The 69,542-nt window shown below is 46.6% G+C and overlaps 4 protein-coding genes and 2 long non-coding RNA genes across 9 annotated transcripts; 3 read left to right on the top strand and 3 right to left on the bottom strand.

The window, feature by feature from the left end:
* Positions 1–17,377: 17,377 nt before the first annotated feature.
* Positions 17,378–21,137, top strand: LOC135285310 (claudin-16-like). The gene is made up of 5 exons (XM_064397493.1): positions 17,378–17,535; positions 18,887–19,008; positions 19,380–19,482; positions 20,441–20,605; positions 20,755–21,137. The coding sequence occupies exons 2-5, from the start codon at positions 18,895–18,897 to the stop codon at positions 21,135–21,137; spliced, it is 765 nt and encodes a 254-aa protein (XP_064253563.1). The 5' UTR covers positions 17,378–17,535; positions 18,887–18,894.
* A 2,589-nt stretch (positions 21,138–23,726) lies between these two features.
* On the bottom strand, positions 23,727–32,936 carry YBX1 (Y-box binding protein 1). 4 transcript variants are annotated; one of them, XM_064396917.1, is made up of 8 exons: positions 32,591–32,936; positions 32,189–32,252; positions 29,044–29,077; positions 26,886–26,975; positions 26,363–26,665; positions 25,929–26,008; positions 25,561–25,826; positions 23,727–24,102 (listed from the first exon to the last, which is right to left on the bottom strand). In XM_064396917.1, exons 1-7 carry the CDS (start codon positions 32,745–32,747, stop codon positions 25,592–25,594), a joined length of 963 nt encoding a protein of 320 aa, XP_064252987.1. In that variant the 5' UTR covers positions 32,748–32,936; the 3' UTR covers positions 23,727–24,102; positions 25,561–25,591. The 4 variants fall into 4 exon arrangements, with proteins under 4 accessions (XP_064252987.1, XP_064252985.1, XP_064252986.1 ...); XM_064396915.1 differs by having other exon boundaries at positions 25,561–25,838; positions 32,591–32,930; XM_064396916.1 differs by having other exon boundaries at positions 23,727–24,097; positions 25,561–25,838; positions 32,591–32,930.
* A 3,404-nt stretch (positions 32,937–36,340) lies between these two features.
* On the bottom strand, positions 36,341–45,564 carry PPIH (peptidylprolyl isomerase H). Its single transcript, XM_064396919.1, has 10 exons — positions 45,452–45,564; positions 45,028–45,092; positions 44,409–44,432; positions 43,864–43,908; positions 43,407–43,449; positions 41,869–41,961; positions 40,255–40,342; positions 39,366–39,406; positions 38,111–38,199; positions 36,341–36,550 (listed from the first exon to the last, which is right to left on the bottom strand). The coding sequence occupies exons 1-9, from the start codon at positions 45,515–45,517 to the stop codon at positions 38,131–38,133; spliced, it is 534 nt and encodes a 177-aa protein (XP_064252989.1). The 5' UTR covers positions 45,518–45,564; the 3' UTR covers positions 36,341–36,550; positions 38,111–38,130.
* On the top strand, positions 36,431–44,202 carry LOC135285014 (uncharacterized). Its single transcript, XR_010350044.1, has 2 exons — positions 36,431–36,570; positions 40,197–44,202. It is a non-coding gene; the product is annotated as an uncharacterized LOC135285014 (long non-coding RNA).
* Positions 45,478–47,959, top strand: LOC135285013 (uncharacterized). The gene is made up of 3 exons (XR_010350043.1): positions 45,478–45,601; positions 46,401–46,506; positions 47,007–47,959. It is a non-coding gene; the product is annotated as an uncharacterized LOC135285013 (long non-coding RNA).
* Positions 47,960–53,630: 5,671 nt separating this feature from the next.
* HIPK4 (homeodomain interacting protein kinase 4) lies at positions 53,631–55,711 on the bottom strand. Its single transcript, XM_064396914.1, has 2 exons — positions 54,147–55,711; positions 53,631–53,976 (listed from the first exon to the last, which is right to left on the bottom strand). The coding sequence occupies exons 1-2, from the start codon at positions 55,593–55,595 to the stop codon at positions 53,662–53,664; spliced, it is 1,764 nt and encodes a 587-aa protein (XP_064252984.1). The 5' UTR covers positions 55,596–55,711; the 3' UTR covers positions 53,631–53,661.
* Between the last annotated feature and the right edge of the window lie 13,831 nt (positions 55,712–69,542).

Raw genomic sequence — 69,542 nt, 5'->3', positions numbered from 1 at the left:
AGTCCCCTTTTGACCCTTTAGTCCCCATAAAGCCTTTGGATGCTTTTCACATGCCTGTGCCAACCACCCCGTGTTTAGAGGTCCCAATTCCACCGTCTCCCCGGTTACCCCATTTGTTATGGCATACCCTGACTTCCTTTTTCCCTCAATAACCCTTGCAGCTCCATCTACGAACCATTTTCCCCCTCCTTCTAATTCTTCTTCTTCTAAGTCAGGTCTTATCTTGGTTTGTAATTGTACAATTTCAGCACAATCATGAGTGGGTTCCTCCAAAGTTTCCCCATATATAAACTGAGCTGGATTTGGAGCTACCATAGTTCTGACCTCCAGGTCGTGAGAGTGTATTATGATAGCTTCGTATTTAAGAAGTCGTGCGTCAGCGAGCCATGTTTCAGCCTTTGTCTATAAAATGCTCCTCACATTGTGAGGAGTATACACTACCAAAGGTGCCCCAAAAGTTATCTTTTTGGCTTCTTCTGCTAACACAGCCGTGGACACGATAGCTTGTAAGCACGTGGGCCATCCCCGACTAACAGGATCCAAGAGCTTAGATACATAACCCACAGGTTTCTTTGATCCCGCCCAATTTTGGGTTAGTACCCAGTACGCGGTATGATTACTTACGTCCAGAAACAGCTGAAAGGGTCTCTATGTCTGGCAGGCTCAGCACTGGAGCTACTATGAGAGCCTCCTTTAATTCTCTAAATTCTAAATCTAGAATTTAATTTAATTCTCTAATTTTTTTTCATCTGGGTCAACCCATTTAGGTTTGTCTGTGGTTAAGTTTTTCATATAAAAATTTTACTTTCTCACTGTACCCCTCGATCCATTGTCTTCAGAACCCCAGAAGCCCAAGTACTTGTCTTACCTCTCTTTTTGACTGAGGGGAGGGTAATGCAATGATCCCCTCCACCCTGTCAGGGTCTAGCTTTTTCTTACCTTTTACCAACCAGTGCCCTAAATATTTCACCTCGGGCTCTGTGAATTGCAGCTTAGACTTTGAAACCTTTAAGCCTTTATCCCCTAAAAAGTTTAGGAGAGCTATTGTGTTTGTTCTTACCCCATCTTCATCAGGACCTGCTATTAATAAGTCATCCACGTATTGTAATAGTTTTGTTCCCTCCTAGGGACAAACTCACTCAATAATTGCTCGAGACCCTGACCTAATAGGTTCAGCGAATCCACAAACCCTTGAGGCAGGGAGGTCCACCTAAGTTGTTGTTTACGGTTGTCTCTGGGTCCTCCCATTGAAATGCAAAATAGTCCCGACTCTCCTTTGCTAGAAGACAAATCCAAAAGACAGCTTTCAGGTTTATTATGCAATACCAGATATCATTCAGTGACATATTATTGAGGCGAGTATAGGGATTTGAGATGGTGGGAAATAAGGTTTTTGTTCGCTGGTTAACAGCTGTTAGATCCTGCACCAAGCGATAACTCCCATCCGGTTTACGGACCGCAAGAATGGGAGTATTATGTCTAGACATACACGGCTCCAAGGTGCCCTTTTTTATCAGATCCTCAATTATTGGTTTTAACCCCCACCCTCCCTCCATGGGTATTGGATATTGTTTGACCGTAATAGGGTCTTCTGGTTTCTCAATTTCTATGTGTATAGGTTCCATTTCCAACTTCCCCGCCTCCCCCTTTGTGTGCCACACTTTAGGGTTTATTTTTCCCTCGTCCTCAGCAGTGAGTTTATACAATCTTACCATCAGTTGAGAGTCTTGTGCAATTAGACTAATACTCAAATTCACCATTAAATCCCTCCGCAGCAAATTATAATCTGCCTCTTCTACCAACAGTAGATTTCCCAAACACAATTTATTTTCGGACTCGATTTCCACATCTTTAATTACCAGTACCTTGATTACCAGTACTGGCGTAGTCCCATAGTCGTGCATACTCCCTTTCCTCGTTTGTTGACCCCTCTTCCTCCAATGCCCGACATGTTTCCTTCTCAAAAGTCCCAAACATAGGCCAAAATAAGTATTTTTTGACCTCCACATGAGCCCATTTCTCCACAAAATAATATATCATTCTCTCCTTAGACCTCCCCCTCCTTGTGGGGCAATCCTCCCAATGTTCCAACATCCACCCCAGAGGACTGTTTCTTGGTATATCAGGGGTACAATATTTTTCCACCTTTTCTGGTTTCCCCTGGGTTTTCCCGTGTAGTTTACTGTTTTTCAGTCCCATGATTCTTAATCTTGCTTACCTTTTTTCCTTTTTGGGTAGATAGGCTCCCAAATCGATCTGTTTTTCTTTTATGGGTACAATCCTTGATTCTTAGTTAAAAAAATTTTTGCCGACCTACTAGTCATACAGTGAACTGATCTGTACACTTTTGATCGACAAAAAGAGCTCTCTTACCTTTTCTCTGGATCCAGTGATCTTCTGTTTGAAATAAATGGGCAGGAGATCTTTCTCCTTTTTAATGCCTTTATTAAGAAGAATCAGCTCAGGTGGGGAGAAATCGACGGGTTGCGCCCTCGCCGCCGTTGCTCCCAGGCGTGGCACGAAGGAGGAGGGTGATGCAGTTTTGTCCACTGCTCTGCAGACAGAACTGGGGACTCTGTCCTCACGGGAGAGTTGTTGAGTCCTTAGTTTGTTTGTTTAAAAACCCGGGGGGTCTCTTTAATCAGTTTCTTTTTAGGTTAGGGTGAGAAATAAAAAGGTCCAAGCAGGTACGGGACTATGCTCCCATCCTTAGACGTCACTTTAAGTCACTTGTTGGCTCGTGATTTTAGAGGTTTTTCTTGTAAAAACTGTAAAACTGTAAAAACCCAAGGTGCACTGCATTTCTTATTTGCATACTGGCTCCGATGTCACTCCTATTTTCTTTACCTCGGAGGGGTCTGTCCTGGCAAGTGGCCAGCATCAGGGAAACAATCAGTTAATCACCCGCCATCAACGAGTGATTAAGGGCTTTTCTTCCGCAGGGAACCTAAAGGAGTCTGACTTGGTCTGGCTTGGTTTTTTTTAACTCTGAAACTTAAAAAAAATACAACTTTCTATTCATAACACTGTTGTTCCTGGTCATCGATGGACCTTTGTCCTCTCTCTGATCCAGCCCGTGATCGAAAAACACCCCCCCATTTCCTCCCCCAGTTCCCAGGATTTTGGGTTGGTGTGTGTGTTTTTAACGAGTTTTTCACCCGCTTCCCCCGCGACCGACCACTTTCCTTGCAGAAGAGTGGAACTGCGATCTTGGGGTCCACACTCGCTTCGTGATAATATCATGTCTCACACACACAATTGATCACACCCCACTCAACCGCACGATACTTACGGTCCTTTTCCCTTGAGGAATCTTCGTGCACGTAGTTTTATGAGTGAAAAAATTTGCCGGCTTTGGAGCTCAGGGCCCGTTTTTAACCTTTCAATTGTGGCTTTTGGCTAATAGTTCATGTTATCTGATTGGTTCCGTTGGGCTTTTCCCAATCCTGTCCGGCCGCTGAACTCAGCGGGGCGCCGCCTGGACCTGGAGAGGAGACCCTGGAATCCGGTATCAGATCACGTCGGGCTAGGTCACCAGGATTGTTATAGGTAGAAATAAAAATGGACCAAATAGTAATAAAAATTTAAAAAAAATTATTTGCGACCGTATTACAGTCCAAACAGCCACCAATCAAACATGACAGCACAGACCCTGGGGTACAGACTGGGTGGATGCAGATCCGACCTCTATTGCACCGAACCCCCCATCGTCCACACCTGCTGCTCCACAGGGACAGTTCTTATACTCTTTTTTCTTGCCCGCGGCAGAGTCCCTTTGTCTCCTTTCAAAGTTCATCATATTCTTGTTGGTTTCTTTCTTCACTCAAAGCTGCACAAAACCTCGTCCAGGAAGAGACAAACGTTCCTCCTCCGATTCCAGGAATCCTGCATTCAGGTGGAAAGTGTTGATGGCCCTGGTTATCTCAGATGTGTATCTTCATGGACCATCATCACTGGGTGTCCTTGGGTACATGCCACCATGAACGACCATCTCCTTGTGCAGCCGTTTTCCTTCGTATGTTAATGCCATTTTCCACCCTTGTCAGCCAGCCGTGGTTTCATCATTCTAGGATTAAACCCTGGTCCCCCCCTTAACAACGTTTGATACATGTATTTATATTTCATAGGCACAAATTTCTACCATATCCCTAACATTTTCCATCCAGGTTTTTGCATGGCTGCTGTGTCGTCTTGGCATCTTCGTCTTGCCTCCTGCACCTAGTCCAGAAATACATCCCATCCCACCTCAAACCCAGGGATTTGCTGTCCTTGGTGGCTGCTGTGACATCTCCAATAGTCAACTGAAGGCTCCCTGGGGATGGTCACCCAGGCTGGAAGCACATAAAAGACGAAGATCTGCCTTTGTTCACAGCACAGGCAGGCTGAAACAGACTTTCCTCCCTCTCCAACACACATCTTTTGGTCATTAAACCAGTTGTTGAGGGTTTGGTTTCTTTCCTTTTTCTTTTACTTACAGATTTTATTTTTCCCCATAAGTTGCTAGGAAACTAACTACTGGGTACTTATGAATACTTATGGGTCCTTTAGAAAGACAAAAGACTGCGTCTAAAGTCGGGAGAGGAATGGAGCATCTGGCTATAGCTTTTTTTTCTTGGGGAGTCTCTTTCTGAGGGCCAGAGATACCACGAGAATGGGGGCAGGTGGAAAAGACGGGGCTGGGGCGCAGCTGGGTGCTCTTGCTCTTTGGCATCCAAGGAGGACGGCCAGGCTGATGATTACTTCAAAGGAGAATTCACCGGCATCGCCAGAGTTCAGACTTGACGGACTGATCACCATCTGCTTGTGTGCCCTGGTGTGAAATACAAAGCTGTGTTTCGTGTCAGGTACATACAGGCAACCTGTGTATCTGTGATTGTGATATGTGTGGAAACTGACCATGGAACATGTTATGAATAGAAAGTTGTATTTTTTTTTAAGTTTCAGAGTTAAAAAAACCAAGCCAGACCGAGTCAGACTCCTTTAGGTTCCCTGCGGAAGAAAAGCCCTTAATCACTCGTTGATGGCGGGTGATTAACTGATTGTTTCCCTGATGCTAGCTGTATGCCAAGGAGATACCAAGGGAAACCCTCCAGGGTAAAGAGATGGGCAGTGACACCAGAGACAACATGCAAATGACAAATGCAGTGCACCCTGGGTTTTTACAGTTTTACAGTTTTTATAAGAAAAACCTCTAAAATCACGAGCCAACAAGTGACTTAAAGTGATGTCTAAGGATGGGAGCATTGTCCCGTACCTGCTTGAATCTTTTTATTTCTCACCCTAACCTAAAAAGAAACTGATTAAAGAGACCTCCCGGGTTTCTAAACCAACAAACCAAGGACTCAACGACTCTCCCGTGAGGACAGAGTCCCCAGTTCTGTCTGCAGACCAGCGGACAAAACTGCATCATCCTCCTGCTTCGTGCCACGCCTGGAAGCAGCGGCGGCGAGGGCGCAACCCGTCGATTTCTCCCCACCTGAGCTGATTCTTCTTAATAAAGGCATTAAAAAGGAGAAAGATCTCCTGCCTATTTATTTCAGCTTGGGGACTCGTCCGGGAGAGCCACGCCTGAAGAGGACACCAGGACTGGGACGGCCGCCCACCCTGGACCTGCAGGACAGCTGGCTATCGGGACCAGAGAAGATCGGCTTGGGACAGTGACACGGAGCAGCGTCGGATAGGTGAGAATATCCGGCGGCGGGAGAGGGAGGCGAGCGAGTGTGTGTGAGTGAGACGAGAGCCGGCAGCCCGGCCCCTCGAAGCGAGTGAGGACCCCTCAGTACCGCGGTTCCGCACCCCCGCGAGGGGGCCGGCCGGGAACAGGGGGAAGCGAGTGGAACTGGTGATTGAGGCGCCTCCAGAGGGGTAAAGAGGACCCCCCTCCGGGCGTGCGGAGGAAATAGCTGTGTGAGTGGCACGCACCCCAAAGGCTCTGATACAGGTCCTAATGAAGGAAGTTAGGATTTAGGATATCAGGCAGTTTGGCTCTGACAAAAGAGGTCAGGCACCCCTCAGAAGCCAGGGTTTCGAGGTTTGACTGTTTGAGCCTTGGCAAGGGAAGGCCAAGGTCTCTCTAAGTCCTGACGAAGGAGGTCAGGCGAACCTCAGAGGTCAAGACCTCGAGGATGCTTTTTTGTATTTTGGTTGTTTGTTGAGTCTTGGCAAGAAAGCCAAGGTCTTAACAAAGTCCTGACGAAAAGGGTCAGTGAAATTGGAGTTTTGGCAGGAGGTCGAGACTTCTTAAATAAGATATATTTCCTTTAGAGAAAAAGACATTTTGTGATTTGTTTAGAGGCAGAAAATAATGGGAGGGTGCGGTAGTAAGAAAAGTGGCCAAAGATTGAAGAGTATACCTCCCCACGATCCCCTAGGTGAACTATTAGAAAAATGGGACTTTATAGAAAGTACAGAAGGATTAGATAAAGTTAAAATGATTCATTACTGTTCAGAAGTGTGGCCAGAATTAGAAGTGCAAGGAGGATGGCCATGGTGTGGGACGAAAGACAAGTGGATGTGTCAACAGCTGAGTAACTATCTGACGGCTAGAGAAAATACTGATCCTGAGGAATTATTGTATGTAGCTTGTTGGTTGAATGCTATACAGAAAGAAGGAGTGCAAATTTGTAAAGTGCAGAGCAATAAAGAAGGGAATGAAAGAGGAGATGCTAGAATTAAGGAAATTGGTAAAAGGTGGAACCCCCTAGACTACTTGCCTCCTGATGCCCCTCCACCTTATAACCCTCTCCTTCGAGCACCTCAAATAGCAGATCCAGTTCTTCTCCCGGCGGCCATGGGGGCTATTCCCTCACCACCCCCTTCGACTCCTTCAGCTGCTTCTGCACCACCACTAATACCTACTACACCTGCTGCATGCTCCACCCCTTCTCCAGCTCCACCTAACATGCAGTCAAGCTCTTCTCCCCCTCCTATGGCAGTCCCTCCACCTCCTCCTAACTGTGACATAAATACCTCCTTATCTAATAACCCCTTATCACCAGGTATAGCCGTTGACTTACAGCAGGTCCAGGTTAATGCTATATACCCCTCGAGTAATCTTGTGTCTGAAGATGGGCCATACTGTGGTACCCGATCCAAGACCTCCAAGGCAGAGAAACTTTTTCCACTTAGAGAAGTTCCTATGGGAGGAGTAGCAGGAGGTGTTGGTTTTGTAAATGCTCCTCTAACTGCTTCTGAGGTGAGAGGATTCAAGAAGGAGTTAGGGAATCTAGTTGAAGACCCTGTGGGCATTGCTAACCAAGTGGATCAGTTTTTAGGTCCAAATTTCTACACTTGGGGAGAGATGAATTCCATTCTAAATATATTATTTTCCCCAGAAGAGTCCCGAATGATTAGGGCTGCAAGCATAAGAGTTTGGGAAAAAGATAACCGTCCAGGGCCCCAAGTGCCATCAGGAGAAGAAAAATTGCCACTAGTGGATCCCAATTGGAATCCTAACCAGGAGGAAGGGAGGAAGGCCATGATAGAGTACAGGTCCTTGATAATTCGAGGGATAAGAGAATCAATTCCCAAAGGAACCAATACAAAACTGGCATTTGAGAGTATACAAGAGAAAGATGAAACTCCTGCCACTTGGCTTAATCGCCTGAGGGGGAACTTTCAATTGTACTCCAAAGAGTTATTGAGGGAAGCATTGAAAGTGTATTTAAGGAGGGATGAAGAAAAAGCAAAGGCCAAAGCTAAGATCATGCTTGCTATAGCCAGAGAAAGTGTGGGAGCAAACAACCCTTTCCTACAGTACAAGGCCACAAAAGAGTGGGGGAGTCCACCACCAGGAGCAGGTAAAGATAAGCCAGTACCATCATATACAAGAGGAACGGAGAGGCCCCAAGTCCCTTTAAGTGAAAGGCGTTGCTATTACTGTGGGAGAACTGGGCACATTAGAAGGTTCTGTAGAAAGCTGACTCTGGATGAAGCAATAGCCAGAGAACAAGAAGCCTTAGAGAAAATGCTTAAAGGCGATGATTAGGGGTGTCAGGGGCTCTATGCTTTAGGGGACCCGATGCAACACCTAGAAGAGCCCTTAGTAAACTTTGAAGTAGGACCCCAAAATGAAGAATTTGAATTTTTAGTTGATACAGGAGCAGATAAGTCCTGTCTTAACAAATTACCAGAAGGTATGGTAATTGGTAAAAAATTTTGTATTAGGGGCTGAAGGGAAACCATTTAGAGCCTCAGTGATTGAAAATGTAAAAATAATTGGAAATTCAAGACAGTGTGAAGCAGATTTGATCTATCTGCCTAACCTAGAAAAAAGCTTGTTGGGGAGAGATCTACAAGTTCATTTGGGAGTAGGAATTATCCCGAGAAAAGGGAAAATGGTAGTACAAATAATGAAGTTATCCCAAGGTGATGTTGCTGAAATAAGCCCAGAGGTGTGGGCTGAAGGAGGAAAGCGAGGCCTACTGGACATTCCTCCAATAACAATAAAAATGCAAGATGGTACTTCACCCATACGGGTCAAACAGTATCCAATTTCCCTAGAAGGAAAAAAGGGGCTAGCCATAGTTATTGAACAATTGCTGCAAGAGGGAATTTTGGAACCCTGTATGTCACCACATAATACCCCTATACTAGCAGTTAAGAAAGCTGAAGGGAAATACAGGCTGGTACAAGACTTAAGAGAAGTGAACGAAAAGACCATTGCTAGACATCCGGTTGTGCCCAACCCATATAATCTTCTAAGCCAAATTCCAAAGGAACATGCTTGGTTCACTATTATAGACTTAAAAGATGCTTTCTGGGCATGTCCTCTGGCAGCTGAATGTAGAGATTGGTTTGCTTTTGAATGGGAAGACCCAAATACAAAAAGAAAACAACAGCTAAGATGGACCCGATTACCGCAAGGGTTTACTGAGTCACCCCACCTCTTTGGACAAGCCCTAGAGAGTTTGTTAGAACAGTTTGTTCCTGAAGAAGAAGTACAAATCCTGCAGTATGTTGATGACCTGATGGTGTCAGGGAAAGGAAAAGATCAGGTCAGAACAACTAGCATTAAACTTTTGAACTTTCTGGGAGAGAAAGGATTAAAGGTCTCACAAGAGAAGCTACAGTTCGTACAATCAGAAGTAACATACCTTGGGCACATAATAGGAGAAGGATATAAGAAATTGAGCCCTGACAGAATTTCAGGCATCATATTTCTCCCAGCTCCACAAACAAAAAGAGATGTGAGAAAGCTTCTAGGTCTGTTCGGGTACTGCAAGTTATGGCTAGATCAATACTCACAAAGTGTGAAATTTTTATATGATAAGCTGGTAGCCCCAGATCCCATAATTTGGACAGCAGAAGACGATCAACAACTAGAGAACCTAAAAGAGAAGTTGTCTTCTGCTCCAGTCCTAAGCTTACCAGACCTCAAGAAAGGCTTTGATCTGTTTGTAAGTGCTGAAAGAGGTATAGCCTATGGTGTACTAACCCAAGAGTGGGGAGGCTGCAGAAAACCTGTAGCTTACCTCTCCAAATTGTTAGACCCAGTAGCTAGAGGTTGGCCAGTTTGCATACAAGCCGTAGCAGCAACTGCTATTCTAATAGAAGAGACCCAAAAATTAACCTGGCAAGGAAAAATTAAAGTACATACCCCTCACGATCTTAAAACAGTGCTGAGCCAAAGAGCTCAACAGTGGCTAACCAATGCAAGAATACTAAAATATGAAATAATACTAACTAACACAGAAAATTTAGAATTCATCACATCAAACGCCCTCAATCCAGCACAATTCCTTATGGGAGAGCCTATAGAGAATCTAGAACATGATTGCCTTGAAGTGATAAGTCTCCAAACCAAAGTAAGAGAGGATTTAGAAGATCAACCTCTAACAGCTGGAAAAATTTTGTTTATAGATGGCTCTTCGAGAGTAGTAGATGGGAAAAGAGCTTCAGGTTATGCCATCATAGTTGGAAAAACTTTACAAATTAAAGAAAAAGGAAAACTACCCCAAACCTGGTCAGCCCAAAGTTGTGAAATATATGCCCTGAAAAGAGGATTAGACTTATTAGAGGGGGACCGGGGAACCATTTATACAGATTCCCAATATGCATTTGGAATAGTACACACTTTTGGGAAGATATGGGAGGAGCGTGGATATCTAAGCTCAAAGGGAAAAAACTTAGCTCATGAGAATCTAGTCAAGTCTGTATTAGAATCTCTACAAAAGCCAACAGAAATAGCAGTAGTCCATATAAAAGGGCACCAAAAAGGACATAGCTTCGAAGTTAAAGGAAACCGATTGGCTGATCAGATAGCAAAGGAAGCAGCTTTAGAACCAGGAGATCCAGTAAGAGGTTTTAAAGCAGAAACCACACTCAAAGAGAATGAAAGAGAAACCCCCATATTTAGTGAAAAAGAATTAAAGGCTATAAAAGATTTAAAGTTACGCCAAGGGCAACGAGGGGAGTGGTTAACATCAGACGGACGGGTGTTCTTAAACAAAGCACTTGCACGGACAGTGCTAACAGAACTACAGAAACTAACCCACTGGGGAGTCCAAGGACTATGTGATTATTTCCTAAGAAATAACCTGTGCATAAGCGGATATGACCTAGCAAAAACAATTATAAAAGAGTGTTTAACTTGCCAAAAAGGTGAACCAGAATGAAATAGTGAATACCTTAGACTCAGACTGAGGTCCAAATTCGTGGCCCAAACATTGCAAATTATAATTGAAGCTTCAGGAATAAAGTGGAGATTGCATACTCTGTGGCACCCCCAGAGTTCTGGGAAGGTAGAACAAATGAACAAAATTCTCAAAAATGAATTGGCTAAAGTGTTTACCCCTAGCGCTCTTGCGCATCAGAACAAGACCCCGGTCTGATATAAGGATTTCACCTTATAAAATGATTTTTGGACTGTCATTCTATATAATTCTATAGCACAGGAGACTACCTGGAAGGAGAAGAAGCTACAAGGAAATATTTAGAAGTCATTGGAGGAACCCTAGAAGGACTTAGAAAAAGAGGATACCTCCCCCAAACCTCCCCTCTTGATACAAAAGCACACGACATCAACCCAGGAGATTGGGTTTTAATAAAATCTTGGAATTATAGACCATTAATACCTAAATTTGAAGGCCCCTTTCAGGTACTCCTCATCGCTAATTCGGCCGTGCGAACCAGAGAAAAAGGTTGGACTCACATTACGAGAATTAAAGGACCAGTCCCACCCCCGAGCATTAGACAAGATTCTTCAGTGTCTGGTATTGGACCAGATTCCACACCACTCTCACCCCCGGGCATTGGACAAGATTCGTCAGTGTCTCCTTCTGGTATTAGACCAGATTCCACACCACCCCCACACTCTAACTCAGGACAAGATTCAACCGCATCAGGAGTTAATTCAGCTGAGTATACTATTATAAAAGGACCAAATGACTTAAAATTGACATTCAAAAAGACTGATGAACTGCGTAAGAAAAAAGTTTAGAATCATAACATGTCTTGAAGTGTTTTAAGAAATTTGTAAAAGTTAAAAATTGTTAATAAGTAATTCTGGTTAAGTCGGCCCAACTTGGTACTAAAGACCCCAGGTTAATCTTCTCCAGAGTGCTCCCCTAGGGGGGGACCAAATTAGCAGGGACAGATCAAGAGAGGTTTAACCAGAGGAGCAAGAGACTCTAAAGAACTTGGAGACTTCTTCTCAGTAAAATCCTCAAGAGGCAAGGCCGGGTGGGCAGGCTGTGCAGGATGACCCATACCGGACTCTTGGGAAGGGTAGTAGTGCTGGCTCTGATTGCTGGTGGTGCTCTGGAGAGCCCAGGAGAGCTGTGCAATGAGTACTACCAACCTTTCTATGAGAAAGAAGTAAGCTCCTTGCTGAGAGTCCACAACAATTGTGTTAACCTCTCCCAATTGATCTTTTATCAAGAGAATAAGAAAATATATTGGATAACCCGGAACACAGCCACCTTTAGGCAGCCACGCCTGGGAGAGCACCCTGTAGGAGAAACCTGGTGGTGCTTTGAACGTGGTGCTACTGAAGCAAACCTGGTAAATCTGGTCAAAGGAAAAAGTATTTCTAAATATTGGGAGGGCACGACAAAAATTAATCTCTTTCAGGAAACCCCTAAACGCCTGTTTTGGGTCAATGGTACCACAACATCCACTGAATTGCCAAGAGGCTGGTCTAGTGGTGGCATCATTAAAATTATAAAACAAACTGTCTTTATAATACACAAAGAATCTGGATCAAGTTTAAGAGTTCCTATATATGAGGATTTGAGAAAAACAAAACTGAAAGAACAAGATATGTTAAACAAAATTTTGAAACTACAATCAGAATTAGAAGTAATATCTAATCAGACCGCATTGGCTCTTAATCATATTAATGACCAACTCAACCAAGCCAAAACAGTAGTTTATCAAATCAAATTAATTGTGGCAGTCATTAGAAACACTTTAAACGAAATAAAAGAACTAGCATATTTACGAAATCAAAAGACTCCTACACTTGATTCCAGTTGGTGGGATAATCTATGAATTTTCAAAAAAAGTTGGAAAACTATAACCTTCACTGTGGGTACACTTGTTAGTCTGTTCTTATTTCCATGTTTAACAAAAATAGTGACATCTGCTGTACAGAATAACCTAAGGATCTCTAAAGGAATTAACCTGAAAAAACCAAAAAAGGTAATGAAGCTTAGTAAATATGATCACCCAAGTGCTGAGAAAATGCATAATCAATACAAAAAATATAGGAAATTCTATGAGCCAAAAATTATAAGTTGATGCAAGCTTAAGCTTGATCAAAGAAAAATAGGGGGGAACTGTTATGAATAGAAAGTTGTATTTTTTTTTAAGTTTCAGAGTTAAAAAAACCAAGCCAGACCGAGTCAGACTCCTTTAGGTTCCCTGCGGAAGAAAAGCCCTTAATCACTCGTTGATGGCGGGTGATTAACTGATTGTTTCCCTGATGCTAGCTGTATGCCAAGGAGATACCAAGGGAAACCCTCCAGGGTAAAGAGATGGGCAGTGACACCAGAGACAACATGCAAATGACAAATGCAGTGCACCCTGGGTTTTTACAGTTTTACAGTTTTTATAAGAAAAACCTCTAAAATCACGAGCCAACAAGTGACTTAAAGTGACGTCTAAGGATGGGAGCATTGTCCCGTACCTGCTTGAATCTTTTTATTTCTCACCCTAACCTGAAAAGAAACTGATTAAAGAGACCCCCCGGGTTTCTAAACCAACAAACCAAGGACTCAACGACTCTCCCGTGAGGACAGAGTCCCCAGTTCTGTCTGCAGACCAGCGGACAAAACTGCATCATCCTCCTGCTTCGTGCCACGCCTGGAAGCAGCGGCGGCGAGGACGCAACCCGTCGATTTCTCCCCACCTGAGCTGATTCTTCTTAATAAAGGCATTAAAAAGGAGAAAGATCTCCTGCCTATTTATTTCAGAACAGTTATAAAGACAATTCTAATAAATAACTGAGGAAGTAAAGCATGGAAGAAGGCCTTTGAGCCTATCCTTTGTTTGCAATTAACCTTTATAAGTCTTTGGTTGATTTAGGAGCATTCGAATTAAAGCTTTAAAGATGTTGCTGTTTGACAGGAACTTTCTGCTTCTAGCTAAAAAGAGTTTTGCAATAATAACCTTTTGAAGTATAATTTTAGAATATTGCTTGTAGTAAAGACCTTTGAAACTATAGCTTTAGAATATATAAAAAGGAAACATGCTTATCTCGATGCCTTAACAAAATATTGAAAAGCAGCTTGAGAAAGGAAGATGAACATCAACTCCAGGATTGATAGTTTTGACCAAGGGAAGCTGGACATCACTGTTATGAGATTTATAGTCCTTGCAATTAAAAGGTGGACCCACATCTGGAATCTGGACCTCACCAGCTGGGAGACTTCTTTCTTCTTTTGGAAGCTGGACCCCACCATCTGGGGATACTCCTTTCTGGGATACATCCTGAGAAAAACTGAATCACAATAGTGTATAGAATTGTGACATAAAAATTGGGAATAGAAACTGCTGAGAAAGCTTATGAGTTCCCCTATAAATATCTGTAAGCCCCAACTATCGGCGTGCAGTTGGAGGGACAATTTCCCCCACTGTACCCAGTGCTGTATTGCCCATACTTTACCATCTTAATTAATAAATTGATTGCTGCTTGAATATTGGCCTAGTCAAGCCTCTCATTTATAACACTGGGAATCCTTAACTTTGCCTCTCCCTGCCCTGTTCAGAGCCAGGCAGTTGTTTTTTCGGTCTGGCTCTGGGTTTCTCCATGCTGTAGCCGGCACCATCCCTGAGTTCCAGCTACCACTGTGGAACTTCTAATACATCTATCCACCACCCCGGGATTTTTTTGCTCATTTCTGCCAGCTGTGACGGTAACTGCACCAAAGGGGAAAGTGCCAGCATCCAAGATGGCTTTTACCGGGTCCCTGGTTCTGTTTGTTGTTAATGTCATAGTTACTGTTTTGTTTGCCTTGTTATACATACTAGTAAAGAATTGTTATTCCTATCCTCATATCTTTGCCTGAGAGCCCCTTGATTTCAAATTTATAATAATTCGGGGGGAGGGGGTTTACATTCGCCTTTCCAAGGGAGGCTCCTGACTTCCCTAGCAGACACCTGTCTTTCAGACCAAGACACCAATTTAATGAGCAGTATTGAGATTTTGGGTCATACTTCTTTCTTGCTTTCAGCCAAATCCCTGTGAAATAACTGTCCTGTCATTTTTAAAATAGGCAGTGTTATATTTGCCCAATTATCCCATCAAAAAAAAACCCCCAAACAAAAATGTAACAGCAATTTTAATTAAGTAACTTAAAATATATAAAATTGAATACACTTGAAATATTGACAATGTAATTTGGTTAAAATAAAAAAAAATTTGGTTCTGATAACAGCACATAAGCAAAAATAACCGTGTGGGGTACGCAGTGCAGGGCTTGACCCCCGCCACCTCACGAACAAGCCTGCCAAGCCAAAATTCCCTCTTTTATGCTGTATGTCATCACCATCTCCTCCCATTTTCGATTTGTCACACTTTGTATCTCCATCCTCATCACCTTTACCACGCATGCTCCACCATTCTTTTAGGGGGTCGTACCACTCTTTGGGGGTCTTCTTTGAGGAAGGCCTCTTCTCTTCCTCGGTGTCCTTTAATTCACCTTTTGGATTACACATGCACACCAAGCTGGTATAGTATAAGCCAATATTATGTTCTAACATTAAAGCAATAAATCTCATATAATTAACATTTTCCTGGTGTCCAACCAAATTCTCTCTTTCAACTAAATTTAGTAATAGTTATCTCTTGCTTCTTCCTGTTCTAAACATCTGCAGGAGAAAGTTAGGGAGCCCCTCCTCTCCCTTTCTTTCTTGGCATTACACCTTTAACTGTTTCATTAATTAATTAGTATCAATATTGATTATTGTTTCAATTCTGTCAGCACGAATCATACTTATTTATTACAGCAGAAATGAGGGAAAAGGGAAAATGACCCCCACACATATTCATGCAGAAGGGCTTTTGTCACACATCTGAGAAATGGCTGAATTTGATGGTGATTTTAATAATTCTTATTCACTGTCCTGCCCCTACAGCATCTACTGAATCCTCTCTAGTTCTCTGAGATCATCCCATTTCAGAAAATATCTTTTTTCCCTTCCATCCACAACAGTTTTTTTTTTAGTAAAATATTTGCTGAAGTTCAAGGTTTGGGTTTTGTCAGCACTTTTTAAACACATGGTTGTGACAAACCTCATAGTTTTGACAAACCAAAGTTTTTTGACAAACCCAAGAACTGATTTTCACTGTCACTAACCCAGGAAAGGAGCTTAATAATTTGACCACTGATATGTGGTGTCATGGGCTGGAGACAGACACATGACACACTATGGAGAGTCACCAGCAAAGAGCATTGAGCTTAATATGGCTACCCTGCTTATAGGGCATTTGAATCTCCTAGCTTAGACAGCTGATTGGATGGGACCTCTCTCCCCCCCAGCTCTCTGGCCAGTGATGTATCTGCATCTAAGCTTGAACAAGGTTGGCTGAGGTCTTTGTTAGTTTTTTCTAGAATGAGCCAGGTCAGCCGAATTGGATTTGTTATGGCTAGATTTACTTTGTTCAGCTACAGACTAGCTGTGCTGTGACAGACTGACTACTCCTAGCTCTGCTCCTCTACCTGCCTCTTTTCACCCCCAAAAAGGTTTCAGTTGGGGATTAACAAGGTGGATTAGTTTGATATATCATAAACTGAGTGTTTAGACAGAACAGAAAATAGAAATACACCTATTTTATAGGTGTTGCCAAGACCATGGAGGTACAGTTTTGTATCACTTGGGGTCACACAGTATTTCATGTGTCACAGATGTCCAAGAACCATAAATTCTTGATCTGTAAAGATTGGAAAATGAAGGTTCACAAGCCCTTCTGAACATTTTTTGCCTTAATTCACTGCTACATTCCAAAGCATTAGACTTGCCATGTGCCAGAATTCTGGGAAAATAGAATAACTCAAAGCCACAGGAATCTCACACATCAGGCACCTGGGCATCCCTGCAGGGCTGAAGGATTTGCCAAGATTTGTGTTTTGCCAAAATGCCCACAGTAAAATGCTGCAGACGATTATCTAGAGGAAAAAAAACCAAAAAACCAAAAAAACAAAAAAAAAACCCCAAAAAACCCCCCCCAAAAAAAACCACCAAAAACCAAAAAATCAAAACACAACAAAGCCCAAACCCACCCTAAAAATCCAACTCAACTATGCACCCACAAATGGAAATGAGAGATGAGGGTGAGCGGTGGCAGAGCCATGAGGCACAGGTGAGCCCAGGGATGCTCAGAGGATGCTGTAACACAGATCCTGTGTAATCCCCAAACAGTAGGGGATTAGAGAACAAACCTGAAGTTTTTAGGGCAGCTCCAAGTGACAGACAGCTAGGGTGCTGCTACTCAGGTTCAGAGGTACTTCCTTGGGTGCTGACTGCTGCAGGTTTTCAGTTGTTTTCTGCTTAATGGGGAAAAAAAAACGTCTTAATTACCAGCCAAAGAGGTTCATTATCAGCCTGGCATTCCAGCTCCTTTCTTTGGCACCTTCCAACCCTCTGAACTCAGGTATCACTCTTGGATCTTATGCCATTCCAGTGCCTTAGGCCACTCATTCTTAGGCAGTAATTGAAAGGTCTAATAAAAAACTGGTTATTTGTCCAGGACACATAGTCCCCCACCTGGGGAGAGTTCCCAGCAGGTTTCCATTGTTTTCCTCATGTGACATTTTTGGGGAGGCTCCCTTCCCAGCCTATGACTGCTCTAACTGCAGGGATGCCCATCATGTCTCAGAGCACAAAACCCAGCTGACATACCTTGGACAAACCTTAAATAGCCCAGCACAAGCTCCAGCTGATGCTGCGTAACCCTGACTCCATTAGATGAGTCAGGATCCAATCCCATCAGCACTTAAAAGCCTCCCAGACCTACATCCCTTATCCCAAATCATCAGCAACAAAGAGATTCTGTCATCACCCCTCTGCAACAAGGATGAGCCTGCAGTGAAGGTAATGCTCTCCATAAACACCTTTTATTATCAACAAGGTTTAGAGCTGATTTTTCCCAGCATTAAGAATTTATTTCTCTTTCTTGATTATATAACTGAAGTGGCTGAACAGATTTTCTTCAAAGGCTCCAAAACAGCTGGACTCTAGCAGAAACAAATAAGGCTCTGGGGAATTAGCTCAGAAGGGAGCCTGGGGAATTAAAAAAACTTATTGTAAATTGAGGTCTAAGAGACTGACCACTTGGAGTGAAGCTGATGGAAGTGCTCAGAGATGATGGCAGAGTGATGCCTTTACCACCAGTGACATCCCAAGAGGGGATGTGGGGGGAGATTGGGCATATTGGGTGTGGGGACAACCCTCCTTCCCACCTTTGCCCCACAGGGAGCCATGCCAGGATGGGCAGCCTCTGGCTGGAGGTACTAAACCTGGTGATGATGAGTTATCATTTCATGGTAATTAACCCATGTAGCTCAGAAACTCATCTGGGTCTTGCTAATTAAGACCAGATGAGTTTCTGAACCCCTGTCCAAAGGGTTGTTGCAGTGGTTGCAGTAAAATATTTGGTATTTTGGGTTGCAAAACATGACAAAGTAGGATTCCTGCCCAGGATTTGCAGATACAATGTCCCCTGTTCATACCTTGGGCACAGCTCCCCCCTCTGCAGAGTGCCTTCATCTAGGAATGGAAAACATCCATCTAGGATGGAAAACAAATGGTGCCATCCCTTCTCCTCTGTGGAAAGCCTTGGCAGCTCCTCAGGGCACCCACACCATGTCCCAGCAGCCTTTGTTCCCCTTGGAATGGGAGTTATATCTTTGGGCTTGTGCTTAAGATTAGGACACCTTCATGGGACACTTTCTTGTGCTCCAACCTGGATGTTCAACACCTCATAGCTTTTCCTGGAGAAAAACAAAAGTAAGAAAAGGCAGAGGGTGTACCCACCAAGTCATATGGCAGGGATGGAGGTCCCTAGAAGTTCTCTGGAGACATGCTTGGGTCACAGATTTTTGTACCAGCAGTTATTTGACAGTGGTTTCCAGCAGCTCTTGATTGCCAAAGGGATTGGTTGGCATCTTCTATTTGGAAGAGAGGGAACCAATGTGGGAATGTATCCACTACGAAATTACTGTGTGTCTAAAAGCTCTCTCTATATGTAAACCTGGTGGCCCAACCTTGGCTGAGGATATTAAAGCATTTTGACAGCAAGTGAGCACTGTGAGACAGGACCCAGATGACTCCTAGGTATCCAGAGAATGCCTGGCCTCGGTGGCACTTTGTCTTGTAAGTAAGATCGGGTGTCTGGAAGCAGCCAGAGCAAGCAGAGTTGGTGAACATCTCTGTGCTCTTTCAGGTCCCCCCATGACTGCAGCCCTGCAGGTGACAGCATTCGGGCTCACTCTTCTCTCAACACTCTTCCTGCTCCTGGCCACGTGCACGGACTGCTGGATGGTCAATGCTGATGACAGCTTGGAGGTGAGCAGAGAAATCACGTGGAAGGTGAGCAGAGTAGCCACCTTTAAGGTGAGCAGAGCACCATCATCCTCAAGATGAGCAGCTGAGAGCAAGGTGGGTGCCTTGCCATCCATGAGGTTGCACAATGTCTCCACAGGCTTGGAAAAGTGGCGTGGTGGGACAAACCCACTGCTTTTTGAGTTGAAGGATTAGACTACTATAGAGATAGAGGGATGGAACAGGAGAAAACAGAGAGCAGGTATGGGCAAGGAGTCACCAGGACCTGTCCAGGTGTAGTGGTGGGAGCCTGAAATCTGCCCTGCTGGGAAGATCCATGGGAAGCTGGGGAAACCCTGATGCTTTTTTCATGAGTGCCTTTCTCCTGCCTCCAGATAAGTCACAAATGCCGGGGCCTTTGGAGGGAGTGTGTCACCAACATGCAGGACGGGGTCAGGACCTGCGACCAATATGACTCAATTCTGGCTGACCACCCAGGTGAGCTGACCTGGCCTGGAGGTATTTACTAAGTTCACATCTCAGAGTCTTCTTGAAAGGGAAGAGGAAAAGTGATTATCAGTGCACCAAGCTGCCCTTTGTCAGTCAGCCACACCAGCTTAGGGCTGCTCTTGGTCTCCTGCCCCAATAGCCTGGTCTTTGCAGAAACTTGGCAGTTAGACCTGCCTGTGGGGTCATCAGGCAGGAAGGATCCTGTGAAGCTGTGCCACTTCACAACAAACATGCTCCAGCATGTAGAACCTAGGATTTCCAACCCACTATGCTGCAGGCAGAGCAAGGACCATTCCCACTGGCCAAGGACTCATGCCCACAGATCAGAGACAGTCACATCAGGGTAAGGACATTTCTTCTGGCCTGTACAGGGCACACCAAGCCCTGCAGAGAGAACCTTTTTGTTGGGTAATGACATGGAACACAGACACGGGGAGTGGAGAGGAAAGTAGTTGGTATGGACTAAGCGGGAGTGCCACATTGCTCTGTGGAGAAGGGAGCTTTGCAGGGCACAGTCCCATCACAGCTGGTGATATGATCCATGCCAGCTCTAGTTTTTCACTGGTATATTGACATTTGCTGTTTAAAACACCTGCTACACAACTTGGAAGAAAAAACAGTGTAGGCAGTAGTGTCTTCTGCTCAAGAATGGCTGGAGCAGGCAACCACATACCAGGTGCTATACCAGGTGATGGGTATACCTTGAGTTGTTTGGTTTCTTGAGCTGGCCTAATGATGGGTTTAAGTTCTTATTAAGTTTCTGATGAGCTTGTTGAGCACCTTCCCTTGGCCCATGGAAGGCATGGGGTTGATGGATTCCAGTGTGATGACCAGTGGTGAGCTGGGTGACTCAAAAAGCACATGGACAGAAATCTGAAGTGGAGACACCTGTTTCTCTGATAATTCCTCATTCCCATTTATGGTTGTTTTTAACTTTCCTGCCCAGTGAAAATTGTGGTGACACGGACCCTGATGATCACGGCAGATCTTCTGGCTTGCCTTGCTTTGGCTACACTGGTCCTTGGGCTTGACTGCATCACATTCCTCAAGGAAGATCCTAATGTCAAAATGAAGATGTGCTATGGAGCTGGAGTCATACTCTGCGCTGGGAGTGCGTGGCTGGGCGAGCTTTGGGGCAGACAGACTTCATGTCCCACAGGGAGCTGGGGAGCATGCTGGGAGCTAGTGGCACTCCTTCAGCAGGGCTTGGGGCGTATGGGATGTTGTATGGTTCTTTTTAACAAGCCCCATTCCTCCTAGGCATCCTGGGGCTCATAGGCTCCGTGTGGTATGCAGTGGACGTCTACGTGGAGAGGGCCATGCTGGTGTCACACAATATATTCCTGGGAGTCTACTATGACTTTGGGTGGTCATGCTGGCTGGGGATGGCTGGCTCCATGGGCTGCTTTGTGGCATCTGTCCTGCTGACCTGCTGCCTCTATGCCTGCACAGGTCAGTCTGTCTCATTCCACCCTATCCTATGTCAAGTAGCTTTTTGCCTTGCAGGGATAAGGGGTGAAGGAGAAACTCAGAGGGCACAGAGGCTTCTTGCAGGGTCCAGCCTAACCAAGGGGGACCCCTCTGTGCCCAACCCTGTGCCCTTTGGCTGGGAAGGCTACACAAGGCAGAACAGGGCTGAGTGAGAGGCCCCATAAACCCTATAAAGGGCATGAAGAGGGTACAGGGATCCATCCACATCTGTGGGCCTCCAGGTCCTGGTGAAGGTGTGCTGATGTTTACTCAAAGCAGCAGCTGTGCTAGAGTTGAATCCCTGTCATCAGCCAAAGCCTGAGACAGTGGCTGCAGGGATGTACTGGTTGAAATACAGCCCCCTCATCAGGGACACTGGGCAGGTGATGCCTCCCCAGAAGTCATCTCCAATCCTTATGCCTGGTCTCAAGGGAAGTTAACCCTGCTGGCTGTCTGAGTTAATTTCTCCTGCTGTGTCCCCATGCTGTGGCAGTCCCAAGTCACCCTGCAACTGCCAGCCATGACACAACCCCAACTCTTTCCTGGTAGCTCCCAGCAGCCACTGTCAACTCCAGAGACATCTCCAGCCCCGGGGCATCCAGACAGCCACCAGCAAGATGTACGCCATGGATTCTCGTGTGTGATGGCCAGCAGCACCTCCTGCACCCAGCCCTGATATGGGACACTCTCCCTGTCAGTCTGACCCCATTAAAGCACTAGCACCTGTACTGAGACATTTCTGCAGCTGCTTCCAGCCTCTGACACAGCCAGCTGACTGCTAAAAGCAAAGGTACTGCAGCAGTCAGCCAGGGAAGGGTTTTTCTTCCACTTCCAGCCAGGTGTCATGAAAATAAATCCCAGAAAAGTATTGCTTTAAGGAAAGATTACCCTGTTGCCTGGGAAAGCTGTCAGGACACTGAAGGCAGAGTAGCTCCTCTGACATTGCTCAGCCCATGCTTTGGGGGAATTCAGTGGGAAGTCTTTTCCACATGGAGCAGCACTGACTCCATGTGGCTGGTAGCCCTCCCACACCAGCCCCACTGGAAACCTTCCCTGGGCTCGGATTCAGGGTGGCTTGTGCTCAAAAACTGAGTAAAACCAGGACTCTGGAATACTTAGTTACCCATGTTTTCATGGGGGATCATGAAGGAACACCAAAGCCATACACACCAGACACAAGGAGGTGAGTCAGTCTAAAGCCTGATGGAGATGCTCTGTCAGCAGAGTGTGGTTTTCAAGTTCACACAAAATGGGAATTCTCTTTTGGAAATGAATTATTCATCTATCAGCATTTGTAAACCATTATGAAAACAAACCAGAACCTGAAACCACCAACTCAATCCCCACCATCCTTAATTACTGAATGTTGGTTGTGGCCTCATTCCCTTCTCACCCCAAGCTAAGCACACAGACACCAATTGCAGCACAGGGAAACCAAGCAGAAGCTCCTCAGCACTGTCACCCTGAGAGAAGGAAGGCCAAGCTCCAGGCCCGAGCAGATGGTGTTGCAGGGGCACAGCCAGTCCCCAACAGATAGGTGTGAAGACTTGCAGTCCCACTCCTGCAGCCCAGGCAGGCTGCAAAGCACCTGCATCCAAAACCTAGAGCTGTAAGGGTCTTCTTGAGCCATCTGCCCCCTCACATGAAGCCAAAAGGCAGCAAAGCTGTTGTTTATTGCAGCTTCTCACACTTCTGCAAGATGGAATGTCCGGGGCAAGTCTGTCCATTTTCCAGGACCCCAGGAAAGGAGAAAAATCCAAACACTGAGTGACAGGAAGGGGCAGAGATGAGATTGTGCTGTCAAACAGCGGTGTCTGGAGGGCAGAATGCTCACAGATGGCACAGCCAGGAGATGGGCAGATGCATTAGCAGGTGCTTGGAGACAGCAAAGCCTGGAGCACTAGGATTGTTGGGACACCTGGGGTGATTGGGACACTGGAGCCCACAGGAAAATTATTAAGAGCACAGAACTCACTAGTAGTATGTGAAAGGTCCCAAAAGCTGCCATTGGACATCGACCCCCCCCTGCAGGTGCTCTGCAGTGGTTCTAACAGGTGCTGTCAGACCATGGCACAGCTCTGAGCTCCATGCTGAGGGAGCAGCCCCTACTTACCAGGTTCTCACCATGGCAGTGGGGTGCAGCCAAGGCCAGTTTTGTCATAAGGCACAGCTCCTTGTCCATGCTTCTGCACCCAGCTGGCTCTGCAGTGCACTCATGCAGCAATTGTGCTATAGCACAGCCCCAATGACAAGTTTGGGATATTTTAGGTATCTAGAACCTGGCACAGGCTGCCCCATCCCTGGAAGTGTTCAAGGCCAGCCTGGACAGGGATTGGAGTAACCTGGTCAAGTGGAAGGTGTCCCTGCCCCACTGAGAGGGCATGGGATGAAGTGAGCTTTAAGGTTCCTCATTCCTCCAAACCAAACCAATGTCTGATGTTACCATTTTTGGGGGAGGGTTCCCCCTTTTTTTTTAAGCACCCTCACACCACCTCAGGTCTGCAAGTGCTGTATTCTACCAAGGACACAGCCAAGCTGTACCAACAGCTCCTGGAAACACACTGGGCTAGCGCTAGAAACTCCCACCCCTCTGTGCCTGCCCGTCATTCTCCAATGTGACTCGACTGCACCTTCATTGGTTTTTTTACTTCAACTTTTGTGCTTTACTCCACCAGCCTGTATGCCCAAAGAGTAAATCAGTCATTTTTTTCCCAAACCTTCTATGAATACTTAAAACCTTTAAAACACCTAAGCACACATGGTAACTCTTTAAGACCTTTATTAACAGATGCTTGCAGTTTGACTTGAAAAAATCAGGCGTATATTTCATACAAATTAAAAATGAGGTTCTTAAAAATCTCAATGTGACCAGATATGAAACAATTTACAAACTTTTAAAGGTATATTGAGAAAAACCAGGCTTTTAAAAAACGCGTTTATCATTTCCAAAAAGAGAATTCTTTAGGTAAAAATAATAAAAACCCCATGCTGCATAGATAATGCAGATAGTTCTAGTAATCTGGTCAACAGCAAAAAGCAAGCACTTAAGGTCTTCAGTTCCAATTCTTTTGTTCATTTCTTATTGCTGGAATTTCATTTTCTTCTTCATTTCTTGAAGTCTTTTCTTTGATGACTAAACTGAAAAAGAGGGAAAAAAAAGGCTGATCAGACAGTTGTCAAAGGGTTACAGGGGTGCTTTGTGTACCAAGGCCCACCTGCAACTCAAAAATTCACCCTAAGCTGCCTGTCACAAGCTCACAGCCCAACCCTCACCAGCTACTTCTCCTTGTCAGCCCCACCCTACACAACCACACCAGCCACCTTTGTAAAGGAACAACGCCAAGGACTCCAAAGAGAGCAGTCAGTCAGCTTAAGCCCAAAGGGATCTCTCCCATCATGGGGAGAGCTGCTTCCACCAGGCTCTGCCAACATTCAGCCACTGCTCAAAGCACAGAAACTAAACCAAATATTCTCCAATGCTACCAGACAGCAAGAGAAACCAAGGTGACATTGTGATATTCTTCTGAAGCCCATGTTCTAAGAATTCATCCAGGAGGTGTTGACCACAAAAAATGAATACCAGGATACAACAAATGTTCACCAAAAGTGCACAGAGATCACTGCAGCACAGTCTGGACAGTGAGTGAATGATCCATCTGCAAGTGGAACATGAAGCAGTAGAGCCCATGCAGATCAAGTCTCCATGCCTCCACAGCTGGGAGAGGCTGCAGCTGCTGCCAACACTGAGCCTTCTCTCAGCCCAACTCCTCTAGCCCCTGTCCAGCCCATCAATATAACCACTCAGACTGCTCCCACTACAGCCTAAATTCTTCTTCCACTTTCCTGCCCTCCAAGTAATATGCAAGGAGCAAGGGACAAAAGGAACGGGATACACACATGGGTGACAAGAAATGCAGAACAAGTAGAGTCCCGGCAATGAAAATATTCCCAAATTAGGAGAACTGTCTCTCAGGAGTCAGCACCAAACAAGCCCCAATCACAGGCAGGTTCCCTTGCAACTAACCCAGCCTCTGGCCCCTGCCCTGCACACAACCCTTCCGAGCCCACATCTCAGCACTGCAACACAGCTCTCACATGCTCTGACAAAACCACGATTTCTACCAGTTTTTCCAGCACTTTGATTAGATAAAAGGCTGCTCGCAAGACACTCCTGCTAATTCTGCATCACCTTTGTAGAAACAGATGCCAACGTCCCAATGCCATTCACCTCTCTGTACAGACTCAGCTCAGGCACTAATGGAGCTATGTAAATCCCAGTATGTGCTTCTCCTGACTACTTTCAAGTCTTTACATCGAATTTCTGGGTGAGCAGAGACTGCCGTACACCTCAACTACCGCATGCAGCCAAGATTTTAAGTGTAATAGTATTCCATCAATAACAACTAAAGCTTGTAACTAAGTCCTCCCAATTAGTCAGCATTGATGCAACAAACCCTCGCAGTCCAGTTCTCCAGACATATCACAGATCAGTTACAGCATGTGTGAGCAAGACGAGGCCAAACATTGTAAGGCACAAATAAAAAGCAACAAAAGAAAAAGTCAGCAAATGGCATCCCCAGGCCCCTGGTCACGCACCCGGATGATGGTAGAGATGTTAAGCCGGTATTTACTCAGCCCCGCCCTGCTCAGCCTCGGGAGCGGACGTGTTCTCAGCTGGTGGTTCGGCTGTCTTCGTCTCTTTGCCATCTTGTGGTTTAGGGTTCTCTGGGCGTCTGCGTCGGTAGTTGAAATTACGGCGGTACCGACGTTGAGGTGGCTGCTGACTTTGGGTTTCATCCCCTTGGTTCTCTTTATCTTCTTCATTTCCATCCTCTCTAGGCTGTCTTTGACGAGGAGGACCCCTGAAAGTCAAGCTAGGCTTTAACTGTGCAGCACCTGAGCATCACCATGTCCTGGCTCTGTTGCTGAACAAGGCTAAAACCAGCAGCTGATCTGCAGCATACCTGCGAAATCTTGGTCTGTAACCCCGGTACATGTTTTGCCTGACTGGTCTGCCGTCTCCTGCACCCTGGTTGTCAGCACCCTGCAAGACATCAGGCCACAGACTGCCTCAGCCCCAGCCAGAAATGTGCTAACTCCACAGCTTGTCATGCTATGAGAAAGGAGCTTGAAAGGTCATCAGTTTAGTCAAGGTGGACAGCAGTTCTACAGAACAGGTGCACACATGATGGAGAATCCTCCACTTAATCATACAAATTGAAATATTCTGGTTTTTAGAAGCTGTAACATGAAGACCTTCAGCTACTTCATTTCACGCTACTGCCAAGCCTTACCAAAATCATCTGGAGTACCTATAAGAAGTGTCAAAAGGTGCATCCCTTCACCCTGCTCCAAAGCAACCAAGCCCATTTAGCATCATATGTCAGGCAAATGTTACCTCCACTATCTCTCCCTGTACGGGAGGGTTGGTGTATTGTGGACGACGCCCGTAGGGCCTACGCATATAGTAAGGTGGGTACCGCCGCCTGCGATAGGGACGGCGTTGCTGGGCTTGGCCTTCTGGTATGTTCTCTGCTCCTTCGTTCTTTTCCCCACTCTCACTGTTCTGGTAGTTCTGCTGATAGTTGCGTGGAGGACCCCTACGACGTGGATATCGTCTGTAATGGTTACGATCTGCTGCGTATTTACTGCCCTGCACTGGAACTCCACCAGGTCCTGTGACATTGGCTGCCTCCGCACCCTAAAGAGTGGAAATAGCATTAGGGAAACGGTCACCATCCCACCAGCTACAGCATAACAGTCTAGTACTGAGCAAAGATTTACATCCACATTGTGAAGAAATTAAAAACCATTCACCTCCTCGGATGTCATCAGGCATCAACTCAAAACCACAGGCACCACACCAAAGCCTGCAACCTGAGTTTTCCATGTGCACTCTGACACCCGAGAGATGTGTTTACCTTTTCTCCCTCAACCACATCAAACTCCACGGTCTCTCCATCTCCTACGCTGCGGAGGTACTTCCTGGGGTTATTCTTCTTTATGGCAGTCTAACAACACAACAATGCAGGCACAGCATAAGTATACAAAGGAAGACTTTTTTAACTTATTTTAAGATTACTAAATACTCAGTTTCTTTATCACAGGAGAAAGATCTGTATTTCTGAAAAATCAACTGAATAATTGGGAAAATCCAGGAAGTCATAAAATGTACTTGTATTATGCTCTGGACTATCTGAAATGTGCAACAGCTTTACCATTAACTGGAAGCACCTGTCAACATGCTGTCTGCTGGCTAAAAAGGCAGTTTGAAAACAAAGAGGAAAACTCTCACACCACACACTGGCTAAAGCACTCCTAATCACAGTTTAAAATTCAACATCACTATGATAGTTATACATTCATCTGATGCCTATACACCAGTATATCACAGCCCTTCCAATCACCCTCTTGGATTTCCAGCCCTCCATTATTTCCCACACACCACAGGACACAGCAGCTTCTGTGTCCCATACTCTGTAAACATAAAAATGGCCATGTATAAAGAGATCTCCTCCTCCAAGGCTTCCAACACCATAATTTCTACCACAGGTCTAACCAACTAATCCTAAATCTACTACAGCTGTGTATTGCACAACAAAGATTGGTCTTTTCCAGGTGTCAGCAACAGACAATCCTCTGTATCAGTGGCCACCTGCCAAACAACATTACTAGAAGGGACTCAGTTTTTGGTGCTCTGCAGTACTGGATGACATCTTCAACAGACAAGTTAATGCTCAGTACACACTGTGCTCAGGCATGTTCTGCTTATCAAACACTTTAACTGAAGGGCAATAGAAGTGCAACAACTTTAATATAAAATACCTGCCACACAATTTGGTTAGATTTCTTCTGCCTAAATTGTAAAAAATCAATGGAAAAATATGCCCACAAGTCTCTGTAACTTTAAGGAAAGCCTTATTACAACAAGCAGCCAGTCCAACAGCTTTTTGTGACACCTGAGCTATGTAACAGGGATAGAGAAAAGCACACACAGCTAGACTTCTCAAACAACCTGATTTCTTTCTGATTAGAGCCCTATAACTGTTTAATTGTAAAATATTACACTAAAACAAAGCATTACCAAACTGTTATTTCAGAAACATAGACAGCAACTACATGACAAGTCCTGTAACACAACCAGGAAGTCAAGGTCACTTTCAGGTGGCCCTACTTGCCCATCGGGTCTGAAAGCTTCCCCTCGGGGTATGTATTACCTCTCACAAACCAGTGCCTCTAAAAGCTGGTAATTCACACAAAGAACAAGCATGAAGCTGAGAGATGATAAAAACAAAACACTTTCCAGGCATTGTTTTTCCCTTCCTTTGTGTTAACATCAGCAGCATATCCCTAACTTGAGACTAAAGAATGACCCATGGATTCCTAAATGCCAGAGTAAAGCAAGCTCCACTAAGAATTCTTTGTGGGCTGCTTACTAAGGAGATCCTGAGCCAGAAAGGGCAAAAAGCAAATTGCTGATCACAGCCTCTCAATTAGACAAAGAACTAAACCAAAGCAAACCAGCTCCATAAAGTAAGACACAGGTGTAGTGTGCAGTCTTGGTCTATTTTCCAGAGGCTTACCTATTTGCCATACATTATATCTAAGGATACATATCAGTTAAATTGAAAAGCCCATACTAAAATGTTGGTAGACTTTCACTGAAAGCCTAGAGCAATAAAATCTGTAATTCTGCCTAGGAAAAAAAAGTTTAATTGGCACTTCATTATTAAGTTCCATTAACTTCTCTCCCTGCTGCAAGCTTTTCATTTATTTCCAGATGTTCACTTAACCACTGTATGAATCCACAAGATGACTGGACTCCAAGCAGTTATCCCCAAGCCCATGCTAGCACCTAGTGCAATTCTCATCACTGTACACCATCAAGCCCACTCAGCTGATGTGCAAAACCCCAAAGTGCAAGCAGGCTCTTCTTGCAATGCAACCAACCAAATAAGTTGTTTGTGTTCAAGTGACAGTGAAAAGGCAAGGCTCTTCCATAACTTCAATCCTACTTAAATGGGTCAGGAACAGGCAGTTTCTGAGAGAGAATATGTTTCACTTTCAAGGAAATCTTACCTGATGGACAAACACATCTTCCTTGGTGTCATTCCTGCAAGACAACAGGGTATTGACTTCATTAATAAAATGCACAGTAAATTAAAAATTCAATTGTTTGGTACAGAGGCAAAATGCTGATCTATCATAACAGCATTTGAGCATTACTCCTCAACCTGCTCTCAGCTAGTTCCTATTAGATTACTGTGTGTAGGAAAGAGATCAGCTTACACCAAGTGCAAAGCGCATGCTGAACATTCAGTAAGGCATACTCCTCCTCACTGCTGCACACCCCTCTATCCTTCACATCCCATCACCAGAGATGTTTGAATACCTGTCGGTGACCACTCACTCCTTCCCAGCTGTGCTCTGTGGGAGCTTTTGGAAGCAGCTCTGTCCTTGCCACTGTAGCCTCACTTACATCCCCTCAGCCTCAATGTTTCACTTACCTGAGGAACAGCAACACCAGCTGCCCATGAAGGCAGCACAGTTGGTCAAGCCTTGGTCTCCCCTCTCAATAAACAGAAAAGAGCTCAGGTCTGCATCTAAAAGGACCCAAGAGCACGCATCCTTCAGCATGACCCTGGCACAGTTTCTGCAACTGTCATGAGCCCAAACAACCACAGCTCAGCACCAGCTTCAGTCAGAAGTTTCTATTCTGTCCTGAAGAGGTACAACAGAGACAACCTTGCGCTACTTAGAGCTGCACAAGCCATCTCCTTCAATCCTGAAGCATGGACATCCCAGCTCCCACCACACCAACCCACCCTCACTGCGGTGTTAATTTTCACTACTGCATGGAACAATCTAAACAGCAAAGTGACTTTATTTCCTAGTTAAAGACATAAGTAAGCTTGTGTGAAAACATGCTCTCAACTGGAGTGCTCATGGCTAGTGGTAACAGAATACTTGCTCTGGCTTTTAGTAAGATAAAGCCAGGTGCTCCTTACCCCTGGCTTTAAAGAGTGAGATTTGACAATTAAACTTCTTTCAGAAACTCCATCCAAGCTACAGCTATTCCATCAGACATCACCAGTAAAAGTAAGTCCCCTTGTTTCCTCTTGAAACTGATGCCTACAGACCTCAAAAATTACTGGGAAAAGGCATCCAAAAGGCAGTGGAGCAGAGCCATTCCGATCACATCTCCAAAGCCCCAAGAACACAGCACTCAGAAGCCCTTGTAAAGCCAAAGCTGAAACTCTTCTTCAAAACACCATGTCCAAAATGCTGAAAACCTTCACAAGAGAATAGTAACATGCTTCTAGTAAAAATGCTGAGCACCTTCTTTCATCCTCAGCTGAAAAACAGTGGCAGGAAAAACAAGGCACAAACATGGATGCCTTGTATTTTCTCCAGGTTGAATTTTGGACAACCAGATCAGACACTTGTTTTTAAAATCCATTTGCAAAGCGGTTTCCATTCAAGAGGACATCAGAGTTTTGGCTCGATAACTAACGAGGTCACACAGAGCTCACTGAATCAAGTGAAAAACACGCCAGGCCATTTTACAGCCTCATGCCACTGGCCACATCACTCCGAATGCTGTTTTCCAGCAAGCACATCTAGAAGCAGCAAGCATGCTGTCATGCGGATGATGGAACAGCAGGACCATCACTTTTTCAAAGAAAATTTGGAAGGGTACAAGAGAAACACCCATTCTGAAGGCTGAACAAATAATTTAACTATCTTTGCACTATGCCACTCTTCCATTTACGTCTTTTATCCACTAAAATGTATTAGAAAAAGGGAAACAGATAAGCAGACTAAGAAGATGCCAAGTCCAGCAGGGCACCAAATACCACACTGGACAGTGTAGCTTCAGTTATGGCACAGACCAAGCCAGCAGCTTTTGCACATCTATTTGTTATTCTGGCAAACACAAGAAACAACAATCAAAGATCCGGAATTCAAATGCCTTCCTATTCTGGAATACAATCACACTTCTAACATTAAAAACACAGAGAAAGTACCTGAAATGAGTATGCACCTAAATCAAACCTCATTTCAGTTCCATAGCTTCATTTTATCTGAAAGCAGACCTGGCTAAAGCAGAGCCATGCAAGGGCAGGAGCTCTTGCACAGCTTCCCTGCAGCCAGGCAAAGATTCTAGAGCGGAGGAAATGTCCTCCCCTTCAGTTACCAGGCTCTAATCTCTTGATAATACGAGATCATGTTGGGTTTCTCATTACAAATGGCAACCTCAGGGATTAAACAGCTGCCAAAGTAATGACTGGGGAAGCTACTCGGATGTCTCAACTAGCTGCTGCTGCTTCCTTGCTTGACTGACATCACAGAACATTTTCACTGCTGAGGAAACAGGAAAAGCCTTCCCTCGAGGTGGGGTTTGTGGCTGGGACTTGGGAGGCGTTTCCAAGGCCAGAGACGCAACAGCTCTAAGCACTGGTGACTCCTCAACACTGGGAGCTGAAGCACGGCATGATGAACAATGCAAACTGGGCAGACTGGGAGGAAAGTTTGTAAAGCTGCAGACACAAAACCAATTCAGGAGCTTGACAGACAATTTACACTGATAAAGTTCATAAAGTAACAAGCAGTTCAAAAAAGCAATGTTTAAACCAAACATAAACAGAAGTTCCAATAATAACACTATACTTGCTGGCCTAAAGGGTGATTTTCCAGTGTGCAGCCTCATTCTGAGACTGGGGAGTTTAAGTACCACAAATTAAGGGAAATAGCTCTGGCAACACTCCAGGGAGGCCCCCCACAACCAATGGGGCCAAAAATTGCCAAATTGGCAATTTTTAAGAAACTTGTTTGCAGAGCACTTCCTCTCCTTGACAGGCCTACTTCAGGTACTTAATTTAAGTCCCAAAGCGTTCAAATTAGTCTTTCACATCAACTACTGTCATAAAACACCATAAAAGGATGGACCATAATGTAAGATATCGCCGCGGAAACAGACTCGCTTCGAGAGCGCAGTTCTTGCCTAGGTAAAAGGACTCGAAAGCCAACCAGGCAAGCCCCAAGCGGGTCAGGAACCCCGGGGTGGAGAAAGGGCGCATATCACCAGGTTCTTCTACCAAGCAGGGTGAGAGGCGGCAGAGGCACCGCCGCCCCCCGCCTGCCTGTCACCCGCGCGACACAAGCGCCGCGCCCCCCTCCCCGCGGCTCCCCGCGACAAGGCCCGCTGCGTCTGGGCGCTCACCTGTTGATGAAGCCGTAACCGTTCCTCACGTTGAACCATTTCACTGTTCCCAAAACCTTCGTTGCTGCGGGAAGGGGCAGAGTGAAGAGGGGAAGGAGGGGAGGGAGCGGCGCGTCAGGGGCACGTGGCGGGGCGCGCGCACAAAGGCCCCGCGTGGCGGACATCTTGCGCCGCCCCGCCCCCACCCGGCACGCGGGGCCGGCGGCGCGCGGGGAGGCGAGGGAGAGGGGGGCGACTAACGGCCGCCGCGCGCGCGAGCGAGCGAGCGAGGACACGAGCCGGGGGCGGGGAGGGGGCGCGCACCGCCCCTCGGGGGGGAAGGGAGCGCGCGCCACCCACAGCGGGGGAGGGGCAGGGGATCGGGGCTTCCCACCCCACTCCGGGACCCCAGGCTGCCCTCACCGATGACCTTCTTGTCCCCGCCAGCGGGAGGTGCCGCCGAGGCCAGGCCGCTGCCCCCGTTCCCGGTCCCACCGTTTGGCTTGGAGTCGGCGGGGGCGGCGGGGGCCGCCGCGGGGACGGGGGCGGCGGGCGGCTGGGTCTCGGCCTCGCTGCTCATGGCGGCGGCTGTTCGGTGCGGACGGTGGTGGTGACTGCTGTTTGCGCCGCCTCCCGCGGTGTGATGGTGACTGAGGCCGGCCGTGGGGGGGGGGGGGGGCTGCTCCCTGCTCCGGGCTCGCTGAGCTCCGCTCTCCGCTCCCGATACCGATCGAACTGGCCACAATGGCGGCGCGCACCGGCTAGCCACCCCGCGCGCCCCGCCCGCACGCGCCGCAATTCGCCACCCGGCCCGCCCGTTAAACGGAGAGCGACCTCATTGGCCTTTCCCCAACCTACCACCGCCCCCCACCGGAAACCTATTGGCGGCGACACCTGCCTTTCCTCAAGAGCGCGCGCCCATTGGTTGCTTCGCCCGTGGCTGCAAGCTAGCTTTTCTTACCGGCCGACCTGGGGTCCCCGCCCCCGCCCCTGATTGGCTGTTCCGGCCGCCGCTCCCGCCCCCAACGGGCACGATCGGGGAAGTGCGCGCGACCATGTGGCGGCCGCTTCTGTCGCATGCCGCCCCCGACCCCGCTTCCGCTCGCTGGAAAGACCCAGGGCAGAGCGAGCCTGCGGGCGGCTCCGCTCCTAGCGCTCCGGGGGCGCCCACTCCCGATTGCCAGGAAGGGCCTGGGAACGTTACATTCCAGCGAAAAATGACGGATTTGGAGCCGTGTCAGAGCTCCCCGGTCCACGCACGGACGTGCAATTACAGCACTGACCTGACCCGCAGCGAATCAGCTTTTCCCTAAGCATCCTCACCCTGAACCCTTCTACCCACCCAGGCTGTCGGGAAAGCATTACTGCTGGGTCCTTTACCCTGTTGGAGCCTTTCTCCAACCACTGCCTCTCAGGTCCTCTTTGCCTCCTTACCCCTATGTCTTCACCTTACAGCTGCCTGGAGATACCCAACATCTCTTGCTGGATTACCCATAGGGAAGGTCCAGAGGAAAAGCCTTGTCCAACAATTAAATTTTCCTTAGGCAACTGAAGAATGTGGTTGGTGGTGACAGGTTCCTAGCCCTGATTTGTCATTTGTCTAACATGAGAGGAGGGAAAAGTCATCAGCAACCACCCAGAAGGTCTCTGGGAGATGACCCACCACTCCACCATTTTTGCAACCAGCAGGTATCCCCTTGGGATCAGCCCTTTCAGCACTGCACACAAATCACTGTCCAGTTCGCCATCCCAGTTCCCCACATTCCATGCTGGCCAGGTGAGGGACTCCAATGAGTCCAAGCTCAACCCACCACATCAACCCATTAGGAACACTGGTCTCATCCTGCTCTCTTGGGAACTCTTCCACCTGATCTTCCAATCAGTTAATGAAGGGAAGGGCTTGAAAACAATAACACAATCCCACAAGGATCTGCACCAGGATGATGACCTGGATAAAGAAGCCACAATGGTGTCAAAATTGATGCTGCTTAGTGACTGACATAGTTCTGTATAAGAAGAAAAACCCAAACAAACAACCTATTTAAAAAGTAATTAACTAACGAAAAATTTTAAATTTTATTTCTTTACATTATCAGTAAAAAAAAGTTAGAAAAATATTCTAGAGTTTGTTTTAATTCTTACTACTTTTTTCTTTTAATTACTGTAAATAAAATTTTCCTTGTACCCTTTTAAAATTTTAAGCCTACTTTACCCTTCTCCTAATCCTATCTTCCTATCTCACAACAAGAAATAAATACATGAATAATTAGCCAACACTAAAACCCATCACATTCATCAACACGTTAATTAAAAAAATCTCAACATTTAAGAAATCTTAAATTAACAAACCAAAACCATTACAGTGAGTCACCTGAAAAATAATCTTACTATAGAATTGGAATTAGGGAATACACCAGGCAGCAACCCATGACAGAGAAAACTCCAGGGAGGAAATCTGTGGGGAGGTCAGGCCATGCACCTACAGCCTAAACTGTGGGCCCCAACAATGTCTTTGGGGGGGTAACACTGTGGGATCCAGAGGCAACTCAGACCCTCAGGGAAATGCACAGGCCACCAGAAACACCATCTCCAGCTGCAGCATCTGCAGCTGGAGGAAGATGCTGGAGCTGAGAGGAGGGCCATCATCTCCTCTACAGGACATTTCAGGATTTGCTACAGGCAACGCAAGGGTGACATGATCACGGGGGAATTCAAACAAAAAATGTGGGTTTTGAGAAGACTTTCAGCCAGCAGGTAAGGAACATGGCACAGAAGCTGGAAAGCTGGAATCCTGCACACTCCATGTTGAAGAGAAATATAATGGGATGTAATTAGCCACTGTAACAACAAAGATATAGTAATGGATTTGCCACTCTTAATTTATCTGGGCAAGCTCTGTGACTCCTGTATGCAGGAAGTGAGGCCAGCTGATGGCAATGGTGTAAATACGTCAGGCTGAAAAAGTGCTGCTAAGCCTGGACCAGAAATAAACTGGTTTCCCTGGTGAAAATATGGTGAATTTGGGTACCAGTAGCCAGAAGTGCAAACCTCAGCACAGCACTGCCAGGCATAGCTCCCTGAGGCACCTGAGCAAGCCTGTTATCTTCAACCCTCCTCTCACAGGAGAGCCCTCTGCAAAGCATGTGTGGGGCTGGGGAAGAAAAGACTGGGGTGTCTGTGCTTCTTTTATCACCTGATGTACTGCAGGTACAAAGTGACATGCCTCAGGCTGGAGAGAAGTGAGTGCTCTCAGCTGCTGAGCAATCCTACGAATGAGGACATAGGAATCCTGACAGCCAGAGCCTGCTGCCAGGATTTCAAAGAGCCATGAGAGAAAAGAGCACAGCCAAGCCTGTGGGAGCTTTCTCCAGCATGTCAGTGCTGGGCAAGGCCAAGCTCAAGCCCAGAGTGCACCCTACACCCACTGCCCAGGCATGGATGGGATCTCTCTGCATGGGATGAAGCACCTGCATATGACAGAACAGACTCTGTCCTAACTTTCATCAAGTGCTTTACCTTTAAACAGCTGGATGAGAAGCTCCTGCTGGAACCCAGGCCTGTGCAGGGTTCTGGCTTGTCCCCTGCCAGGAGAGGGTGAGCTCTCAGCCCTGTTCTGGGAGAAGGCAGCCTCAGCTGCACTCTCCTTGCTACACAGGAGAAGCAGCCCCAATTTCATTCCTATAGCATCACTATTCTGTTTTTCCCATATGACAAGCTTGCTCCAACACCCTTGTGAGTACCCAGGTGAATCCCTCCTCCAACACAGGTGGCACATAACAGCTCAATGGTCTGGTGCTACCATGTGCTAGGAGAAGGCTGAAAGACACCTGTTTACATCAGAACTCTCCTCAGAGTGCAGCACTCATGGTGATTGAATCTGTGCTATACCAATTCTTCATGCCTCAGAAAGGCTGTACACACAAAGGTTCTGGAGATTCCCAAGACGCCAAGAACCTTTCTGCCAGCCAGGCAGCTGTAGTTACCTCCTGAGTGAAAGAGATGGTGCAGCACAGCTCTGCCAAGCTCCTTTCACCCCTTCTTTCTCTCAATACCATGCAGTAAATGTTCCTGACTGAACCAGTGAGGGATAATGCATGCTGCTGAAGATGTTACAGCCCTTCTCACCTGGAGAAGACTCCATTCCCACTAATGTTAATTGATGTGCACTGCACATGTTAAAAAAATTCTTTATTAACATTTCAAAATGTAAAAAAAAAAAAAAAGGAAAAAAAAAAGAAAAAAAAAGATGCCCATTATTAAATAATTTCAGGAGAACCTCAAGAGGATGGATCTGGCCTGTGGAGAAGTCTGGGGCAGTAGATGAGCTGGCTGGACTTCGAATTGCATAGAGCCAGCACAGGTCTAATCACCAGTAAAGGAACACTGAAAGGAAGAAGAAACAGGTAAGTCTAAATGCTGGACAGCCATTCCCAACAGATCCTACAACAGCCAGGCTGTGCAGTGACATTGTTGGCCACACAGCGATTTTAAGTGCATGCCTGTTGCTACACACACCAGCTTTCATCACCCAGAGAACTCAGGAGTCCTCCTGAGTCTGCCTGCCAGGCAACTGCATCTACTTCTGAAGTTAAAAGCAACAGTGTCTGTTTCTCCCAGCTGATTTTCAAGGATCTTGACAAGTAGCTGATGTGGCTGTCTGACATCAGGCAAAGCAAAAGCTGTTCTTGTACCCAGTCAGATGAGAGACATGAGAGTGCAGCAAGGCTGTTCCTAAGACCTGTCTGGGAAATCTGAAAAATAAGTAAGCCTTGTGCTTAGAATGAAAAGCTTCCAGGCTCAAGCTGGGCATTGGCCAGAGATCCATGAGTTCAACCCTAAAGGGGACCCAACCCATCAGCACAGCTCTGCAAGAAAAAGGACAGCCTTGCTAGCAGGCTTTTTTTCAAAAGCCTAAATGCCACCAGAAGTACCAGGGGAATGGAAGAATGATTACATTCCCTGTTGTCACTTCATCAAATAGCAAGAGCTCCCAAGAGTCTAAAGTGCTGCGGGTTTCTAAAACTTTATTACAAAAGAAGGAACATAGTGGACAATTCCAGTTTCCTCTGGATATCATTTAATGGAAGGTCAAAAATTGTATGTGCTTTTGTCCAATCTGCCTTCTGAAATTTGTAAAAAATCAGCAACCAAAAGGCAGATTTTGACAAGCTTCAACCCAACACACTGAAATCTAGACAGATTTGTTTAAATACCTGTAGTTTTCAGTAAATTGAGTAAATTGAGCAGACAAATGGAAACAGAATATGTACTGTATGTTAGCCTGAGACTATTGGTTTAACCAAAATGAAGCCTGAGTAACAGTAAATAGTGGAAACATCTCTTTTCAGATAAAGACGGTACTTTTTTCAAGTCAAAGTAAGACTATGCAAAATGGTAATTCCTTGGTCCTTCAGTATGTTGGTCCTACAGCTATACCAAGCAAGGAGGCTCAAGTCCTCCCTTTCTGTTCTCCTTTTCTTGATCCCTGCCTGTCCCACCCATGGATAGTCTGCTTTTTGTAGCTGTTGGAAAGTCCTCCAATCTGCAGGTCAAAGGGAGGCTTTGCACCAGCTAGACTGCCTGGGTATTGCCAGAGGGATTACTGCTGTAATTCCCTTTCATCCACTTTCTACAATCAAGGCTTCAAGGCAGCCTAAACCAATCCAAGAAAAAGCTCCCATAAACCCATCTTCTCCTCGACTACAGCTGCAAAATCTTATCCTTGCTGTGCTGCCTCTGGTGTTTGTGCAGCTTGGAGGGAAGCCAGTTCTGGGACTTCAGCTGACAAAAAACAAATGCTGTTAGAGAAGCACTTTCTGGTGTTTCAACAAGCTGACACAGCTCTCAGCAGGTTCAAAGAAACGTGAAAATAAATCAAAAGAAAAATAAGAAGCAGAGCAACCCAGAGTTCATGGCACTGTGCCTGTGAAGACTGAGACTTACCACATTGCTTTTTCATTGCTTCACATTTCCCCACACTGAGAGATCACAACTGGCAACTTGGGTTTGTTATTGGGACCTGTTGGCACGTTCTGGGGACAAACAAATACAGAACACTAAAACTTACAAAAGCACAGCAAACCCAGGCAGTGACAGATACCGGAAGATTGGCTAAGAGATCTCTGTAACATGAGGAACAGGGAATTCCAGACACAGCTCTGAGGAGCAGAAAAGCACCATTACATATTTGGCAACAGGCCCGACCATAAGCTGGTGAATATTCCCTTTGTAAGCAGAGGTTTGGGACAGAGACAGGAGGCTGGTCCTTTGAATTGGAGGGAAGGAATAGAGTAAAAACTGGAGAGCTCCTCATGGAGATACTTGAGGCTGCTCTGGCTTTGATACTAAAAGCAGCTGCCACAAGCAAAACAAACCTGTGCTCACACAGAAAGGAATGAAACAGTGGCAAAGAAACCCTCATTCTGAACCTCCTGATGTGCTGGACTCAGCTGTTCTCTGAATCTCTGTTTCTTTACTTTGGTCTCACTGTACTGATACCCAAAGCAGGCGGCTCACCATAATGCTCTAGCAGATTATACCATGCGGTACTACTCCTTCCATGTGACCTTTTCTCAAAGCCCAACAGCTCTGTGTTTTGCCCTGCTTTCTAGATTAGAGACCCTTATCCACATTATCCCACATGTGTCATGGAGTCAATGCTGGCTGTCTCAGAGAACTTGCTGCTATTTGTTAAATCTACTCATTACCCTTCCATGACACCCAGGTCTGATGTTGGCAGCAATCATCACCTGGACTGTATTTATCTTCAGCTCCTGGAAGCCCATCAAGAGGTTAGCTTAATTTTTTCTTATTAAACATGCTGATCATAGTTCAGCAGAACTGATGATTTTGCATCCACTGAATAATCCAAAGAAGTGAGATGCTTTACGCTCTTGTCTGAGCTGCTGATGGAACAACTTTTTAATTCAGCTTCTGAACAAATGCAAAGCAAATAAAGCTAAGAGCGCAATCCCCACTCAAAGACTATCACAGTCACAAGATCCTAGCATTTCCAAAGCCAACTCATATGACAGCCTGTGCTTCAACAGATTTCCTGCTACATTATAATGATGACAACCAATAATGCCAGTTATCAACACTGGTATCCTGTAAACAGACAGCAGGACAACTCTACTTAATCATGTATGTAACTTTCCAATGCAGACATTCACAAGGAAGTAGCAATATTCAGACTTACTTCAATTTTTCTCATGACCAACAGCCCATCGACAATTTTACCTAGAATGAGAAAATGTATCCACTTCAATATGGCTGGTTTTTACCTTTGTTCCCCTCCACTCATCACAGGTACATGCATTTCTGTCCTTCCTGAAAAGCCCTGAGCAGTGTGTAGCTATTGGGCACTTCAGGGTTTGTTATTGATCTCTAAACTCATAAAGGAAACAATCCCTCTTCAAACATTTGCCACATTCAGCACAGATTAAGTGCCTCTTCCCATCACAGGGGTAGTGTGTGTAGATAATTGGGGGTTGAGACCACCAGCTTAAAATTGGCCTGGAACTCCTACAGTTCAACCAGCAGTAAATACAAGTTAGCAGATATGGTTTCACAGAATTACTGTCCAAAACTGTGGTGAAAGCTCAGCCCTCTCTGATAGTGGAGAAGAAAGGAACCCTTCCACTCATCTGTGACCTCTGCACGGGCACAAGGATTTGTGTACAAATACAGTACACTGAACACTGATCTGGATTAAAGCTAACCTGTGAAAAAGTTTTTCATTCCAACAGTGATCCATCACAGTATTAGGTTGTATAGATCCCTCAGATAGCACAAGCAAGGAGGGAAAAATGAGCAGTCCATTCCCAGAGGTGGTTGGGCACTGAACAGGCACCCCAGGGAATGATCACAGCCCCAAGGCTGCCAGAGCTCCAGGAGAATTTTGACAGTGTTCTCAGGCACAGAGTGGGATTTTTGGGGTGACCTGTGCAGGGTCAGGAGCTGGTTTTGATGATCCCTCTGGGTTCCTCCCAGTTCAGAAGATTCTGATTCTCACTATTTATTTTAACAGCTTCCCTGCAGGGATGTCTGTGAGCTGCCACTCCAGGACTTTTACTGTAGGTACTCACCGAACACAACATGTTTCCCATCCAACCAGTCACACTTGGAGCACGTAATGAAGAACTGGCAGCCGTTGGTACTCGGACCACTGTTTGCCTAGGGTTTGAGAATAGCAAAATACAACAAGTATACTATTTCAGACTGAACAAAACTGAAGGCAGACACATAAAGAAGAGGTGTTGTTCAAGTATCTATTATTTTTAGCTTATTGCTAGACAAACCAAAGGAAAGAAAATACATATCTGCAGGAGAGCACACTGTGCTGGGATGTAGTATGTCACCACCTCTGGTCACACTAGAATGTGCAAGAGCCATGTCACCAAATATTTATTATACTTCTACAAAGGCGTGTTCAATACAAGACTGAGCCGAAGTCCAGACTTTAGAGCACACTCCTGAAAAAAGGCTGAATGTTTTGGTGAGAAGTATTTATTGGCTGCAGCATTACCCCAAGGAAAACTGAACACCAGAAACCAGGGCAAGAAAAAAATCCAGCTGATTTCTGGTTTTTGGGAGGTTTCCTCAGAATAAAAATTTTAAAAAAATTAATTATCATGATAAGAAAAGTAACAACTGTATTGGCACAGGACTCACAGGAACAATGGGATGCAGATGTGAAATTTTATTCACACCCAAGTACAAAACCCAGAGCATTTGCACTGTGTTAAGAAAACATCTCTGCAACACTGAATGCCACTTGTGATATTGATAACCAGGAGCTACTAAAGCAAGTTTCTGTCCTGATGAGTGAACTGGTCAAGTTTTGCAGCTGCAGGACTGCAAAGGACAGGGTCATTTTGGCTTTCTAGTTAATGCCAGCCAGCTTCAAAAGGATCCAGCTGGGATCCATGGTTCCTGGGATCCAAGGTTTGACCCAGTATAATGACTTCAGAGCCATGTCACTTGAACACAAAGCTGGCAGTACTGGAGTGAATCCCTTCTCTCACACCACAGTACACTAGCTGCTTAGCTGTGCCATGACACCTCTTTTTGGGCCATGTTTTCAACATGGACGAATAACTAACCTAAATTATTAAATGTCCTAAACAAGTGGTTTTAAGGGCAGAGCAGCTGAAAGAGCTGGGGAAGAAGTAGTTGTGGATAGGAACACTGGCTCCATTTGCTTTCTATTCCAAAAGTCAGAGTATTGGTCCTACCAGACAATGTGCAATGGTTGCAGTTTCTCCTACTATGTTGAATAGGAAGGTCTGTTTTAAAAGATACCATGGTAACATTGCTGTGGCTTTGGAACTCACAAATCTCTCAGTTTCATCCTTGCCAAGGTCAGTGTTTGACAACAGTATCAGGAAAGAAGAAAACACCACCAACTCACCACTGTATGAAAACTCTTAAGAATTAAGCTCTTCTGAAAGCAAGGAAGCTAAGGCTGCCCCAGCACTCCAACAGGCAGCAAAGAAAGGATGCTGCAGAATCAGGACTATTGTGTTACTCAACATATTAACCCAAAAGTAGCTGCTTGACTAGTAGCTGCAAAGCAGACCTTGTACCCAATGGCAGAGATTCTGTTGCCAAGCAAAATAATTTTAATATACACTTAGGAAAAGGGCACAGAGAAAGTTCTAGAAGCTTTTTAGTCTGTAATGTCATTATTTTATACTCACCATAGAAAGCAGCCCAGGAGCAGAGTGTTTCAGCTTGAAGTTTTCATCTGCAAAAGGACCTCTATATATACTGGCTACTCCAGTGCCATCTCCCTGCATGACAGAGGTACCCAGTCAGTGACAGCATTTGTTCTGTAGCAACTGCTACAGAACAATTCAATTTAAAAATTAATTTAAAATCTCCAAACAAGATGAAAAGGCAAAATGGATTATGTATTGCCATTTACATACACCAGCAGGGAACACATTCAGTGTTTAATTTCCGAACAAGAACAGCAACCAGTTTCTAACCACACAGTTCACTGCTCACCATTCATATGTTGGCAGAAGCCCGTGCAGATGGTAAGTTTAAGTCCAAGCCTCCCAGAGTGAAGTGGAGGCAACTGATTGCTTGGTACAGACCCATCAGGACTTGGAAGGGAAAAGGGAAGAGACACAGAAGTATGGGATGGTGTGACAAAGAAAGCAGAAGTGGTTGCATGGAAAAAATTGGCTTACAGTGGTTTTATGTATTTCACCTTATTTTCTGTGACTTTATCGGAAATAGGAAAGCAATCTCTCTGTTCTACAAGGATAGATTCTAAAATAAAGATTTTCTGTTTATGTTGTACTTTCTACTAAGCCATTTTGCTCTACTTGCCCAGCCCTTATTTGTTTCCCTCCTTCTCTCTGTAGTTTACTTAAACTTTTGGCTCTGAGAAAGAAACTTGCAACCCTGTCTCAGGGGTCAGTGTGACTGTGCTTGCTCTCCAGGTGGCTCTGTAATAAATATAACAAATAAATTTCAAATACTGGAGCAATGTGTAAAGCTTGTTGAGATGCAGTCGAAGTAATACATGCACTGGGACATCTGAGCAGTGTCACAATTAGCAACTACCACAGAGTCTGGTGTTGCTGGACTGCTTGCTGTGTGGTCATTTCTCTCAGAGACTTTCATACAACCAAGTTTTATATTAAAAAAATCTTCATTGCTTCCCTCATATTTTGAAACACTTCCAAAAGTAAAATAATTTTACTGAATCCTAGAACAGCGAAGAGATCCTGTGGCCCTTCAGCCTTACTCATACATTCTGCTTATCCCCATGTCAGAGCACGACCACCATTGTGGGTGCAAAGACTTTTCTATTTTGAGAAAATTTAGTAACAAAAGGCTAGTTTTGATTTAAATGACGTCTTACATTATGCACTAGGTTCTGTACTTAGGGTCTATCTACAATCTGAATTGAAATTCACAGAGGTTTTTGCCTGGAGAAGGACAACAGAAGGGGGAAGGAAAACAGGGCAAACAAAATTTTTCAAGTTTTGAAAGCTTCCAGGGTTTTGGCAGGCTACTGCAGAGAGAAAATATTTTGGGAAAAGTGCGTGTTCACCCAAGGCTCCAGATTTGTTTTCAGGCGGTTTAATGTCCGTTGCAGTAGGATGGCAGCAATGCTATGAGGGTACCTCCAGTTACTACTGGATACCTCAAAAAAGAAAGAGAGCCCAGTAGCATGTTATACCACAGAGGAAAAGGACAAAAAGAGTACAGGAGTACATACATTTACGAAGTCACCTCCTTGGATCATGAAATCCTTTATTACCCTAAAGAAGTAAAACAACACTTAATTCTCAGTGGCCAAAAGCCTCAAGAAGCTCAGTGTAAGATGAAAAGGGGTTCTGCCTTGCTGTGCAACAGAAGCTAATAGTCTGTGAATGCTGCAGCCTAAAATCGACAACAAATATTAATTAATGGTTGATATGAAGTCATTTAGGACTCATTGCTTTTGAACAGGGATACTCATTACGTCATAGATGCAGTATCTGACGTGGCACACCAGAAACAGGGGATTCCTCCCAGTGGGGAGGACAGCATCCCCAGGTCCCCCAAAGCCACAGAACTTCTTTACTATGATCTGCAAATGTCTCCAACACCACTAACAGCTCAAGGTCACAGGTCACAAAACCCCACATGGCTCAGGCTGCTATTTAGTGTCAAAACAACAGTAGATAATTTACCTGTGGAAAGTGCTTCCTTTATAACCTATAGGGACACCATCTTTCCTGTAGGGAAGTGAAAAGGAGAATTATTGCAACCTACTGGATATCCCAACACAAAATCGTCCCAGCAATTCAGAGTCCCAAAGGGTTGCCGTATACATTAGCAGCTGCCTTGAAATACAACCAAATGCCACAGCCTCTCAGCTGCTGCTGTTGGAGGCAAAAAAAAGCCTCAAGTGGGCTCTGCACATGAAATGACTCTGTTCTCTGCAACACCCCCACCATCACCCACACAGGATCCCACTGCAATGTGCAGCATGAGCAGGTGGGCTTTGCAGATGGGGTTTTTTAGAGCCACCTGGGCACAAAAAATGTCGTATCAGAAAGAGAAATCTGCCATCTGCCATCTCTGTGAGTTTCCAAGCCCCCCACAATTTCCTCAGAGCAGATTTCTCTTCCATTTTGTACTAGTACAACATGAAAAAGTTCAAGACAAACCCTTTCTACCTCAGCCAGCCCTGTTTCTCCAGTGGGACACTTAAAGGACATTATAATCCGCTTACCTGAATTCACCTGTACAAAACTGCCTGGCAAACAAAAAGAGAGAGGAGTATTAGGTGCATGTGAACTCTGAGGGCTGCACCAACTGGTGCACAGGATTTTCCTTATTGTGTCAGAGATGTTCCCAGAGAAACAGGAACAGGAAATGGTAACTCCTTCCCCCTGCCATTTCAAAACATACTCTATGCTTTTTGTAGTGAGGAGGTCAGAGTTAACACCAAGGTTGTAAGGGACCATGAATGTAGGGCAGGCACTGTGTTTGACAGAGACCAGGGTATGTCCATCCCTCCAATGGAAGTGGGATTTCACATGGTGAATCCCTCAGTTGATGGCAGGAGAGGTGGGTGGCCAGGAGACCTCCACCATGGCACAAGGCACTGCCTGCTCTAAATGCATGGAGCTAATCAGAAGGCTTCACAGAGGAAGCAGAGGAGGAGCCCTTCCAGCCCCACAGGGTCCCCTGAGAGACCAGGACGCCACACAGCATCTCTGAGAACAGAGAAAGAAAGCAGGTGAAGCAGTTTGGGGTGGGTGTCAGCAAATCAGTTTGCCATTCTTGCACCAGGAAGCCTTTGCAGATCCAGTCCAGGCTGAGCTGCAGGATCGGTAGCTGCTCGTTACCTGAAGTTCTCTGCTGTTTTGGGTACAACATCTGCAAACAGCTCGATCTTCATGCGGCCGACCTCCTGAGGAGACGGGGACCAGGTGAGTTTTCCAGGACCCTCACACACAGACGCCTATCGCCCGACCCCGGGCACTCCCACAAATCCGGCCACCTCATTCGCCCCCATCCCTCCAGGCTCCTCCTGACGTAGTCCTCCTCCTTTGCCCTGCGAGCCCTTCCCGTCGGGCCCAGTGACCCGACAGACCGGCCATCCGTCTCCTGGCACCGCCCCTCCCAGCGCTTCCAGTGCGGCCCCGCAAGCCCCACGCTGAACCCCCGGCACCGCCCGTGCTCTCTCATCCCCACAACACTCCGACATCTCCAGTTATCCCCGCAGTCCTTCCCCGGGCGCCGCCGCTCCCCGTCCTGGAGCACCCCTACCTGCCCGCCGATGGTTACATCGAAGAAAACCACGGGGTTGTTGGGATTCGCTGCCAGCGCCGACATCGCGATTACCACTGCCGGAAGCGGAAATGGCGGCGGAAGTGGAAACGGCGACGAAAGGCGAGACAGGCCGCGCGGGAGGTGGGGGTAAGGTTGTCCGGGATGTGTGTGGTGTGTCCAGACCGTGTCTGTGGTGTCCGGGTGGCGTCCGGGGCTCCATCCTGCAGGGGCAGCTCAGACTCCCAAGAGTAGAGCGCTGCTCGGCTGGGAAGGTCTGCCCGTTCATCTCCCTGCCCCCCTGGGCACACGTCGGCTGAACATGAGCCCAGTTGTGCCCAGACGGGCAAGGAGGCCAATGGCACAGCCACTGTACCAGCCACAGTGTGGCCAGTGGAACCAGGGCAGTGACCGCCCACCTGTGGTGAGGCACCTCTAGTCCTGGGGTCAGTTCTTGGTGCTTCTCTACAAAAAAGATATTGTGGGGCAGGAGTATGTCCAGAAAAGAGAATAGAACTGTGGAAGGGTCTGGAGCACAAGGAGCAGCTGAGGGAGCTGGGAGGATTCAGCCTGGAGAAAAGGAGGCTCGAGAGGACTTTCTCGCTTTCCACAACCCTCTGGGCAGGCAGATGCAGCCATGTGAGGGTCAGGCTCTGCTCTCAGGGAACAAAGGACAAGAGGGACTGGCCTCAAGTTGTTGCAGGGGAGGTTCAGGTTGGACATCAGTAAGAATCTCTGTGGAAAGGCTCGTCCAGCCCTGGCACAGACTGTCCAGAGTAGTGGTAGAGTCCCCATCCCTCGAAGAGTTTAAAAGCCATGTAGATGTGGCACCTGGGGCCATAGTTTAGTGGTGGCCTTGGCAGTGGTGGACGAGCAATTGGTCTCAATCTTCTGGGACTTTTCCACTAATTTCATGATTGCAACAGTTAGGTCTCTGCTTGCTTTCAAGGTTTGATCAACTGAACACTGCCTTTGAGAGGTTTACAGGACATCCTTCAATGTCCTGACTGTGCTTGAGTAGAAGTCATGCTTTCTGTGGCAGAAAGATGAGCAAGGTATGTAAACAAGTGCACTGCAACTTTTCTGCCTGGAAAGAGACCTTTCCTGGACGAGAATCCTGATTTGGAAATTGTTATGTGTGCACTCAATGGCTGAGTGCAGCTGTCTGTGTACAATCAATGCTGCAGCTGGGCCTTGCCCTTTCCTTGTGGCAAGAGAAGACTCCAGTGTGAAGATCAGCCCTGATTCGGCTTGTACAGAGCTGGGCTGGTGCAGAGCACTTTTTTGCCACTGAAATGCTGAAATGGCAATGCCTGCTTTTGGTGAACAAAGGTGATCTATTTTTACACCTTCATCCTGTGATTGGTGACATGGTTTTCTCAGGACATTTCTTAATGACTCTAAAGATAATTTTTGAGTGTTACTGTTTACTGAGGGTGAAAATCTACTCAGTGATTTGCATTGGTGAATTTGAATTGTGTCCTTCAGTGTGTCCCAGCTGCGGTTTTGCTTTAAAAACCCCTGCAGTTCATCTGAAGATACCTTTTTTTTGCAGGCCAGGGATGGGCAGTAGTACAAGATGAATGATGGCTCAAGACGTCTCTCTGCCAAAATACATATTTAGTCCTCTGTGCCAGGTAGGAACAAGTGTGAAAGGATGTTCAGAGTCTACTCTTGCTTGTGTTACTGAACCTTTTGCTGTTCTTCTCTGATGGGTTTTGCTTTTTGTCATAGGAGAGAATGTCTGTTTGTCCAGGTGAGTTCTGTCTGTCCTGCAGTTTGACAGGCCATTTCTTCTCCCTCACTGTTAGGCACTAAACTGGGCTTGTGTAAATTGCCAGATGCTTGCTTTCTGAGAAGGGCCACTTGTGAAAGGGGGCAAAATGGACATCTGAGAGTATAAAGATGAGTCACTGACTGAAAGGGACAGACATGGCTGGAAAACGGATTTATTTTCCAAAGCCTTCTGCTGCTTCAGTCTTCTGCATGTCATGTCAAGTGTGCCAGAAAATGACAGGTCTGAAGCTGCAAGGAGATTTCAAGAACTCAAGGAGGTGGAGAAAGCCCACACAAACTGAGGAGGGGGAGAACTTGAATAGAAGCCAGCCAGACATTCCATCTCCCAGGAGAAACATGGCAGCCTCACCACCAGCTGGGATGTGGCCATGGGACCCTGCTCAGCTGTTCCGTCAGGGAGAGAAAGAGCCTCGTGATGGCAGAAGCTCAGGGTAGGATGGTGCAAGAATGAAGAAAGGGAACTATCTTCATTCATCCTCAAGAGAGGAGGACTAAAAAGTAGCAACATTTGCAACATTGCAACAGTTGCCTCACTCTTTGCCAATGATTTCAAGTGCATATGGTTTCTGTACAGACCTGTTCAGTACTGGCCACCAAGCTTCCCAGGATAACCTGCCAGTGACCATCAAAGGCTGCAGATATCTCAGAAGAATGTTGACCATTAAACCTGACATTTGTGATTGAAACAATAAAGCCATCAAACCAAACCCAGTCCCAAGTGGTGCTTCTGATTGTTCTATAGAGAGTTTGACCATGCAAGAAACAACAGACAGGGGTTTTTTAAAATTTGTTTAACTCAAGACTTCGTTTATGAACACTCCCCTGTGATGCAGAAAGGTGGATGCTTTGTACACCTCTATTGAAAGAGCATGCAAAGATCTCAGGGAAGAAGAATTCTCAGGAGCAGTGTCTCCAGGGCTGCTGGATCAGGGGCTCAGCTCCCCTGTGTGTGGCTCATGTTCTCCCAAATGCAACATTCAAGGAGAGATGTCTCTGCTAGAGAGATGGGGAAACCAAGTGACTACAAGCGTGGACACTACCAGTCCCCGTCAACAGGGCTGTTTGGTTAAGCAGGTGGATTTCCACTCTTTACTGCTTCTTTTGATGAAGAAATAGGTTTCCTTGCAGACTTGGGCAGTGGAGTTTGATTAAAAACCACAACACCTTGAAGATGATTCTGCAGTGTCTCACACAAGCTGCAGTTCATATACCTTCTGTCCTATTTCTCAGCTGTCCCAGAAATCACTTTCTGAGGCAAAACCAAGACAAACATTTAGGCATTTCTTATCACAGAAAGTATAAAGCACCAGCTCCCAAGCCTGTTGTGAAGCTCACTCCAGAATGAGGAAAGCATCCTCTCTGATCTCCATTGCCAGTGCTCGGAACTGCTGCGCCCTCTAGCAGCCAAGTCCAATGAGAAAGGTGTTGGGAGTAGGGGATGTGAGCAGGAGCAGAGTCCAGATGGGCATCCAAGTGCAGGGATCTTTCTTGGCACCAGTCATGTTCTGGTGACCTATGTAAAAGTCTTCTTCAGCAGCCTCGGAGAAAGGGAAAGATACTTTACTATACAATTACTAAGATAAATTATTTTATTATTTAGCTGCATGTATTGCATCTGCATAAACCAATTCTTTGTGCCTTGTCCTCTTACCTTCTCAGGCACACATGACATCAAAAAACACCCTTGCAAATCATGTAAAAATTGCAATACAAGCCAGGTTACTCTTCCCCATCATCTGCTCAACCAACAGCGTGTCTCTCCAGGGCCTGCAGACTATGAGTGGCCTCAGTTTCCACTTTTCATCTTTTTCAAGTCCTCTGTCTTCTCATGTCTCCCTGGGCTCTCCTCTCTGTTGGACACTCTTCTCAGTCACTCCCTGACCTCCCAATGCTTTTCACTGTAATTGTGCAGGCAGATGTTACCTAAAAGCACTATCCCAGTTTGGTGATCTGTACATTTTCGTCTTCTCTTGCTGCTGTTTGATGCATTTTTTTTATCTTATGAGCCCTTTTGCCCTGGCTCACTCCTGCTGTTAAACCCAGTTCCTGCAAGAGAAGTGACAGTTAATATCTCCTCCATGGTCTTACCTGTGTCTCTGACCTGGACAGCTGGTGGGAACCATCGCAGCGCCTCCCAGTACAGGCTTGTCTCTGGGTGTGGAACGTGGTTTCTGAAGGAGAAGAGGGAAACTCACAGTAATGCCTTGGCAATCTCCAGCTGGTAGAGCTCATTGAAAGGCAGCTCTCCAGGCTGCCAGTGAGGCAAATTGGCATCAAGTCCCAAGGCTGGTTCAGAGATGCTTTTGAGTATATTCTCAGCTCCACAGCTTCTGTGGGCAAGCCATGTCAGTGTTTCACCACCCTCACAGGGAAGAATTTCTTCCCAGTGTCCCATCTAACCCTGCCAGATAACAGTGTGATGCCACTCTTCCTTTTCCTGTCACACCAGCTTGCCCCAAGTCCCTCTCCAGCTCTTCTGGAGCCCATTTAGGCACTGGAAGGGGCTCTAAGGTCTCCCTAGAGCCTTCTCTTTTCTGGGCTGAACATCCCTGCCTCTTAGTCTGTCCTCAGAGCAGTTCCATGGCCTCTGGACAGCAGGTCCACATCCTTCCTGTGCTGGAGAACCCAGAGCTGGAGGCAGCACTGCAGGTGAGGTCCTGTCTGAGTGAAGAAGAGGGGCAGAACCCCCTCTCACCTGCTACCCATGCTGTGGGGATCAGCCCAGGACACAGTTAGTTTCTGGGCTGTCAGTGCACATGACCAGCTCATGTCCAGCCTCTCACCAGCATCGTACATCCTTTTTGGCAGGGTTGCTCTCACTCTCTTTATTCCACAGTCTGTATTGATACTGGGTGTTACCCTGACCCATGTGCAGCACCTGCACTTGGTCTTGTTGAACCTCATAAAGTTCCTGTTGGCCCACTGACTGAGCCTGTCCAAGTCCCTCTGGATGGCCCTGCTCTCTAGGCGTGTCACCTGCCCTGCTCAGCTTGATGTCATCTGCCAGTGGGCTGAGGGTGCACTTGATCCCACTGTCTGTTTCATTGATGAGGATATTGAATAGCACTGGTGCCAGTACAGACCCCTGAGGGACATCCATTGTCACAGATGTCCATCAGTACTCAGCCATCTGTCCATCCATTAATCTGTCCTTTTGTCCTTCTGTCTGTCCATCCATCCAGGCAACCATCTGTCCACTCTCCCATCTATCCTATTCTCATCCATCTCGCTGTCCTTCCCTTTGGCCTGGCCGTCCCTGCTCTCTCCATCTGTCCAGCCATCCGCTTGTGAGAGACTGGAATGTTTATGGTTAAAAACTCAAAACAATTGTGCCCCATTTGAAGTGTTACATCATACAGTGTAGAACTCCTGCTCCAAGGGAGGTACCTGGGTGTTCCCACCAAGCCTGGGAATATATTAACCTATTGATCTTTGCATTTTGTAGGCTTCCTCCACCCTGACAGATAAAGACCGTGAACATCACTTTGACCAATTTTGATTTAAATTGCAACAACCAGGTTTTGTTGCTGGACCTGCTTGTGGGTGATAACTATATAAGCATTCTGTTCTTATCCTTTCTTTCTCTTTCTTTTTCCTTATGAACTTTCTTTCATGTCATTTTTATGCTTTTATATTGCTGATAGGAAAGGTGAATGCTAATGTCTTCACAAACAATTCCATGGGTGTGGGGTATGGGTATTAATGTCTTTGAAATGAGTCTTAATGTCTCTCTACTTATGTCTCTCTATTATTTGAGCCACAGGTTTGTTTAAGAACCCAGACTGTTTGACTGCTGAAATGGCAAATGGGTCTGCAAAAGTCTGAGTTTCTGAACTTGGGCCAAAATTTTATGTTTAAGGGGGGAATATGTGGTAGGTGATTTGGGAAGGTTGTACATTCCCAGTACCTCAGCCAATGGGGAAGGGAAGAGGGCAACATGCGGCCAGGAATTTAGAATAAAAGGAGGCTGCACCCTCCAAAACGTCAAGAGAGAAAACCCAGTGAGTGTGTGCCCCAGTGGACTCTCTCCCTTTATTCAAATAAAGTTGCAGGACTCCTCTGTCTTCCTTATGGACACTGGCTTTCCATTGTGTGATTTTCTGCCCATTACTATAGATAATAATCCAAACAGATACATTTTAAAACTTGCTAAAAACCTTATTCTACCTTAATGTTCTAAAGTTTGCAAAAAAAAAAGTTTGTCCTTGAACTTCGGAGTATTTTGTTGTTTCTCCCACACACTGCCCAAAGTAAATCCTAAACCCTCCAAGCAGACTGGGGCATGACACCACCTCAGCCAGTCATCCAGCTGTGCATCCATGCCTCATCCTGGCTATCCCAACTGTCCATCTCTCCAGCCATCCAGCCCAAACTTTATTTCATCTGGCCATTCATCCATCCATCTGTCCAGATAATCCCTCCCATCTCTCCCCCTGGCCTGGCCATCTCTGCTGTCTGTCTGTCCATATGGCCTATGGCTGGCCAATCCTGCTGTTCATCTGCCTACCTGTCCATCCATCCATCCATCCATCCATCCATCCATCCATCCATCCATCCATCCATCCATCCATCCATCCATCCATCCATCCATCCCCCCAATGGAGAGAGGGAGGTGTTTGTCCATCCACCTATCCCTGGCCCCCACCCCCTCAAGAAGCCACCCAATTTTCCCCATGATCCTGAAGCGGATGAGCTGGACGAAGACTATCCCTGCTGCAAGGACAAGGACAAAGTGACACCTTGCAGGGGAACAGAGAGGCACAGATGGGAATCCCCACTTCCCCCAGGCATAGGATGGGGATGAAGATGATGATGAATACCATTCTGGAGGAGCAGGACAACCCCTACATGTGTGACAGGGTAGGGGAGTTTGCGGGGAGATGAACTCCCAAAATTGACCCCCACCAGCACAAGTACAACGGCATGATTGGAAGCTGAGAAGCTGGAATAAAAGTGTGGATAGGGACTCAGAACCCAGCTTCGGAGGGTTCCAGACCCCATTTGGAGATCCCAGGAGTGCTGGGGGAGTCTGTCCTATTGGGGAGGTTCTGGGGGTCTTGGCCTCATGTGTTGTGGAGGGGTTGCACGGGTGGTGAGGGGAGGTTTGCCCCTTGCTGCATTTGAGGGTGCTATGAGGGGATATTGGTGGAGGGTGTCCTGAGTGCCTGTGTCACCTCCACTCTGGATTTTGGTTGGGGTCAACACTTCTGGGTGAGTCACCACCAGCTGCTGCTGACAGTGGCTTTGGGGCGGTTCTTGGGTTGTTTTGTCCTTCCCCAAAAATCTCCTTGCAGGGATATCCGACTGGTCTTGGAACTTTGTGCAGCCAGCAAGCTCGGTGCTGGTCGTGAAGCTCAGGATGAGTGGAGCTGGTGCTGGCCACACCATGTCACCAACATCACCCAAGAGCAGCCACAGGCAGTTTGTAAGCAGGCAATGCCAAGTGCTGGGAGAGCCTCTGCGGCTCCATTCAAGGCCAAGGAATAGACCACTGAGGAACCACTGGGTCTAGCTGTGCTGAATCTGGCTTCCCACTCCATTTTGGGGAATGTCACAGAGTGAGTAGAAGCTTTAGACAAGTCTTGCCAGTTTAAATTCAAGAAATTACTCTGGCCCACAAGTTCTAAGGATAGCACATTAGGTCTATTTATGAGTTATTTATTAAACAGACAGGGGATCATGAAAGATGTTAATCAGAATTACTTACTACTCAGTATAAAATTAAAGGAACTACTAGCAGATTATATAAAGCAGTGCACAATATCAAGGTACCTATATTAAAGCCAGTAAAATAAATAGGTCTGATTAGGAGTCAAATGTAACTTACTACTGAGATGATGATAATGTACACAGAGTTCTTTTACTCAGCCTCCAGAGGAGTAACTGGAAAGCAGGCATCCCTGTTATGGGTGGAAACGACACACATTTCCAGAAAAATGTGCAGATTTTTGCTTTGTGAAAGTAGCTTTTATAGTTTGTGAAGAGAGGTGTCCGTCAGTCAGAAATCCAGCTTATCTTGCCAAATTTCACTTCAATAGTAAGGTGTTTATTGGCAGTTGGGAGATGCCAGACTAATGTTAACCCATGGCACCAAAATAATTCATACAAGACAACTTGCCCTGTTTGAGCTATCTGACCAGTTAACAAGCTACAGATAAGTTTTGTCGGGTGTGAGATGCCCTCCTACAGGAGAAAAAACAGAAAACCCAAGTTTTCTGGAGTTCATGTTGTTGTTGAGCCTGGGGATGGGGGCCCCCCATGCTGTGGTTGTGAAAAGTGACAGACCTTTGCTAAGTGCTCTGGCAGCCCTGGGTGAGAAGCTAGGACACCCCCCAAGTCTTGGCAGTACCAAACTCCCCAGGCAAATAATCAATTGAAATGCTCAGTTTTTGGCAAAACTATTTATTGGGGGATCAATGTGAGAAACATAGCCGGTAGCATCTGGCACAGTATGTTCTGTGGCAGCACTGACTGTGGTCTCCTCCAGCAAGGCGCTGGGTTTTGGTGGTTGGGGTGCTTGAGGGTGAGGAAGAAGAAGGTCTCTTGCAAGCTCTGGACTGCTGGAATGTATACAAGGGTTGCTGTGGGGTCTCAGTGATGCTGGGAGTGCCACTGGCTCTGTGGTAGGAGGAGTGTGCTGAGTACTGCAGGGGCATCCCAGCCCAGCCTCTGGAGCCTATTCTCCAAATCCCTGGAGGCTTGGGATTGCGCCACATCACCAGAGCTCTCTGTGGTGGGGAACAGAGGGGAAAGCATGGGGAGAGGGTGAATGTTACCTCCTTTTTTGTGGGAAGCTCAGGCACCCGGGGACATGTAGCACCAGGAAACCCAAGTATGTAAGGGACCCCAAGCACCCTTTATCCCAGAGTGCCCATGCCCAGGAGCCCCCTCCCTGTACCTTGGCACAGGATGAGCTGTAGCATGTTCCAGGCAGGTTCTGTTCCATGATGCCACCGACTGGGCTGCCATACCAGTGGCTGTACCGTTTCATTTTGCTGGGAGCCCGCGGCACAGCCAAGTGACCCTTTGTGGGCTCCATCTGGGGACACCAGTGATGCTGACAGTGCTGGCTTCCACAGTGGACGAGACTGGGGGCTTGACAGATGTCCTGCTGACACTTGTCACCGGTGTCCCCAGCTGGCTCAGCTAGGCTGAGCCCATCCATCTGGGCAGTGGCCTTCTGGATGCCTCCCTGGCTGGCAGGGATGAAGGCACCTTTCTCTGTGCCTGGGAAAATCTCAGCTATGCTGGAATCCTTACAGGATGCCCTCAGGTCTTCCTGGCTGAGCTGGTAGTACTGGGTGGCCTCAAAGCTGGCCTTCACCTCCTGCGTGGAGATGAAGGGATGATGAAGGGCAGCACTGGGTGTGATTCGCTCATGTGAGTCCCAAGTGAGCATCCTCTTGACCAGCTCCACCATCCTGTACAGATCACAATGCTTGGCTAGCTCCTCCTGATCAGGATCAGGCATCGGGCAGACATTCACCACTGCCAACTGATCCAGTGAGGAAAAGATATGCTTCCTCCTCTCCATCGGCTTTGCTATCACCTTCCCTGGTGGTTTGAGCTGCCAGGTACCAGTGGAATATGGCACACGTTGGAAGAAGGACTGTGTCTTCTGGGCAGCGCAGAGCAGCTCACCCCGGGGTAGCCCCAAGGTAGAGCAGATGTAGCATACCTGGTCATATTCGTCATTGCCAGGGTAGAGTGGCCAACCCAAGTGAAGCTCGGCCATCACGCAGCCCAAAGACCAGATGTCTACCTTCTCGCAGAAGGGCAACCCCAGCAATATCTCTGGTGCCCGGTAGAAGCGGGTTTGGATGTAGGGCTCCTGGACATGGCAGACTTCAGGGAGGAGGATAGCCGAGCCAAAGTCAACAAGTTTGATGCGGAATGGATAGCGTGCATGGTCCACCAGCATGATGTTCTCTGGCTTAAGGTCAGCATGGATGATGGACAGCTCCTTCAGCTTGACCAGTGCCACAAGCACCTGTGCTGTGATGGTACGGATGTGTTGGACTGGCAGAGGTGAGAAGTTGTTCTGCTTTTGGAAGTCAAAGAGGTTTTGCTGCAGCAGCTCAAAGACCAGGTAGGTCCAGACCGTGTCACTGAAGGACTCGAGGAAATGGATGATGTGAGAGTCCTTTGTGTTCCCCTCCTGCAAAGCCTGCAGCAGCCTCAGTTCATTCTTCACTATTTGGCCATCATGATCACAGTTCTTCAGGATCTTGATGGCCACCATCTCCCCAGTGCTCCTGCACTGCCCCTGGATCACCTGTCCAAAAGTCCCCTTCCCCACCATGGCCATTATGTCATAGCACTCAGCACCTACCACTAGTGTCACCATGGTGGGTTGGCTCTTCACCAGGAGCTCAGGATCCTCCAGCTCAGCACCCAGAGGGGACTGGAGACACCTAACTGTCCCAACCCTGCCTCACAACCCTGTAGGTTCCAACATCACCATGACAACACATGATGTCACAACAGAAGCAACCTGGGTGGAGGAACCCCCTGAAAACAACACTGGCCCTCCCGAATCCAGCCCTGCTGTCCTCAAATCCATCCACAACCCCAACAACACATCCCTGGTCCCCCCAGAATGGATCCCAGCCTCCTGAAAACTCATTTTCAACCCCCTAACCCCTTTCCCTGGTCCACCAAAATCCATCCAAGTCCTCCCTGACCCATATACAGTCACCCAAAACCAATTTCTAGTCCTCTAAACACAGTCCCTTGTTCCCCAAAACCTATTCAAGCCCCTCAAGATCTATCCTCAATTCCCCAAAATCCATCCAAGGCCCCCAAAACCTCCCCTAGTCTCCCAAACCCACCTGAGCACCCCATGATACATACCCAACCCCCAAATCTCCAGCCCAAGATAACCCACCGAAGGTCCCCCAAACCCAGCCCTAGCCCCTTGAAATCCACTTCTGTTTCTCTAAAACACAGCCTAACTCCTCCTCTTATTGCCAGCCCGAGAAAACCTGCCTCTGGCTCCCCAAACCCCATGCCCAGACTGCACAGATATTCTCATTACTTTTTTTGGGCATTAACATTTATTTCAGCCAAGCCAAGTGCAAGGAGCTATTAAACACCTCCCCTACCTGAAAGTATACACAAAATCTTTGAACACCCTCCAAAAAAGATGGATTCAGGGGAGTAAGTGAGTTAAAGAGGGTTTGGGGCAGTGACGCTCTACCATCACGATTTTAAGGGATTGCCAAAGATTCCCATGCTTGGCGGGGGGATCATTGCTCACCACAGAGTTGGGAGCTCAGTGCCAGCTTATGCAGCTGAAATTTAAGGGTTCCCTCACCCCTGAGTCCCCCCAGACTGAAACATGGGGTGACTTCTGTCATCACTGGCAGCTGGTTGAATTGGGGGCCCCTGGGAAAGAACTCAACATTGGGTAACAGCCTCTTCTTCCCCTTGTGCTGGGGGGCTCTGGTGGTGACCCCTCAGAGGAGAAACACATGCTGGGCATCCACTGCCAGCGCTGGACTTTGTCCTCTGCAGCCCTATTGACATGGGGCTGGAAGTTCTCCACCTGTTTGGTTTCTCCTTTCTCCTTCAGTTTTACCACTACTGCTGTCTTCACACTGCCCATCCTCATCCTCCCCTCACCTTCCAGCCCACTCCCAACCAAAAGTATACCAAATTTTTGCAATTTGATTCTTGACCAGCATCCCAGAATTGTATCCTTCCTGGTGGTCTCCTTCATTGTTCCATCCATCCATCCCCAGTGGTGCAAATTCAATACTGGCAGTTTCAATACCTGCATGCTGGTGGGTTTTGGTATCCTCTGTCTGACTGGATCCTCTGGTTGTTGCACTAAGACAGTGCAACCCACCAGTGGAGACAGTAAACCACTGGGTCAATGGCTGCACTCACTTCTCTCCCATTGCTCCCCTGGTTTTCAGTTTGAACTGGATTGTGTCAGGAGACTATAACTTCTTTCTTCCTGCTGTGACAATGATTAAGCTCCCAGGTCTTTCCCAATGTCTCATTATTTTGGGGTCTTGTTACGATCTGGTTTAAACCCAGAAGAGAAAAGAAAATGAAGTCTCTGTGTATAAAACTGAAAGAATTTGAAAGTTCAAAATATACCCAAAAAATGTGATAAAAACCAAACAGGGTTAGATGCTGGTGTCAAAAAATTGATATATTTCATTTAATAGTAGAAGAGGGAAGGAAGAAAGTGGCGGAAGGAAAGAAGCAGCGGAAGGAAGGAAGTGGCGGAAGGAAGGAAGTGGCAGAAGGAAGGAAGGAAGTGGCGGAAGGAAGGAAGTGGCGGAAGGAAGTGGCGGAAGGAAGGAAGGAAGTGGCGGAAGGAAGGAAGGAAGGAAGTGGCGGAAGGAAGGAAGTGGCAGAAGGAAGTGGCGGAAGGAAGGAAGTGGCGGAAGGAAGGAAGGAAGTGGCGGAAGGAAGGAAGTGGCGGAAGGAAGAAAGTGGCGGAAGGAAGTGGCGGAAGGAAGTGGCGGAAGGAAGTGGCGGAAGTGGCGGAAGGAAGTGGCGGAAGGAAGTGGCGGAAGGAAGTGGCGGAAGGAAGGAAGGAAGGAAGGAAGGAAGGAAGGAAGGAAGGAAGGAAGGAAGGAAGGAAGGAAGGAAGGAAGGAAGGAAGGAAGGAAGGAAGGAAGGAAGGAAGGAAGGAAGGAAGTGGCGGAAGGAAGGAAGGAAGGAAGGAAGTGGCGGAAGGAAGGAAGGAAGGAAGTGGCGGAAGGAAGGAAGGAAGTGGCGGAAGGAAGGAAGTGGCGGAAGGAAGGAAGTGGCGGAAGGAAGGAAGGAAGGAAGGAAGGAAGGAAGGAAGGAAGGAAGGAAGGAAGGAAGGAAGGAAGGAAGGAAGGAAGGAAGGAAGGAAGTGGCGGAAGGAAGTGGCGGAAGGAAGGAAGGAAGTGGCGGAAGGAAGTGGCGGAAGGAAGTGGCGGAAGGAAGTGGCGGAAGGAAGTGGCGGAAGGAAGTGGCGGAAGGAAGTGGCGGAAGGAAGGAAGGAAGGAAGGAAGGAAGGAAGGAAGGAAGGAAGGAAGGAAGGAAGGAAGGAAGGAAGGAAGGAAGGAAGTGGCGGAAGTGGCGGAAGGAAGTGGCGGAAGGAAGTGGCGGAAGGAAGTGGCGGAAGGAAGGAAGGAAGTGGCGGAAGGAAGTGGCGGAAGGAAGTGGCGGAAGGAAGTGGCGGAAGGAAGTGGCGGAAGGAAGTGGCGGAAGGAAGGAAGGAAGTGGCGGAAGGAAGGAAGGAAGTGGCGGAAGGAAGGAAGGAAGGAAGGAAGGAAGGAAGGAAGGAAGGAAGGAAGGAAGGAAGGAAGGAAGGAAGGAAGGAAGGAAGGAAGGAAGGAAGGAAGGAAGGAAGGAAGGAAGGAAGGAAGGAAGGAAGGAAGGAGAAAGAAAGAAAGAAAGAAAGAAAGAAAGAAAGAAAGAAAGAAAGAAAGAAAGAAAGAAAGAAAGAAAGAAAGAAGGAAAGAAAGAGAAAGAAAAGTGAGGGTCCCCCATCACCGCGCTGTGCCACACCATGATGAAAAGCATGGTATCTAGTGCATTAATACACGTTTTGGGCAGGTGGAAATGCCCATCTCCCTCCCTTGCAAGGGGTCACTGTCCTTTGCAATATTTTGAATTTGTTGCATCATCTACAGTGTTCTGGTGCAGGGTCTGGGGACTCCTTGGGGGGGGCCTTTGATGGGCCATGACATCCCTTGTGCTGTGTATAAGCTTTTCCTGGGATGAAGGGCCCCTGCAGCTTGGGGTCCTCGGCACAGTAGAGGGTGGGTGATAACTGCCTAGAGCAGAGGTCTTTCCTTCACACACATAAAGCCTTTTTCCTCCCACCCTTTGTTGTGAGGACCTGTGGGAACCGGGCAGCTGATAGCCCTGGGGCTTTGGTCTCCACTCAGAAGGTGTTAAGCTTTATCCCTGTGTGAATGTATCCTTTTCTTCCCAGACCTGAGTTCACTTTATCTTATTTCCATCCGTGAACAGTTCAGGGCCCCAGTCAGACAGCCTATTCAGGTATGGTGGTCTTCTTTGCAGCTTTTGTAATGCAGTTTTGCTATAATAGGCAAAAGTTATTAATGAAAATGTTTAAGTCATAAACAATAACATTTCAGTCTCCAACAGGTCCCCCCAGTCCAGATAGCAGGGTTGGATCTCCCAAATTTTGGGAACTTCACCCACCCAGTTCCGGTCAGACCCAGTGGGCAGTTTAGGCAGTACTGGCACACAGTGGATACCCATCACGAGCAAAGTGATATTGTTCTGCTTACAGAGAGGGAGTGGAGTTTTAGCACTCTGTGGATGTGACCAAGTTATTCTATATCATGTACATCATCACTAGTTATGGCAGGAAAACCTGGACACCCTAACTGGAAGTTGGCCATTTTTCCCCTTATTCTGCAAAAGTGTCAGCATGAACCTCTATGGACTTGGTTCTTCTGCCATCTCACTGGTCCCCTCTCCCATTTTTCCTCCAGAGTGCAGTCACAGACCATGGTGCTGAAGTGGGCAGTGTTATGAATAAAAAGTTATCTATTTTTTTTAAGGTTGCAGAGTAAAAGAAGTTAGTCCAGTGCTGTTAAGTTAGCTTCATTGTTAAGAGTTCTTCTTCAATTACCTGTTAATGGTTGGTGATTAACTGATTGTCCCCCTGATGCTTGCCAGGGAGGGACACCAGGACCCTGCAGGTACCAGGATAATGGGAGTGGCATCAGAGTTAGTATGCAGATGAGAAATGCATTGCATCAAATTTTGCAGTTTTCCAGGAAAACCCCTAAAAATTACGAGCCAACATAGAACTAAGTGACCTAAGTGATGTCTAAGGATGGGAGCGTAGTCCAGTGCCTGCTTGGATCCTTTTTGCTTCTCACCCTAACCTGAAAAGATGTTGACTAGAAAGGTGACCCGAGATGTTGGACCGAAAAGGCGGAATCTGCTAATCTCTCGTGAGGACGGAATCCCCAGCTCTGCCTGCAGACCAGTGGACAAAGCTGCATCACCCTCCTCCTCCGTGCCACGTCTGGGAGTAGCGGCGGCGTGGGCGCGACCCGTCGATTTCTCCCCACCTGAGCTGATTCTTTTTAATAAAGGCATTAAAAAGGAGAAAGATCTCCTGCCCATTTATTTCAGCTTGGGGACTCGTCCGGGAGAGCCACGCCTGAAGACGACACCAGGACTGGGATGGCCGCCCACCCTGGACCTGCAGGACAGCTGGCTATTGGGACCAGAGAAGATCGTCTTGGGACAGTGACACGGAGTAGCACCAGATTGGTGAGAATATCCGGCGGCGGGAGAGGGAGGCGAGCGAGTGTGTGTGAGTGAGACGAGGGCCGGCGGCTCGGCCCCTCGAAGCGAGTGAGAACCCCTCAGTACCGCGGTTCCGCACCCCTGCGAGGGGGCCGGCCGGGAACAGGGGGAAGCGAGTGGAATTGGTGATTGAGGCGCCTCCAGAGGGGTAAAGAGGACGCCCCTCTGGGCGTGCGGAGGAAATAGCTGTGTGAGTGGCACGCACCTCAAAAGCCCTGATACAGGTCCTAATGAAGGAAGTTTGGCGATTTTAGAAAATCAGGCAGTTTTGTTTTTAAGTCCTGCTGACGGAGGTAAGGCACGAGGTCTGGCAGAGGAAGCCTATCTCGAGTTTTTCCAAGTCCTGAAGCGTAAGTCCTGTCAGGGGAAGGTCAGGCAAACTGAAAATCAGGCAATACTTTTGTTTGAAGTCCTGACAAGAGATGTTAGGCAAACTCACAAGTCCCGAGAAGGATTTGGGAAAGTTTAAAAGCCTTGCAGGCAAAGTCCTGACGAAGGAAGTCAGGCATACAACCTCAGAGGCCAGGGTCTCGAGATTTTGTTGGTTGAGTCTTGGCAAGGGAGGCCGAGATCTCTCTAAGTCCTGAAAAAGGAGGCCAGGCATACAACCTCAGAGACCAGGGTATCAAGGATTTTTTTGTTTTGTTTGTTTGTTGAGTCTTGGCAAGAGAGGCCAAGATCTCAACAAAGTCCTGATGAAAAGGGTCAGAGAAATTGGAGTTTCGGCAAAGGAGGTCGGGACTTCTTAAATAAGATATATTTCCTTTAGTGTAAAGGCATCTTTGTGATTTTTTTTTGAGGCCAAAAAAAAATGGGAGGGTGCAATAGTAAGAAAAGTGGCCAGAGACTGAGGAATATACCTCCCCACAGTCCCCTAGGTGAACTATTAGAGAAATGGGACTCTATAGAAGCCACAGAAGGATTAGATAAAGTTAAGATGATTCACTATTGTTCAGAAGTGTGGCCAGAATTAGATGTGCAAGGAGGATGGCCGTGGTGTGGGACAAAAGACAAGTGGATGTGTCAACAGCTGAGTAGCTATCTGACAGCTCGAGAAGATACTGATCCCAAGCAATTATTATATGTAGCTTGTTGGTTGAATGCCATCGAGAATGAAAGAGTTCAAATTTGTAAAGTGCAGAGCAAGAAAGAGGGGAATGAAAGAGTGAATGCTGAAGTTAAAGAGATTACCAAAAGGTGGGAACCCCTAGACTACTTGCCTCCTGATGCCCCTCCACCTTATAATCCTCTCCTTCGAGCACCTCAAATAGCAGACCCAGTTCTTCTCCTGGCTGCCATGGGGGCCATTCCCTCACCACCCCCTTCAACTCCTTTAGCTGCTTCTGCACCACCACTAACACCCACTCCACCTGCTGCATGCTCCACCCCTTCTCCAGCTCCACCTAACATGCACCCAAGCTCTTCTCCCCTTCCTACTGCTGTCCCTCCACCTCCTCCTAACTGGGACACAAATGCTTCCTTACCTAGTAACCTCTTATCACCAGGTACAGCCGTTGACCTACAGCAGGTCCAGGTTAATGCTATATACCCCTCGAGTAATCTTGTGTCTGAAGATGGGCCATACTGTAGTACCCGATCCAAGACCTCCAAGGTAGAGAGACTTTTTCCACTTAGAGAAGTTCCTATGGGCGGAGTAGCAGGAGGTGTTGGTTTTGTAAATGCTCCTCTAACTGCTTCTGAGGTGAGAGGATTCAAGAAAGAGTTAGGGAATCTAGTTGAAGACCCCATGGGCATTGCTAACCAAGTGGATCAGTTCTTAGGTCCAAATATCTACACTTAGGGGAGATGAAATCCATTCTAAATATATTATTTTCCCCAGAAGAGTCCCGAATGGTTAGGGCCGCTAACATAAGAATTTGAGAAAAAGATAACCGTCCAGGGCCCCAAGTGCCAACAGGTGAAGACAAATTGCCACTAGTGGATCCTAATTGGAACCCTAACCAGGAGGAAGGGAGGAAAGCCATGATGAAGTACAGGTCTCTGATAATTCGGGGGATCAAAGAATCAGTTCCCAAAGGAACTAATACAAAATTGGCATTCGAGGGCACACAAGAGAAGGATGAAACTGCTGCTACTTGGCTTAATCGCCTAAAGCGGAATTTTCAATTGTATTCTAGAATAGACCCAGACACCAAAGAGGGTGAAGTGCTATTAAAGGTCCAGTTTGTTACAAAATCTTGGCCTGATATACGGAGAAAACTGGAAAAGATTGAGGATTGGCCAGAGAAAGACATTAATAAGTTATTGAGGGAAGCATTGAAGGTGTATTTAAGAAGGGAAGAAGAAAAAGCAAGGGCCAAAGCTAGGATCATGGTTGCTATAGCCAGAGAAAGTGGAGGCAAGCAACTCTTTCCCACAATCCAAAGTAACAAAAGAGTGGGGGGGGGGAGCCACCACCAGGAGCAGGTAAGGATAGGCCAGTACTGTCAGGGACAGGAGGAATGAAGAAGCCTTGAGTCCCTTTGGGTGAAAGGTGCTGCTATTACTGTGGAGAAACTGGACCCCCCCTAGACTGTTCAACCTAAAGTTGTGAAACCTTTGCTAGCTGATCCAGATAGCAAAGGTTGCAGCTTTAGGACCAGGGGATCTGGTAAAAGTTTTTAAAGCAGAAACCACACCTGAGTAGGGAAAAAAGAAGAGAAGAACCCATATTTTGTGAAAAAAATTAAAGATTTAAAGTTACATCAAGGGCAATGGGGGGAGTGGCTAACATCAGACGGACGGGTCTTTCTAAACAAAGCACTTGCTTGGATGGTGCTAACAGAACTACATAAATTAACCCACTGGGGAGTCCAAAGACTATGTGATTATTTCCTAAGAAATAACCTGTGCATAAGCGTATATGACCTAGCAAAAACAATTATAAAAGAGTGTTTAACTTGCCAAAAAGTGAACCAGAAGGGAATGGTGAATACCATAGGCTCAGACCGAGGTCCACCTTTTGTAGCCCAAAGGTTGCAAATTATAATTAAAGCTTTAAAAAAATTGAGATTGCATACTCTGTAGCACCCCCAGAGTTCTGGGAGGGTGGAATAGATAAACAAAACTCTCAAAAATGTATTAACTAAATTGAAGAAACAAAAAGTGTTTGTCCCTAGCGCTCTTGTGCATCAGAACAAGACCCCAGTCTGATATAGGGATTTCACCCTATGAAATGATGTTTGGACTGCCGTTCTTGTTAACACCCTATAGCACAGGAGACTATCTGGAAGGAGAAGAAGCTACCAGCAAATATTTAGAAGTCATTGGAAGAACCCTAGAAGGACTTAGAAAAAGTCCCCACACCTCCCCTCTTGACACAAAAGCACATGACATCAACCCAGGAGATTGGGTTTTAATAAAATCCTGGAATAGTAGACCATTAATGCCTAAATTTGAAGGCCCCTTTCAGGTACTAGTCATTGCTAATTCTGCTGTGCGGACTGGAGAAAAAGGTTGGACCCACATCACGAGAATTAAAGGACCTGTCCCACCCCCGGGCATTGGACAGGATTCATCAGTGTCTCCCTCTCGTATTGGACCAGATTCCACACCACTCTCACCCCCAAGCATTGGACAGGATTTGTCAGTGTCTCCCTCTGGTATTGGACCAGATTCTACTCCACCCTCACACTCTAACTCGGGACAGGATTCAGCCACATCAGGAGTTAATTCAGCTGAATATACTATTATAAAAGGACCAAATGACTTAAAGTTGACACTCAAAAAGAAGAACCAAAAAGACTGATGAACTGCATAAGAAAAAAGTTTAGAATCATAACATGTCTTAAAGGGTTTTAAGAAATTTGTAAAAGTTAAAAATTATTAATAAGTAATTCTGGTTAAGTCCTCCCAACTTAGTACCAAAGACCCCAGGTTAATCTTCTGCAGAGTGCTCCCCTAGGAGAGACCAAATTAGCAGGGACAGATCAAGAGAGGTTTAACCAGAGGAGCAAGAGACTCTAAAGAGCTTGGAAACCTCTTCTCAGTAAAATCCTCAAGAGGCAAGGCCGGGTGGGCAGGCTGTGCAAGGTGACCCATACCGGACTCTTGGGAAGGGTAGTAGTGATGGCTCTGATTGCTGGTGGTGCTCTGGAGAGCCCAGGAGAGCTGTGCAGTGAGTACAACCAACCTCTCTATGAGAAAGAATAAGTTCCTTGGTGAGAGTCCACACCAATTTAAACTATAATTGTGTTAACCTCTCCCAGTTGATCCTTTATCAAGAGAATAAGAAAATATATTGGATGGCCCGGAACACCGCCGCCTTTAGGCAGCCACTCCTGGGAGAGCACCCTGTAGGAGAGGCCTGGTGGTGCTTTGAACATGATACTACTAAAGCAAGCCTGGTAAATCTGGTCAAAGGAAAAGGTATTTCTAAATACTGGGAGGGCACGACAAAAACTAATATATTTCGGGAAACCCCTAAACACCTGTTTTGGGTCAATAGTACCACAACATCCACTGAATTGCCAAGAGACTAGTCTAGTGGTGGCATCATTAGAATTATAAAACAAACTGTCTTTATATTACCCAAAGAATCTGGATCAAGTTTAAGAGTTCCTATATTTGATGATTTAAGTAAAACAAAACTGAAGAAGCAATATATGTTAAACAAAATTTTGAAACTACAATCAGAATTAGAAGTAATATTTAATCAGACCGCATTAGCTCTTAATCATATTAATGACCAACTCAACCAAACCAAAACAGTAATTTATCAAATCAAATTAATTGTAGCAGTCATTAGAAACACCTTAAACGAAATAAGAAAACGAGCATATGTAAGAAATCAAAGGACTCCTACACTTGATTCCAGTTGGTGGGGTAATCTATGGACTTTCAAAAAAAGTTGGAAAACTATAACCTTCACTGTGTGTACACTTGTTAGTTTGTTCTTATTTCCCTGTTTTTAATTAAAATAGTGACATCTACTGTACAGAATAACCTAAGGATCTCTAAAGAGATTAACCTGAAAAAACCAAAAAAGTAATGACGTTAGGTAAATATGATCACCAGAGTGCTCAGGAAATTTATAATCAATACAAAAAATATAGAAAATTCTATGTTAATGAGCCAAAACTTGTAAGTTGATGCAAGCTTAAGCTTAAGCCTGATCAAAGAAAAAGAGGGGGGACTGTTATGAATAAAAAGTTATCTATTTTTTTTAAGGTTGCAGAGTAAAACAAGTTAGTCCAGTGCTGTTAAGTTAGCTTCATTGTTAAGAGTTCTTCTTCAATTACCTGTTAATGGTTGGTGATTAACTGATTGTCCCCCTGATGCTTGCCAGGGAGGGACACCAGGACCCTGCAGGTACCAGGATAATGGGAGTGGCATCAGAGTTAGTATGCAGATGAGAAATGCATTGCATCAAATTTTGCAGTTTTCCAGGAAAACCCCTAAAAATTACGAGCCAACATAGAACTAAGTGACCTAAGTGATGTCTAAGGATGGGAGCGTAGTCCAGTGCCTGCTTGGATCCTTTTTGCTTCTCACCCTAACCTGAAAAGATATTTGCAGCGGCGGCGGCTGACCTCTGAGTCTCTGACTCTCCCGGCAAGCTGCGGCCAGCACCGCCGGCAGCACTGAGAGGGGAAGGGCACCCTCCCGCTGGGAGACTTCCTGGGGAGAGTGCTTAAGGCGGAATGCCTTCAGAAGAGCGAGAATCCACGGAGCTGTTTGAAGAGGAGCCGGGCTGCGACCCACAGGAGAAAAAGGCAGGACCGTGTCGACAGGGAAAACGATAGGGTTTTATTGAAAGTGCGTCGAGTGCGGACAAAAAGGCATGCCCGGCAGGGCCTTATAACCAGAACACAATGACCAATCTAAATTTTTGAGAGGAGGGAATAACACGTAACAAACATCTCGGATCTCCAGTGGGAATAAACTGAGGGTTGAACCCTGACCCCTGATCCAATCATTCACTGTCCAAGGCAGAAGGTTCTGGATGGAAGGGTGTGGGCACCGAGTAACAGACAGGCAGCCAGGGAGGGATTAGGAGAGAGAAATCGTAGGGAAAGAGAGGGGAAAAGTGCAACTGATGGGGCGATCAAGAAGAGGGAGAGAGAGAGAGCCCGGGCAGAACCATAAACAGGAATGGGGGGTACAGGAATAAACCAACTTAAAACTAATGCACCCCAACATCTCCCCCTTTTTTGTTTAAAAAGAAAAAGGAGGAGTGGGGTAACTTAAAAACCATCTTCTGAGGATTCATTTGACCAAGGGTGGTCTTCTAACTGCTCGTCTTCTTCGGAACCTTCTTCTTCTTGACTTTCATCCATAACCTTTTCTTCGACTACCACTCGATTGACTTCCGCAGCAGACATCGACTTAACTATAAGCCCTTTAAGAATTCTCCAAACGACAGAAATTGCAATTGAAATGACTACTAAAATGAAAAGGACTAAAACAACAGTTTTTAAAATAGAAACTACCCAGCCCGAGAGACCCCATCCCGTAAAGATGTCCCCCAACCAGTCTGATGTTTTCTCTTTAATGTCGCTGATCATTCCCTTCATTCGGTCAATAGATCTTCCGGCGTCCTCGGCTCTGGATGTTAAATTGAGGCAGCAGAGCCCCTCGAACTCTTCACATCGGTGATCATGGAGCAGCAATAGAAAATCTATCGCTGCTCGGTTTTGGAGAGTCGCTTGCCTTGTTATTTCTTCGTCTGTTAGGAGGTTACTTAAAGCGGCTGAGGTAAAATTTGCTTGTTTGGCTACCCAACACTCTAGGTGGGCTAATTCACCTAGAGACTTCGCAATAGACACCCACGGGAGAAACACTGTCCATGCGACACCTTCTGGCTTTGACCAATGAACAATTTTGGAGTCGCACTGTCCATTTAAATCTTTAAGATCTCTTGCTACGCGGACCGAATTGTGTGCGACAATCTTCTCTTTCCAATCTTTAATTTGGGAATTGTTGGGAGCAAACAGCGTCAGCCGTCCAAATGTACACGGGCCTCCTAGAAGGCGAGAGGGGATGCCTGCCCATGCTCGGTCTCCGCAGATGAAAAATATGCCGTTGGGAAGGGATCTGGGTTTATCTTCAAAGGAGAGGGAGGTGGTAATATGGGAGGTAACAGAACACCAATTCCCCGCCGCGTAGTTTTGATTTGGTTCTATGATTGGTGTAAAAGATTTTTCGTCGCGGTCGTGGAAAGGGAAAAATTCAACACACAAATTTGCTGATGCGGAGCCGAGCAATTTAAATTCAGTGGGGTCAGATTTAGATATGTTCAATTTGGACATTAGCCTCCTCCAGATTAAATTGGGATTGGGACCAGAGGGACGGAAAACTTTATTTTGGGAAAGGGGTTTAAGGGAGGAGTAAAGGGGCTCGGGAAACTCCTTTGGAGGAAGCGGGATCCCCACAAGGCAGGTCGACAAGGGGTCTGCTGCTGAGGCGGTGGTGAGGCACAAATGATCCCTGCCGAGGGCGCCAGCGAGCATCCTCCAAACGTTTTGCTTAGGTTGAGGGACAATCCATGGGCTCGTGATGGCAAAAAGGTTCCAGAGAATGATCAGCTCGATGTGGGTTATGGGGATGGGCATTCTCGGGCTTTCTGAAAAGAACAAGACAAAAAGTCATAAAGGTAAAATATCAGGAATGGTTCTGCTCCGGGAGGTCTAAACCTCCTTCAAAAGGTCTCTTTTTTCTCCTCCAACAGGCTTCTTTGACCTGTGCCACTTTCTTAGTTGGAACTTGACTGGAGGTGGTGTATGGCCTGACCCATTTTGAAGGGACCCATTTTGGACCCGAGGGAGTGGAAACGCAGGCGTATCCTCTCCCCCAGGTGACAAGGCCAAAAGGTCCCTCCGTCCTCCAGGTCTCGGGGTCCTTTACGAGAACTGGAGGCTTCTCTTTCGGCTGCAGTTGTTGGTGCTGCCCGAAGTGCCGAACAATGGGTGGATTTAGGTTCTCGAAAGAGCAGTTTAAGAAATTGATCGTAAAAAGGGCCCTGGCAAGGCGGACCTGGGGGGACTCCATCTTCATTGCCTCACGTTGTTGTTGAAGGACCCTTTTGAGGCTCTGATGGGTCCGCTCCACTACAGCTTGACCTGTTGGGGAATAGGGGATGCCGGTCTTATGCTCTCTTCCCCATTGCTGCAGGAAGTTGCGCAGTTCCCTGGACTTATATGCTGGGCCGTTGTCAGTTTTTAATATTTTTGGAATGCCCAGCGTGGAGAAGGCTAGAAGTAGGTGTTTCTTGGTGTCATTTGCCTTCTCCCCTGCGTGGGCGGAGGCAAAAACCGCGCCGGAAAAGGTATCTACTGATACGTGAACGAACTTCAGTTTACCAAACTCAGAGACGTGTGTAACATCGGATTGCCACACCTCGCAACTCGCCAATCCTCGGGGGTTAGCCCCCGTGTTGACAGACGGAAGCTGGAAGGATTGACAGTGGGGGCATGTGGCCACAATGGCCTTGGCCTGGTCACGGCTAAGTTGGAACTGCCTGACCAGACCCGGCGCATTCTGATGGTAGAGCTGGTGGCTGATCTTAGCCTGGCGGAACACGTCTGGGAGCGGGGCTATTTGCACAGGGGCAGCGAGGGCATCCGCCCTCCTGTTCCCCTCGGCAATGAACCCCGGCAGGTTAGTGTGGGACCGCACATGCATCACATAAAATGGTTGCTCTCGGTGGGAGACTAATTTTACTAATTTGGAGAGCAACTGATAGAGGGCTGTGTTGGACACCTCCTGCAGAATCGCTTGTTCTGAACGGGCAACTACACCCGCTACATAAGCAGAATCGGTGACCAGATTGAATGGTCCAGGGAACTTCTCGAAAGCCCTGACGACAGCATCCAACTCAGCTATTTGAGGTGATCCCTCTACCTCTTTGATGTCAGCTTCCCACCGCTGAGTCTGCGGATCCCGCCAAGTCATAACTGACTTGTGGGATGCGCTGGATGCGTCAGTGAAAACAGTCAGAGCCTTCAGAGGAGTTTTACTCTGAACCTGCTGAAGAGATAATTTAAACTGGACTTCCGAATTAAAAAAT

This window comes from Passer domesticus, chromosome 22, assembly GCF_036417665.1.
Source record: "Passer domesticus isolate bPasDom1 chromosome 22, bPasDom1.hap1, whole genome shotgun sequence".
NCBI lineage: Eukaryota > Metazoa > Chordata > Aves > Passeriformes > Passeridae > Passer > Passer domesticus.
Note: the sequence above shows the minus strand (reverse complement) of the source record. Positions and strands in the feature narration are given on the sequence as shown.

Coding starts and splice junctions, on each gene's coding strand:
- HIPK4 (XM_064396914.1), bottom strand. CDS start 55,595: ATGGTGACACTAGTGGTAGGTGCTGAGTGCTATGACATAATGGCCATG. Junction 53,977..54,146: donor ACAGCTCATCCTGTGCCAAG/GTACAGGGAGGG, acceptor TCCCCACCACAG/AGAGCTCTGGTGATGTGGCG.
- LOC135285310 (XM_064397493.1), top strand. CDS start 18,895: ATGACTGCAGCCCTGCAGGTGACAGCATTCGGGCTCACTCTTCTCTCA. Junction 19,483..20,440: donor AATTCTGGCTGACCACCCAG/GTGAGCTGACCT, acceptor TTTCCTGCCCAG/TGAAAATTGTGGTGACACGG. Junction 20,606..20,754: donor AGTCATACTCTGCGCTGGGA/GTGCGTGGCTGG, acceptor CATTCCTCCTAG/GCATCCTGGGGCTCATAGGC.
- PPIH (XM_064396919.1), bottom strand. CDS start 45,517: ATGTCGGCGCTGGCAGCGAATCCCAACAACCCCGTGGTTTTCTTCGAT. Junction 45,093..45,451: donor ATGTAACCATCGGCGGGCAG/GTAGGGGTGCTC, acceptor CCGTCTCCTCAG/GAGGTCGGCCGCATGAAGAT. Junction 41,962..43,406: donor AAGGAGGTGACTTCGTAAAT/GTATGTACTCCT, acceptor TCTGTCATGCAG/GGAGATGGCACTGGAGTAGC.
- YBX1 (XM_064396915.1), bottom strand. CDS start 32,747: ATGAGCAGCGAGGCCGAGACCCAGCCGCCCGCCGCCCCCGTCCCCGCG. Junction 26,976..29,043: donor AAGATGTGTTTGTCCATCAG/GTAAGATTTCCT, acceptor TTGTGTTGTTAG/ACTGCCATAAAGAAGAATAA. Junction 26,666..26,885: donor ATGTGGTTGAGGGAGAAAAG/GTAAACACATCT, acceptor TCCACTCTTTAG/GGTGCGGAGGCAGCCAATGT.